Source organism: Plectropomus leopardus, chromosome 20 (genome assembly GCF_026936395.1).
Source record: "Plectropomus leopardus strain MGB_pleo_1.0 chromosome 20, ASM2693639v1, whole genome shotgun sequence".
Taxonomy (NCBI): Eukaryota; Metazoa; Chordata; class Actinopteri; order Perciformes; family Serranidae; genus Plectropomus; species Plectropomus leopardus.
In genome coordinates, this window is record NC_142195.1 from 29,864,726 (window position 1) to 29,936,167 (window position 71,442).

The window sequence follows — 71,442 nt, forward strand, 5'->3', positions numbered from 1 at the left end:
TATTGATCAAAAAATGGAATTGTGGTAATTTTTTAAAAGTACAAACAGTCATTCCTACAATACTGTCACATGAAAGAGGGATTTTGTTAAAAAATATTACATGTTATAATAATACTTTGGGGGCTCTGACGGGAGCATTTATTGGGATCTGAGGCCGTTAACGTTTTCCCCGTTAGGACGGTTTATCTGACATTACGTAAAGCCGTGAAATGTTTGGACATATTTTTCGGTAGGACTATGTTTGGTGGCTAAAATCTGACTTGTTGCCGCCCTCGTCCTCAGCAGAACATCGCTCAGCTTCATTTCCCGCCTCTGCAAACGGCTGCCGGATGTTGTCAACGTCACACGACGCATTTTGACATTTTGGCGTCACTGAAAAACACTCTGTTAGTGAGCAGAGCTGCAGATCTGCTGTCATGTTACCATGACGATGCTGTAAACCGAAAACATTACAGATCCGAAACCTCACCTGACGGCTCAGGTGGAATTTAACCAAATACATTTACTCAAGTATTTTAGTTAAGTTTACTTTGAGGTACCTGTACTTTACTTTAGTCTGCACTTTTCGTCACACTATACACTTAAACTCCACCTCACTTTTTAAGGTATTATTATAGTTTTTACTTTACTTCATTATCTAAAGTAGGGATGATAATTAATCAACGATCGATTACTCAGTTGTCAAGAATTTAACTGCAGACAGTTCGCTTACTCTTACTTTAGTCGGATATTAAATGCAGGGCTTTTACTCGTAACAGTATTTTTACAGTGTGGTAGCAGTACTTTTACTTGTGTAAAGGATCTGAATACTTCGTCCAGCATTATCTAAATGTGTGATCGTATTTAAATAAAAACTGTAGTATCTGATGAAGTTACACCGAAACATCTTCAGTGGATGTAAAGCTGAAAATTTGTGATGAAGTCACAGAATTTGTGCAGCATCAGTGTTTTGTGTCATTTTGATCCGTCTTTGAAAAACGACTCTTTTCTTTAGTTGGGATGAAAATCGGAGCAGAAACAGACTTCAGCTGTTATAATTTCCTCGTGGTGACGGTGAAGACAAAGTAGTCCTTGATTTGGGGCGATGTGGGGCCGAGTGTTTCTGTCGAGTGTGACCGCCGGCGGCTTCGGGCCGAGTCTCATGACCTCGCTCTCTGCTCGCAGATTAAAACTCTGCAGCTCGGAGTTCGGCCCAAACCCTGTGATGATTCAAACGTCATGTCCCTCTGTCTCTGCAGGGCTCGGGCGTGATCAAGGCTGGCTTTGCAGGAGACCAGATCCCCAAATACTGCTTCCCCAACTAGTAAGTGTCCTCTGACCACGTAGGTCAGGGTTACTTTCAGGTACTTTTAAAATGTGTTTTATGTTGATGTTTATGTTACGTTTAGAGCTTCAGTGCAAATTGTGACCTTTTATTGCACATTTCTTCAAAATCAAAATTTCCATCAAATCATGTAGAAATTTTCTTCCTTTTCATTATTTTTTTCTTTTTCTTCTTTAATGTGGTTATTTTGTCTCTTGTATGTGAATATTTAATAATAAATATTATTATTATTTTATAATATTTATTTCTAACGTGTGTGTGTGTGTGTGTGTGTGTGTGTGTGTTACAGTGTGGGGCGTCCTAAGCATGTGCGCGTGATGGCGGGCGCCCTGGAGGGAGACCTCTTCATCGGACCGAAGGCGGAGGTAACACGCGCATCAGTTTCTAAATTTATCCAGAAAACACAGTAAAGATTCTTCCAGTTAACGTCCCGAGGACATGAAGTACAATGTGTACTTTTACTCAGAAATCTGACTTCAGATGCGGCTCAGATTTAAAGGGGAAGTTTGGAGTTTAATCCGGCTGCAGTGAAACCTTCAGACTCCGGAGGTGGAGTGTAACTAAGTACATTTACTCAAGTACTGTACATAGGTACAGATTTCAGGTACTTGTACTTCACTTGAGCCTTTTCATCTCACTTTATACTTTCACCCCACTACATTTCAGAGGGAAATATTGTAGTTTTGACTCTGCTACATTGATCTGAAAGCTTTAGTTACAGGTTATTTATTTTAAAAGATTATTTATTACACATTATTTTGTGAGTTTTTCTCAATATTGGACTGATTTTAAAGTTCCTCACTAAGACATAAAACATGAGACAGATCCGGGTTACTACTCAATACTCTTTAACGTTGGGTTTTTAGGTTTATCGTGCAGGAAGTCACACAGTAACTCTGCTTAAAGGTGGCGTCCTTTGTTTCCGCCTTTATTGTGAAAGGATGTGACGTTTTGTGGGCGTTCATAAACGCAGACCGAATTAAAGGCGTACAAAGTGTCACATTAACAGCTGTGATGTGTGAGCCTGTCTACGTGACGTTAACGTTAAATCACGTTACCTCCTTGATCAGGAACTGTCGTTGTTTTCGTGTTGTTGATGATCACCTGACTGACGTCTCTCCGACCATCAGGAGCACAGGGGCTTGCTGTCGGTCCGGTATCCGATGGAGCACGGGATCGTGAAGGACTGGAACGACATGGAGAGGATCTGGCAGTACGTTTACTCCAAGGAGCAGCTGCAGACCTTCTCCGAGGAGGTGAGCTCCTCCTCCTGCTCCTCCTCCTGCTCCTCCTCCTGCTGCTCCTCCTGCTGCTCCTGCACGATAATAACGAGGTCGCGCGTCAGTCCGATGTGGTTTTTAAACGTCTGTGTGTTTGCAGCATCCTGTCCTGCTGACTGAGGCTCCTCTGAACCCCAGTAAGAACCGGGAGAAGGCTGCAGAGGTTTTCTTCGAGACCTTCAACGTTCCCGCGCTCTTCATCTCCATGCAGGCCGTCCTCAGCTTGTGAGTACATCACGCACGCCGCATGCTCGTTTAAAGCTCCGCCCTGCGCTTTAGTCATGTGATGTAGAGTTGGGTCGACTTCCAGTTTCAGGAGCTTAAACCGGTTTTTGTTTATGTGAAACCGGCTGAACGGACATTTGTGTTTATGACACGTTCTGGACATTTTTTTAAAGAGTTACCTGAGGCCACGTTTTCACGGAAAAAATAAGAACGAAAAATCTTTCTTATGTGTTTTTAAAACAGTCCACGTTTATATGATAACATTGTGAGACCGATGCCCGTCTGCACGGATTACCAAAAACAACGGAAACGCTGTCGTTTGCACGTCAGGCCAGTAGTGTAACTTTGTAATGGTAAGTGCGGCCGTGGCGCCGACGTCTCACAGGATCCGTGCATCGCCATGTTTTTTGTCGGCCAGCCCGGAGATAACGTAAAAAAGCCTCTGGGATTTGTCCATTGGATTCTGGGACGTGACCGTCCTCTGTGTCGTGCAGGTACGCCACAGGTCGCACCACAGGTGTTGTGTTGGATTCGGGGGACGGCGTGACTCACGTCGTGCCGATCTACGAGGGCTTCGCCATCCCACACTCCATCATGCGCGTGGACATCGCCGGGAGAGACGTGTCGCGGTATCTCCGCCTGCTGCTGCGCAAAGAAGGCTACAACTTCAACACCTCGGCAGAGTTCGAGGTGGTCCGCACCGTCAAAGAGGTGAGGCGCTCAGCGTGAGTCCGTTTGAAATGTTTCTTTTTTAAATGATTTTGTCTACGAGGTTTGTACGGTCTAAAACTAATTAAATGTGCAAATAGCAATTTCCAGTTCACAAGATTTCGGTGAATGAGCGTCTAATAAAAAGCGTCTCCCTCTCTGCAGAGAGCCTGTTATCTCTCTCTCAACCCTCAAAAAGACGAGACTCTAGAAACAGAGAAGGCGCAGTACGTTCTGCCCGACGGAAGCACTTTAAACGTGAGTTCAATATTTCTGAGTTTTCCTCGGCGAAAACCTCCTCCGTGTCCTGACCTCACGCCCTGAACGCGACCTCCTTTTCAGATCGGCCCGGCCCGTTTCCGCGCTCCAGAGCTGCTGTTCAGACCCGACCTGATCGGAGACGAGAGCTCGGGGATCCACGAGGTCCTGGCCTACGCCATCCAGAAGTCTGACATGGACCTGCGGCGCACGCTCTTCTCCACCATCGTGCTGTGCGGCGGCTCCACTCTGATCAAAGGTCGGTGTGCGGCGGTGACGGCGGGCGGCTGAAATGACGCTTCGCTGAGCGTCCGATGGACTCGGCGCACTCGCTGAATCTGTTTTTTGTGTTTTAGGTTTTGGGGAACGACTACTAACTGAAGTGAAGAAGCTGGCGCCCAAAGACGTGAAGATCAAGGTGAGTCCAGGTCCTGGTTTTGGTGTCAGCTGGATCTCACTGCGTCTCATTCACGCCTCCTCGCCGTTTTTCGCTCTAATTTTGTCTCTGAAGCCTGAAATCGACTTCTGAACGTGTTTAATTCCTGTAGTTTCGTTTTTGGCAGTTTAATAATTCTGTTTACTGTTTAATTTGCATTATTTCGGCCCGTTTACTCATGTTTTTGTGTCTAAGTGATTAACGGGAACAATAATTTATTATAATAAATAATAATAATTGAAGCGGTCCAGTATTGAGTGAGCAGCAGTGAAACCTGCAAAGATTTGACTTTAGTTTTCTCACTCGTGCTCGATCGTTCAAATAAGTAAAGTTTAGTTTGCATTGATGTATTTTCCCAATTTTTAATGTGGATCGCATCATTAAATCACCTCGACGCTCGTCTCTGCTGAACAGCAGGATCCAGCCGGATCCAGCGGACATTAAAATCATCGTATTTTAAATTCTTTATAAAAAATGTGTTTCTGTTTCTTTGTTCTGTCCAGATTTCCGCTCCTCAGGAGAGGCTCTACTCCACATGGATCGGGTAAGAATTCAGCTTTCAGAGCGCCGACTGTCTGACACGGAGCCACTAAACATGACAAGAGGGAGGAAAAAACAGAAAAATGAGATGGTGAAAGAAAAGGATGGTTAATAAAGGTTATAGTAGAAAAAAAAAATTTAGGTGCAAAAAATATTGAGATTTTGAGAAAAAAGTAATTAGGAAGTGAAAAATAAAAAGGAAGGCAAGAAAATAGATGTTGGAAAAAAAAATAGTAAAATGTGGAAAAATAAACAGATAAAAAGAAAGCAAAAAATAACACTAAGTTGGTGAAAAAACTACATGGAAAAAATGAGACGGTGAAAAATAATATTAAAAAATAAGAAAGCAGAAAAATAATAAGATGGTGGAAAAAATAGCTGGTGAATCTAAAAAGAAAAACGTTTGCAAAGAATGCAAAAGTTTTTTTTGTTTGTTTGTTTTTTCACGCATTGATTTTTTTCCACCATCTCATTTTCCTCCCTCATGTCCCTTCAGGGGCTCTGTAGTTTCTGGATACGCTTGATTAAAGTCGTAACGTGAGCGTCTCTCGTCCCGGCAGCGGCTCCATCCTGGCGTCGTTGGACACCTTTAAGAAGATGTGGGTGTCGAAGCGGGAATATGAAGAAGACAGAGCGCGTGCCATCCACAGGAAGACCTTCTAGGCGGAGCCGGCGCTCTGCCGACGCCCCCAGAACTGCCCTCAAATCCCCCGTCATCCTGTCGGAGACCCCTGCACCTGTCATCTCCGGGTACCTCTGCATCGTCCTTTATACCCTCCCCACTCCCGCTCCTGCTTCTGTCCTGCTCCCCCTCCAGAGAAACACTCGCAGTCATGTGATGGCGTTTCCATATGTACCTCCCCCTCTTCCTCTTCCTCTTCCTCCTCCTCCTCCTCCTCCTCCTCCTCCTCCTCCATGGCGCTCCTCCTGCTGCAGGACGCCTCCTTCCAAACACTCAGAGGGCCGTCAGGGTATCAGAGAGGGTCAGCACCGAGGACTCCTCCTGCAGGCCTCGCTTTCTATCATTTAGTCCACTCGAGTATTGGTATCGCTCTCTTGCCTACGAAGCTCTGCAAGATGTAGAATATCATGAAATAATGTCAAGAATTCTCAATGTTTTTGTTTTTTTTGCTACTGTTGAAATTTCCATTCCAGACCGAAGATTTAGATTTTTCTTTCATGTCCGTTTTGTAGAGTTTTTTTCTGCCCTGGATTAGTTCGTAGGGGACGAAGGTTTGGTAGCAGTACTGTGTGTGTGTATATATATATATACATATATATATATATATATATATATATATATATATGTATATATATGTGTATATGGTGCTGGAGTCAGCGAGCAGGTGGAAAAGGTAAAGATAACCACTGTATTCTGCATCTGGCCCAAACTGCACGGTTTCCACCTGGCAGCAAAGAGTTAACACGGTTAATTTATCAAAAGATACTGATTGATCTTTTCTGTCATTATTACCAATGAAATGTTTCTACATGAACGTGACGTCACGTGTTTGTGTCGAGGAAAGTGTCGGCTTTTTGTCTCAGCTGACGGGATTAAAGCTAAGTCGAAAAATGCCTTGATTATTATTTTGATTTTCTTTTGAAATCCATCTCTGGGTTCCACGTTTACAGCAGCCAGGATGCACTGAGAGGAGAAATCAGATGATTTCAGCCCGAGTTTTATTCTTTTAATTCCTAAAACTTCACACATCAGAGGAAGCAGCACGAGCTCAAAGATTTCAAAATAAAACTTCACAGAAATCATCCATAACAGTCGTCTCAGACGGCCAAATTATTGATTCCAGGTCCGTGTGTGCGTGACGGTCTGCTTTGGTCCGTGTGACGAAATGTCGTCATCTTACCAAGTTCAAGAGATCGTGTGTAGAAGATCTGCATGCTGTTAACCCTTTCAAACCTGGATCAACACTTTATTTTTGCTGTTTTCAGATGCCTCTCACAAGCTAATTTAACCCTTTGAAACTTCAGTGAATTGGTTTGATTTCTTTAAAAAAAAAAAAAAGGTGAAGGCCAACCAGGTGAGAAATGTTCCACAAATTGAGAAATTAGCAAAAGTTGACAATAAAGTTACCTGAAAATTAGTTTTTTAATTATTAAAAATTATTACAAATAAAGAAAAAAGGAAAAAAATTGTCCAGAAAAAATAAATATTCTAATAATGTTTAAAATTATGTAAAAGAACAAATATGTATAATTTTCTTCCATCACTTTTTTGGGTCTTTTTTTGTTTTGCTTATAATTTTATTTTATTTTATTGTAAATTTTAAGAGTTTCTTACCAGTTTTTGAGCCCTGACGTGTTACTATGGAAAGGCTGGTTGCCTCACCATCATAATTTAATCACGTTTCAAAGGGTTAAGTCCTCTATGGGCGATTTTTTGTTTTCACTGTGTGCTGCCTTTTTTTGTGACCACGTGGACTTGATGCACAGCAGGCCTGCAGACGACACGCGCTCCCATATCGCTTTATTTTTCTCCACAGTCCAGACGGCAAATCTGTAATCTGTTATCTGTGGCACGATGAAATATTTGTGTCTTAAATTGATAAACATGAAAAAATTCAAACAGGATTCTCCCTCCCTGTTGACTAACGTACTTATTTTTCCTAAAATAAGGTCTGATGATGTTGGGATTGGCCTCTCTGTAACATGATTCTACTTTAACCACGTTAAAGACGTATTTTTACATCTTTCAAAGGTTTTGATTAGTTAGTCAGATTGTTATAAGTGCTGCATTTTTGTTTCGACTCAAAAAGGGAGTTTTTTTCTTAAAAAATGTACGTTTTTTTGGAAAGCTTTAGGAGACTCGTGCTGCTTGTTTGTGTGAAGACTCAAAGTCAGATTTTAAGAAAATAACTCTGGCGGAAACGCTGCATTTTGTCCTTTTTTGTGTTTCAGTGTGACACTGAGCTGCGATGAAACACACCTGTCCCTCACCTGTCTGAAGCTTCACTCAGAGGTCAGCTCGCGGTTTAACTCAAAGCCCTCCGCAGAGTCAGGAGGCCGGGCTCTGGAGTCAAACAAGGAAGCCAACGTTAGCTTTTGTATTTTCCTCCCCGTCTCTCTGTTCTGGTCAAAGTCTGGATCTTCTGATTCACCTGCACCTCGGTGACAGTGAAGGGGTCGTGTCCTCACCTGTGTCCGCCTTACTCTGCCGCGCCTGCGCCGGAGCGTCCACATCGTCTGCTTCTGGGTGTTTTTAAAAAAAAAAAAGGTGTAAAATATCATCAGCCTTGTGTACAGTGGAATGATTTCAGAAACAACCGCCACAAACAAAAACCATAAAATAACTGACTAAAAATGTACAAAACTGTTTATTCAAGTGTTTGCTTTTACTTTTCGTAAATTCAATATAATAAATAAGTTAATGGCTGCTGCTCGGGTGTCTCCTCACTGACTCTTCAGCTGTTCTCACACTTTAACGATTACATTTTAGGAGGAAACTTCCTCACTTTTTTTTACCTTTATTAAGGTAAAAAAAATGTACTTCTTGGCAAAATATTCAACAAAACACTGAGCCAGAGTGACAACGTAAAAACCTTTTTTGCTTGTTTTTTTTTTGCAGCAAATTTATTTTTAAAAAAAACAACAGAACATCACATCTGAAATCTACATGCTGCATCTATTTTAAATTATTATTACTTCTTTCAGCTATCTGGGTTTCTATTCTATTTCTTTTCATTTTTATCGTTTATGGTATTAAGATCACCAAGATATAACAGCAGGGAGCTTTTACCTTAATACAAAACATACAAACACACAAGTTATATATATATATATATATATATATATATATATATATATATATATATATATATATATATATATATATATATATATATATATATATATATATATATATATATATACTTACTCAAAATCAAGAATAGCACCATCAACACTTACAAAACAGACCTAAGAGCAAATATTTTGGCAGAGCTGACAGAGAGGCAACTACACACCTTTCACTCTTACAAATATAATATCCAAGTTTTAGGGTAATTTTTGTTTTTTCCCACCTGGACCCTATTTTCCCATGTTTTCTGATATTTGAGTTTTGACGTTGGGAGACCAAAATTTAATGCTAGGATGTCTAACGCCAACATCACTTTACATCACTGACAACAAATGACATTTATATTTTTTTGGAGGTTGGTTGTCACGTCAGTAAAATCTTTTTCTCTCTTTTTTTAAACTGGTGCGGTCCTGAGAGTCAGCAGGTATCAGTGAAAAAGGCTGCAGGGTCACCAGTGGTCACATCATCAGTGAACGTCCTCTAAAAGAGCTTATTTTGGCACAAACAGGCTCAAATTATTGAGAACATCCTTCACAGACCTTTTTTTGTTTTTAGAGTAAAATCATTTTTGTTAAACCAGAAACAGCTGAGAAACAGCGGTTATGTTGTCTGGGGTTGTGCAGGGGGACTTGGTGCCTCGTGGGGGTGGTGAGGTTACAGTCTGCACTGAATTAAACTCCAGACAACAAACACTTTACATTTGACTGAATGCACAGAGATACAGAGAGAAGATTCATCCACCGCCACGACCTCTCGTTTCAGCATGAAGACACACAGCTTCATGCTCATCTGTACACAATCACAGGAAGGAAGACTAAAACATCCCAGTTCTCCCCGTAAACTCACCACACGTCACCCACCGAGCCGTTTGAGATGCCTCAGATTTCTGTGTACGACAGCGTCTCCCACTTCCTGCTGATATTCAGCAACTTCACTCAGCCACTGAAGAGGACAATCAATAACCTGATCAGCTCTGTGTGAAGGAGACTGACTGATTCTTTAAGCTTTCTGTGATCAAAACATGCATTTCTGCAGCGCTGCCAAATAAAACTGCTCATAAATGTCTTTTCTTTAGAGATCAAACTGCACATTTTGGATTGTCCTCTGTGACCAAAACACACCTTAAATCACACACACCTGTGCAGTAACGATGCTGTTTAATCACACACACCTGTGCAGTAACGATGCTGTTTAATCACACACACCTGTGCAGTAACGATGCTGTTGAATCGGACTCACCTGTGCAGTAACGATGCTGTTGAATCGGACTCACCTGTGCAGTAACGATGCTGTTTAATCGGACTCACCTGTGCACAGTAACGATGCTGTTTAATCACACTCACCTGTCAGGTGGATGGGTTATCATGGAAATGAAGAAGTGCTCACTAACACAGATCTTAACTGTTTTGTGACTAAAACTTGAGAGAAAAACATCTGTTGAGTGAATTTTAAAAAGTCAGAGATTTCTCATTTAACGTGTGAAAAATGGGAGCAAAAACAAAAACAAAAGCGTTGCATTCAAACTTGTATTCGGTGGATGTTTCTTGTGTCTGATTTCACCTCATGAGTGCATCAGTGTTACTGAGGAAAATAAAAAGTATATTTAGTGAGATGGTACAAATAAAATAATAAAGAATTAAATCATTTGTAATTTATAATCAAGATGCCTTTTGCAAGAGAGACCTGAAAACAAATTATTTAGTAATAAACAACTGTACGTCCCTTTTTAAATGTAAAATATTGTATGAACTTGCTGTTCAGAATAAAATGAAAATGTTTCAGTGACAAAGAGAAACAGACATTTATTAAAGAAACTTCAGCAGACTCAAAAACCTGCTGATGATCCAGTGAAAACACTCTGAGCAAACTGACTTCAACAGAAACTTTATTAATGATTGTCAGGAAACAGCATCACTGACGACATTGTGATTATATGCAGAACAACAGAATATATGGGTCACCTGACAAATGTTCATTTATAATCCCCAGCATGAATACACATGAAGATACCAGGATATATAGTTTATGATACTAGAAATCATAAAGTACATTTTATATAGTACATTCCACATTCTGAGTTCAGTTACATCCTCAGTACAAAGTGATTAACATTAGAAGAAAACATCACATTTAACTGCTTTATGTATTTAATACACTGTAAATGATAAATGTCTCAGGGCTGTGTTACTGTCCCTGCACCAGATTACTGAGACTTCTGTCAGCATCACAATAAATCACAGCCTCGTATTTACTGACACACACACGACAAATCAAAAACAATGGACAGAAATTAAGACACTAAAGAAAAATAAATGTGTTTTGGTTCAACACAATCTGACTTATGTTTGATAAAGAGGGAGCTGTTGTGCTCAATAAAAACCAGCAGGGGGCGTCCTCACTTCATTAAAATCAGAGCAGTTGTTATAAACTATTCTGTGATCTGTACAGTGAAGTTACCATAACAACACAAAACAAAGTGAGGTTTCTTATGGAGTTATTACATCAACACCACAGTTAACAGATAAGGAGTGAAACGGTGAAGTTACTGCTGTTAAACTGGAAGAACAGAAACAGTCGCTGCATCACACAGAGGGCAAACTTTGGAAACTTTCAAAGGTGATTACATTTAGATTTTATCATGAAGTTATTACATCAACACCACAGCAAAGAGACCAAGAGTGAATTTCATCAACAGTGTAGATCTTGTTTTCTACACAGCTGTCTGCTCACAATCACTCTGGTCACCCAAAACTTACTTTGCTCTTTTAAATGCTCCAACAGCTGCTTTACCGACTGCTTTACCGGCTGCTTTACCGGCTGCTTTACTGGCTGCTTTACCGGCTGCTTTTATTCTACCAAAGCCATACAAGAATGCTGCTTTTGTTCCTTTATCTTCATCCATTCGACGTTTCATCTCTTCCAATATCTGGACCTTCTCTGTGTCTCCTTTGTCGTTCATCTTCTCAATCAGGAAGCCCAGGTGGACATAAGTGGACAGTGAATAAACATTCAGGGCCATCTGCTCCAGTTTGACAACATGTTGGAAGGACTCCTCCAGCCACTGATCTTTTTCTTTCTCAAGTTCTTCTTTCTTCTTCTGGAGAGTTTCCAAAAGGCTCGTTGACTGAACACAGGCGGCTTTACCCTTGTAATACTTGTCTATGATGTCTTGTTTGGTCTTCTGAACTTTCCTTGTCTTGCTCACATACCTCCACATTGTTTTAACATGATCTGATTCATTGGTCTTTCCCTCACACACAGGGCACTGTTTTCCTTTAACATGATGTGGTACACAACACTCATCTTCACATGCAGTGCACTGTTTTTCTTTCACATGAGCTGATACAGGACACTTCCCGGTACATACGGTGCAGAATAATTTTTTCTCATGACTTGATTCACGACACTCTCCCTGACACTTGGTGCATTTTCTTACCATGACCTCACAGTGTTTTGGATACCAGGCCAGTGTGCATGGATAGTGACAGTTCTCCTTGCAGACGGTGCAGCAGACAGCTCCTCCATAATTTAACCCAAAAGCCCACCACCTCCACTCACTGACAGGTTCTTTAACTTTGTAGGCCTCATCGACTTCTACAGTGAAGTTTTCATTGTTCTTCATCTCTTGCTCATATTTCTTCAGAGCTTCTTCAGTCTGTTGGATTTCTTCCTGTTTCAGGTCAATAAACTCAATTCTCTCCTGCAGTTTGTGGATGCAGGCTGTCAGTCTGATGTGACTCTTCAACACTTCAACAATTGCCGTCAGGTTCTGAGGGGAACTTTCTTTCAGGAAACCAGTGAATTCACCCATTTGTTCCTCTGTTAAGGCCCATGCATGTTTTAGAGAAAGCTTATTTTTCTTTGTTCTCCATGTGCTCTGGCAGTGATCAAACATGAAATGAATCGTCTCGTTCTCCTCATCTTTGGCACATTTAATGTTTGCAGCCTCGAGAGCTTTCAGGACATTTTCAGGAGTCACACCGTTTGAGTGTGTGAAGAGGGCCACAATGTTCTTCTCCATATCTCTTCCAAACAGAGACACCACTGAATTAAAGATGTACGTCAGTCGATCATTCAGTCGATTCTCGCTCGCTTTTATCACCAGACCGACTGCATCAACCTCATGAACTCCATCGTCTGAGCGAAACAAGTCTAATAATCTTTCACTGATGATGATATCGTGTTCGGTCCCTCTGGTGTCTCCGTATCCAGGAGTATCAATGATGGTCAGAGAGTAGGGCAGAGTTTTACCTTCAAAACCAAAGATCTCGTACGCGATCACATCTGCTGTCTGACTTTCTGTTTGACTTTTCTTCTCGCCCTCAGTCACATCTGCTGTCTGACTCTTTGATTGACTTTTCTTCTCGTCCTCTACGATCTGAAACCAGATATCGTCCTCCCACTTCACTCCCATGGCGTAGTTGACCAGAGCATTGATCAGAGTAGATTTTCCTGTTCCTGTTTCTCCCAAAAACAAGATGGTTTTATTTATCTTGTTTGGTTTTTTTCCCCAACAGTCATTCTTGTCAGAGTCCCAATATTCTCTTTCTTTGGTTTCAGCTGGTAGACATCAGGAGATCCTGATTGGATCAGATCACTTTTGGAAATGATCTCCTCATATTTCAATGAGGTGTTGGTGTTCCTGTACAAAAGTAAAGAAATTAGCTCAAAAACGAGTGAACATAAATTGAATTAAATAACATCACCATAATGCAGGTGTCTTTAAATAAAAGTCTTTTAGCTCAACTACTTTATCTACCTGGTACTAAAACATGAATCTATTAGAAACTATAAATATATCTACAAACTGAGCAGTTACACCTCATGTTATATTAGGTCAGTCAGTTCATCATCAAAACTATCAGCCTCATCCCCAAATAATAACTACTCAGCAAAATAATATCAGTGCCAAAGGACATCATTAAAACGAAAAAGTCTTCATAGAGATGATTACACTGAGACATACACGCATGTACACACACACACACTCATCTCAAATATACCACAATAAATACTGAAAAACTGAGATACTTTAGTGGCTGAGATACTTCAGTATTACTCACATTGCCATGGTAACAGTATCACAGGGGCTTGATGTTGGAGCACCGTATGAGTTCTCTGGATGAAAGAGAAATTAGATACGATATCGTTTCTAACATGAAGGTGAGTTTCCACTGCAACTCAATTCACTAATGACACAACGTGAAAGTTTAATTATTTTTTAAAAACTACTTTAACTTTCACAGATAGAGGAAACAACAAAATATTTTAAGGCCAAAATGCAGTAACAACGATAACCCCCCCCCCTCCCACCTTTACTTAAAGGTTGCCTTTCATATGTAGCCAGGCACAGATTTGTAAGGGACCAGCTATCTCATTTCGTCTTTTATTTTTATCTCCCAGTTGGTGAAAGTCACTCAAATACCAGCTCATCATAACTTTATACTGTGTAAATCGCTGTTGTTTGCTTTAGGTAACAAGTTAAGGTTTAAAGCTGTAAAAATAACTACCAAGAGTCTGAGCTTTTTTAAATTTTCTCTTTTTTAGTATCTGAAATGGGACAACACAATGGTTAAGATCTGTACTAGTATAACTGTTGGCAGAGGTAGTTGTTTATCGTTCAGCTTACAGAATTACTTCAGTATTTTTCATAAAGTTTGAAGTTGAGCAAACAGAGAAAACGTTAGCTGTTCCCAAACACAGATGCACGATCTGGCTGCACATCCGCCTCTCTGTGTCTCTGCCTCACTGACTTTGATCTCTGGGTCGTCATTTGACGCTCCTAAATTGTAAAGCGGTTGGAGGCGTCAAAGCAGCTAAAAACAAGTGCATTATAGTTAAAATTGTTCAAAAAGATCTGTCTTGTCAAGTCTGTCTAGAACGAAAAAAAAGTCAACCTAAAAACTATGAGACGATTTTTAATTTTAAAAAATCAAAAAACAAAGAATTCCTAGTCAATGTGCCAAATCACAAAACAACAACAACAACAAAAAACTTTATGAAATTGAAACTCTTTTCATTTTAATGTTGCTCTAATAGAAGATACGAATGACTCATATGAATGTCAGGAAGTACTTTCAGGTGTTAGTTGTGTCAAATTAATTTCTCCTTATGCGTATATATCTGGTATTAACTCCTGATGTTGAAATTTTTAAAGTATTTCATCATGCTGTTTCAAAGCGCTTTTACCTGTGTCGATGGTCTCTGGTCCTAAAGAGAAAGAGAAAGCAGAGAGCAGCTTTATAACCGCAGGAAAGGTGGATGCTCAGTGGTCACATGATTTCACAGAAACAGTCTCAAAGACAAACAGCAGAGTCACTCTATGGACTGCAGTGAACTCATAAGTACATGAACTGTTTCTCTTTCACTTTGTCAATGAATGTTAGTTAAGATTTGATGATATTAGAGCCTGTAAATCCACCTAAAGAGATGACTATTGAAATAAACATATTTGCACAAATAAAAATGTTCTCGTATACCGTCAAGGTTGCATTGTTGAAAGCGTTTAGATTATCACGTTAGCATGTCGTGCATACTACATTATATACTTGTGATAAAGTATTTTTAAACGAATTTTCTACTGCAATACCTCGATTTTCCTTTGGAAGTGATGAAGAGGGACTGCTGACAGAAAGAGAGACATTGCCTTTTTACTGCACTTTGAGACCCAAATAAAAGAAATCATACTGACATTTTGTAGCTTTACTGACAAATGCAGTTTAACATTTAAAATATTTTTGAAATTTAAAAAAATAGCATCTTTTAAATATGTATGTAATGTACCATTTATCAGCAGGTATCAGTGAAAAAGGCTGCAGGGTCACCAGTGTTTACATCATCAGTGAATGTCCTCTAAAAGAGCTTATTTTGGCACAAACAGGCTCAGATTATTGAGAACATCCTTCACAGACCTTTTTTTTTTAAGAGTAAAATAATTTTTGTTTAACCAGAAACAGCTGAGAAACAGCGGTTATGTTGTTTGGGGTTGTGCAGGGGGACTTGGTGCCTCGTGGGGGTGGTGAGGTTACGGTCTGCGCTGAATTAAACTCCAGACAACAAACACCTTACATTTTGCTGAATGCACAGAGACACTAATGGTCTTGGCGCCTGGCAAGGAGGCAGCCTGTAGCAGCAGCTCCCGTCGTGTTCTTTGTTTTCTCGCTCTTTGTTAGGTTTATCTTCTTGTTTTTAGTTTGTATTTTCTTTATTCACTTGCACAACCACAGTGACAATGCTCAGACTACGTTTTTCTAATTTTCTCCCGGTGCATCTGCTACTTTTATTATTCTTTGTAGCAGAGGGTGTTGCTAACAGTAGCGGTGGCATTGTTTACTCTCGTGATCAGCTGATCGCGCTGGGTAGACCTGCGCTGCTGCCTGGAGCGAGGCCTGAGATCCCGGAGGAGATACGGAGGAGATGCCGCAGATGCAGAGCCGGAGCCAGACGGAGGGAGAAGAGGAGAAGACACAGGCCGGCGGTCCCGGCGATCATTATGGGAAACGCAAGGTCTCTTGGAAATAAGACGGACGAACTTGGGGCGCTGGTCAATACACAGAGGGAATACCGTGAGTGTAGTTTTCTGTGCTTCACGGAAACTTGGCTACACTCTCACATTCCGGACAGCAGCGTTGCGATACCCTGCTTTACTGTTGTTTGAGCGGACAGAGATGTGATTGGGAGCGGCAAGAAGAAAGGAGGAGGGATTGCTCTGTATGTGAGTGAGAGATGGTGTAATCCCGGGCATGTACATGTGAAGGAACGTCTCTGCAGCCCGGACATTGAACTGCTTGCTGTGGGAATGCGCCCTTATTATTTGCTGAGAGAGTTTGCGTCCACCATTGTGATCGCTGTTTACATCCCACCGTCAGCTGATGCAGCCGGGGCCTGTGACATCATCTGCTCCGCCGCTGCAAAGCTGCAAGAACAACATCCTGATGCATTTATGATCATTACAGGAGATTTTAACCATGCATCACTTGACAAAACTCTACCTAACTTCCACCAGTATGTTGACTGCCCCACCAGAGGCGACAAAATACTGGATCTCCTGTATGCTAATGCCAGAGAAGCATACAGTGTCACAGCCTTTTCCCCTCTTGGCAGATCAGATCACAACTTGGTTCTGTTATCTCCAAAGTACATCCCTGTGGTGAGAAGGCAGCCTGTTCACACTAGAACGGTGAGGAGGTGGACACCGGAGGCTGCTGAAGCACTTCAGGTTTGCTTTGAGACGACAGACTTGGAAGTGCTCTGTGAGCCACATGGGGAGGACATTGTTAACATGGCTGTCTGCATCACAGACTACATCAGATTCTGTGAAGACACCACCATGCCAGCCTGGACAGTACACTGCTTTCTGAACGACAAGCCATGGATCACCAGTGACCTGAAAGAACTTCTTAACAAAAAGAAGAGGGCTTTTAGGTCTGGAGACAGAGAGGAGCTGAGGAGAGTCCAGCATGACCTCAAGAAGATGCTGAGGACTTGTAAAGACAATTATAGGAGAAAGCTGGAGGCCAAGGTCCAGCAGAACAGTGTGAGGGATGTGTGGACTGGGATGAAGCACATCACTGGGCTTAAGGTGACGAACAGACAGCCATCAGGGAGCCTGGAGAGAGCAAACCAGTTGAACCAGTTTTTTAACCGGTTCAGCTTACCGTCTGTCGCCCCCTCCACACTTTCAGCCCCCCACATACCTACACTGTCCCAATTGCCCCAGCCCCTCCCCCCTCACTCTCCAGCTCAGCTCCTCTTCTCCCCCTCCTCCTCCTCCTCATCCAGAGGACAGCACCTGCATGACCATGACTATAGGCCAGGTTCAGAGACAGCTGGAGAGACTCCACCTGCAGAAGGCTGCAGGCCCTGATGGCATCACCCCCAGGATCCTGAGGACCTGCGCCAGCCAACTGTCACCTGTGCTGACCTACATCTACAACCTGAGCCTGAGTCAGCAGAGAGTCCCGCTGCTGTGGAAGACGTCATGCCTTGTTCCTGTCCCCAAGAAGTCGACTTCACCGGACCTGTCGGACCATCGACCAGTGGCTCTCACGTCTCACGTGATGAAGGTACTGGAGAGACTGGTCTTAGCCCAGCTGAGGCCACAGGTGAGGACTTTGTTGGACCCTGTGAAATTTGCCTATCAGCCCCATGTTGGAGTCGATGACGCCATCATCTACCTGCTGCAACGAGCTCATTTGCATCTGGACGGTGGAGGAGGCACTGTGAGGATCACTTTCTTTGATTTCTCGAGTGCTTTTAACACCATCCAGCCAGTGCTGCTGGGTGAGAAGCTGCGGGGGATGGGTGTTAGTGGCTCTGTGATCTCCTGGATTACTGACTACTTGACAGGCAGGCCACAGTTTGTCCGTCTGGGCAGCGTCGTGTCTGATGTGGTGGTCGGTGATACAGGAGCTCCGCAGGGGACCGTGCTCTCGCCTTTCCTCTTCACGTTATACACCACTGATTTCCAGTACGAATCCGAGTCATGCCACTTGCAGAAATTTTCTGATGACTCGGTGGTTGTTGGGTGTATAAGAGAGGGAGAGGAGGGGGAGTACAGGTCTCTGGTGGACAACTTTGTGGAGCGGTCTGAACATAATCACCTGAGGCTGAATGTTAACAAGACCAGAGAGATGGTGATTGACTTCAGGAAGAAGAGGACGTCGTCACAGCCTTTAAACATCCGGGGGGAGACTGTGGAGGAGGTGGAGGCCGACAAATATCTGGGTGTAGTGATAAATAACAGACTGGACTGGAAATCTAACACTGACGCTGTGTACAAGAAGGGGATGAGCAGACTCTACTTCCTGAGGAAGCTACGATCCTTCAACGTGTGCAGCAAGATGTTGGAGATCTTCTACCAGTCTGTTGTCTCCAGTACCATCTTCTTCGCTGCTGTTTGTTGGGGCAGCAGCATCAGAGCCAGTGACACCAACAGACTTAATAAAATCATTAAGAAAGCTGGCTCTGTGGTGGGTTTCAGGCTGGAGACCGTGGAGACGGTGGTGGAGAGGAGGACACTTAAAAAACTGCTCGCCATCACGAACAGTGCTGAGCACCCCCTCCACCGCACACTGGACCGACAGCGGAGCACCTTCTCCAACAGACTGATTCAGCTTCGCTGTCAAAAGGACAGATACAGGAAATCTTTCCTGCCACGAGCCATCCACCTGTACAATAACTCACCTCTGTCTGCGCTTTAAACTCCGGTCTTAGCTCCATGTCACTCTACACTGCTGACTTTATTTTTATTTATTCAGATACTGTTCCGCACTTTACACATGTATATATGTATATATGTACAGTCTCTTAGTTTAGTTTTTTTAAGCGTATTCCTTTATATTCTATTAATAATGTGTGCTCTTTATTCTCTTGTTCTTACTGCATGGTGCTGCTACACCCCAATTTCTCAGTTTTGAGATCAAAAAAGTATATCTATCTATCTATCTAAATATGGTCCATCCATACTTAAGCTCCAGATCTGTTTGGGTGGAGGCCATCTCTGATTATGAAGCAACAAGCACCAGGATGAAGGCAGCATTTGTTTCAACATTTCAAAATCACATAAGTAGAGACATGCCCTGGCTAAATTTAAAAGACCTCGTCTAAACACCCAAACAATCTCTTCTGGTTTGCTATTCTCCTACTTACTACCTATCAAACACCTAACTACCTTAATTCAACGTTACATTTACCCCAGCAAACAAAACCCGCAAAAACACTTCTAGTCAACTACTTCAGAAGTAGGGTTAGTTAACAAAACACACTATTTAATAAGATACTAAATTACCAGTCATTATCTGTTGTCTAAATATCATCCTAAATCTGACCACCTACCCTTAACTGGAAGCAGCAAGATAGTAAACCTTTTCTAAGACTATGTCTCGCTAACTACCTCAGAAGCACAATCACTGCAGTGAACTTACCTTTGAATTGTTCCTTTAGTTGTCAGACGCGCAGCATGAGGGCTTCGTCTCAAATGCAAATGAAGATTGTGTTCACGACGTTCAATGTTAAAAATGCGGCTAAAGCTTCGAGTGAAGGCAGGGTTTGTTTCAGCATTTCAAAATCACACAAGTTGAGAACTTGTTCTTACCTTCAGTGAGTCAACAAACATCGAGTAATTACTGTTACAGTGAATTGTTTTTATGAATGTCATTTGTGTTTTATGTAAAATGTTGGGTTTATGATTCTTATTGTTATAATGTTTGTTCAATGATTTGTTCTGTTTTTATGTGTCGTGATATGTTCTGTTTTATTTACTTGTTCTATGTTGTTTCTGAATACACCTTGGTTGACTTGTTTCATGAAATCAACCTAACTTTGTGTTAACAGTGAGAAACACTTTTCAGTTTGTAAATATTTTTGTTAAATTTTGTGTTTTCTGATTTTTCTTAGCTTGGCAGTGTGCTGAAACTCATGAGGTAATAAAATATTTTGTATCAGTACATAAATTAAGGTATGCTATTGGTATCAGTGCTGAAAAAAACATACTGACCCGCAAGTTGGGGGGTGTGTGTGTGTGTGTGTGTGTAAAAATACAGTCAGTCCTACCACAGTAGTTTTCATGTGGTAAAGACGCCCTCAGGTGATGAAAATGTCCTCCTGTGATGATGAACTGTTGGGAGAGAAAGACAGACTTTGCTGTTTTACTGCACTCTTAGACCAAAACTACAAATTACACCGACATCTTTTAGATGTGTTCAATTTGTGTAATGTCTGATGTGATTTGTACCATTTGTTGTATGATTCTGTTGCTTAGTTAAATGTTTTTTACATTTTTGTATTTATGAGTGTTTTTACAAAACAGCTGACATCTTGGGACGAAAAACAAATTTTCGTTTTTTTTCTGACAATAATGTTGCATTTAAATCATATCAATTTTCCTGAAAGTTTTTTTCATCGAAAAACATAGCATTTAAAAGTTAAAAAATAAAAATAAATAACAATAATAAATAATAAAACTCAATGAAAGTGGAAAATAATATTAATTTGTAACATTTAAAAATGTTTGATTTTTAAAAGCTTATTTTGTGCACAGAGTGATATTAGTGTGTGTATTATTAAAGCGAGCTCTAAGGGTTCATAGGCTTTAAAGTAGGACAAAATCACTCTGGCAGATTTGGGCAGTTTATACTGATTTCTGACTCTGATAAATACAGATGTTTTTCTGTTCACTCAGGAAACACACGGAGCCTAACCAGGAGTTTTTTGGAGACACAACGTCACCCTCTAGTGGACATCCTATTTCTCTAAAACTTGAACCTAAGAAGTTATTCCCCAAAACAGGATTAGGCCTACTCAGTCAGCAAGATTGAAAAAAAACAGGCATACCAAAAAATAACTATTAGTTGATAATAAGCAATTACAACTGTAATAGCAGTCTATATTCCTACATTACTCTGACATCTAAACTGATCAAAACCAATAAATAAATGGGTTATAAACGCTATCCCTTTATGCACACGTTTATTGACATTCTGTGGATACAGTTATTTAAAGTACTAATTTTGATTAATATGCAAAATACATTTGTAAAATAAAAAAAACCTTAACGTGATTTTCTGCTTTCATGGAGTTTATTTTAGTTTATTCCACATCATTTATATGAAATATTCATTACACTTTTTAAGTGTCAAAAGACAAAAGCCAAGTAAAAAGCCCAGAATGACACCCAGAAATAATACAAGTCCTGTTTTTCTGCTCTGATGGCTGTGGGATCAAAAATGTCAGTTTGAATGGGTTTCAATGGAGCATTTTTGGACCTGAACAGTTTAGGAAGTCACTATCTTGCAAGCTGACACTAAAGGAAAAAAAGGAAAAAACGATGATAGAACAAACTATGAGTCCTGGTTTTAGAGCTAATGGCCAAAGTACAAAATAAAACACATATAATTTCGTGTTTGTACAGGTAAGTCTACGGTTTGTTACCTGCAGCCTGAGGGGGAAGATGCAGGACGAGAAAAGCTGCAGATTTTCGGGCAGAGACAGTCAAACAGCAGCAGAGACATCGAGTCCTCACAGGGTCCAAGGACAGCTTCATGGTCCTCTCTGTCTAATGAGGACAAATGTCTCCTCAGTCATTTTAATCACACATAAGCAGTTTTAGCTTCATCAAACACAAATTCTGGACCACGAACACACTGACAGCTAACGCTACCAACATGCTAACGGGCTAATCGCGGTTAGCGCCGGAGAATGCTAACAAGCTAATCGAGGTTAGCATAAAAAAACTTTTTACAAATTACACCGAATTATTAATTACAGTATTAAAATATACACAAATGTAGTTACCTTCGGTAGGTTACAGCACGACTCCAACCAGGTGACTTTAATCCCCGTTAACCGAAGTTATGGACTTTAATTCTCCGCTAACATCAACTGTTGACACGTAGCTAAGCTAACGTTAGCCTGTGGCTCACACGATGGTATTAGCTACAATTAGGGTCAAAAACGGGTTTATTAAAAAACAGTAAAAAAGCACAATTTGTCCCAAAAATTGGTATTATTATTCCTGCGGGATTAAAGGCACAACTGACTGGGCAAATAAAACCATCTGTCTCCCAGAATAAAGCAGCTAAAACAACATGTAGAAATATAATTAGAGACTGCAGCCAGAGACCGTTAGCAAAACCAGTTTAAACCGGTTAAAACCGGTTCCGTCCGGTTCCGGGCCGTTATGAAGGTTTGATTTGTCAGTTTGTGTCCAATTAAAATGCCATTTGAGTCCATGTTAAGTCTGTAAATAACTACGCATTTTTTCAATAAATTAATAGATAAGCCTTTTTTAAAGATCTGAAATAAATAGCTTAAGTGAGTTTATTTCAACTTTACATGGCTGTATTTTGTATTTATTTTACTGCCTACAAAAGTATGTGTGTTGGGGTTTTTCTTTATTTGGGACATTTTTAATTCTTAAAAATCCTTGCTGACTCTTAAAGACATATTTTTTTTCCTTATTAGTTTTTGGTGATTTTTTCAATAGCCCTTTTGGTGAGTTTTTAAGAAAAAATTGGGTTTAAAAAAAATCCAAAGATTTTTAAATTTATAAAAGGTGATTTTTATTTCATTTATTTATTTTTAGAAAAACGTTTGTGACAAGTTGTGACATTTACCCAAACCCAAAATGTCACAACTTATTACAACAATAAACTGTAAAGAAAAAAATATATATATATAATTGAAATTGCACTTGAAAAGCACATTGTGTTATTTTACAGGTTTAGGAAACAAAATCCCATGACCTTTTCAAAACTTTGGTTTCCAAAAATTTTTCCAGGCTTAAAAATTTGTATTTGCAAATTCCATAACTTTTCCAGGTTTTTTATAACTATACAAATGCTGTATAATATATGATAAATCCTACTCATTGGACCTTTAAATAAATATCTGTGCAGCATATACCAACAAAGCATTTTTTTCAGCACTTTCTCTGCACCATCCGCCGCTGATTTCCTTTTTCTATCCACGTTAAATGAGTGTGAGATATTAACCCTTGCAGCCGGGGTGCTTTCAGTTTCTGTTCCAGGCTGCTGCTGTTATTGGGAGAATCCCAGACTTCCCAGTGGCCAAGCAGCACCTGTGAAACAGCAGACTGATAATGAAGAGACCACAGAGTCAGAAACACTATGATCATATTTATTGACACAACACTGGCAGCAGAGTAACACACACATCATGTTTTTCTCCTAATAATTCACTACAACAGAGATCAACGAGTTAAATATCGACTCTGTGCTGAGATCAATAAATACAGAGAACAAAAAACATCATCAGCAGATCAGGAAACGTACAGTGTGAGGAGGAGGAGGCTGCAGGAAACACAATAAATACAAAGTCTCACCTTCAGGGGATCAATAATCAGCCCGTATAGTACAAAAAGGTCATATCGTACATATTTACACTTACAGTCGCTGTTCTCAGGTCAGTTTCCTCCTCGTGAGCCGAACCCGCCAGCAGGATCTCTTCATCTGCACCAAAACGCTGAAACATGTAAAGGGCCACACCTGGAACCGCCTCAACACGTTTACGGTGATTCAAACGTGGCCCGTAACATTTCGAGGCCAACGTGGCTTCGGACAGAGCCAGGCTAGCCGTTCCCATCCGTTTACAGTCTTTATGCTACGCTACGCTAACCAGCTCCTGGCTGTAGCTTCATGTTTACGGTACAGACAAAGAGGATTTACCGAAATGTTGAACTGTTCCTTCAAGCTGAATTCACACTGTGGTGAACTGAATGGAAAGAAACTGTGACAAACACATTATTAAACTCTACAGCTTTAAACACACATCAGCCGAGATGCAAAGATTAACCCCTCCAAACCTGAGCAAACTGGCTTAATCTTTTAAAAAACATGGGAGGAAGGCAATCAACAACTACACAAGAAACGACCCAAAGAATTAATGCAAAAAATACAAGAAAAATTAGCCAAAAATTATAACACACAAAAAAGAAAAAGGTTAAAAAATGCTAAAATGAAAATAATTCACTTAAAATATAAATATAATAAAGAATCATTATCTAATAATTATTTTCTAACTATTTCTCTGTGTATTTCACTCTTTTTTGTCTTCATTTAATTCACAAATTTATTTCTGTTTGTTTAATTGTTCATGTGGTTTTTCATTTTATTGTTTTTTTTAAACTGATTTTCTGTTTATTTTCATATCAACTTTTCCTAATTTCTTTCTTGCAATTTGCAAAGTTGCTCATTGTTTTTTTCCCCCATGTTTTCAAAAGAAATGAAATTGCTCACATTTAAAGGTTTAAACATTTGTGAAGACTGGTGTTGATCCAGGTTTCAAAGGGTTAAATAAGTTGCAGACAACAAACACTTTACATTTGACTGAATGCACAGAGATACAGAGAGAAGATTCATCCACCGCCACGACCTCTCGTTTCAGCATGAAGACACACAGCTTCATGCTCATCTGTGCACAATCACAGGAAGGAAGACTAAAACATCCCAGTTCTCCCCGTAAACTCACCACACGTCACCCACCGAGCCGTTTGAGATGCCTCAGATTTCTGTGTACGACAGCGTCTCCCACTTCCTGCTGATATTCAGCAACTTCACTCAGCCACTGAAGAGGACAATCAATAACCTGATCAGCTCTGTGTGAAGGAGACTGACTGATTCTTTAAGCTTTCTGTGATCAAAACATGCATTTCTGCAGCGCTGCCAAATAAAACTGCTAATAAATGTCTTTTCTTTAGAGATCAAACTGCACATTTTAGATTGTCCTCTGTGACCAAAACACACCTTAAATCACACACACCTGTGCAGTAACGATGCTGTTTAATCACACACACCTGTGCAGTAACGATGCTGTTTAATCAGACTCACCTGTCAGGTGGATGGGTAATCATGGAAATGAAGAAATGCTCACTAACACAGATCTTAACTGTTTTGTGACTAAAACTTAAAGAGAAAAACATCTGGGTGTTTCACCTATTAGGTCAGTCAGTTCATCATCAAAACTATCAGCCTCATCCCCAAATAATAACTACTCAGCAAAATAATATCAGTGCCAGAGGATATCGTCCTCCCACTTTACTCCCATGGCGTAGTTGATCAGAGCATTGATCAGAGTAGATTTTCCTGTTCCTGTTTCTCCCACAAACAAGATGGTTTTATTTATCTTGTTTGGATTTTTTTCACCAACAGTCATTCTTGTCAGAGTCCCAATATTCTCTTTCTTTGGTTTCAGCTGGTAGACATCAGGAGATCCTGATTGGATCAAATCACTTTTGGAAATGATATCCTCATATTTCAATGAGGTGTTGGTATTCCTGTACAAAAGTAAAGAAATTAGCTCAAAAACGAGTGAACATAAATTGAATTAAATAACATCACCATAATGCAGGTGTCTTTAAGTAAAAGTGTTTTATCTTAACTACTTTATCTACCTGGTACTAAAACATGAATCTATTAGAAACTATAAATATATCTACAAACTGAGCAGTTACACCTCATGTTATATTAGGTCAGTCAGTTCATCATCAAAACTATCAGCCTCATCCCCAAATAATAACTACTCAGCAAAATAATATCAGTGCCAAAGGACATCATTAAAACGAAAAAGTCTTAATAGAGATGATTACACCGATTACACACACACACACACACACACACACACACACACACACACACACACACACACACACAGACTCAGTCTCATTTCAAATATAACACAATAAATACTGAAAAACTGAGATACTTTAGTGGCTGAGATACTTCAGTATTACTCACGTTGCCATGGTAACAGTATCACAGGGGCTTGATGTTGGAGCACCGTATGAGTTCTCTGGATGAAAGAGAAATTAGATACGATATCGTTTCTAACATGAAGGTGAGTTTCCACTGCAACTCAACTCACTAATGACACAACCTGAAAGTTTAATTATTTTTTAAAAACTACTTTAACAGAATGAGGAAACAACAAAATATTTTAAGACCAAAATGCAGTAACAACGATAACCACCCCTCCCACCTTTACTTAAAGGTTGCCATTCATATGTAGCCAGGCACAAATTTGTAAGGGACCAGCTATCTCATTTCATCTTTTATTTTTATCTCCCAGTTGGTGAAAGTCACTCAAATACCAGCTCATCATAACTTTATACTGTGTAAATCGCTGTTGTTTGCTTTATGTAACAAGTTAAGGTTTAAAGCTGTAAAAATAACTACCAAGAGTCTGAGCTTTTTTAAATTTTCTCTTTTTTAGTATCTGAAATGGGACAACACAATGGTTAAGATCTGTACTAGTATAACTGTTGGCAGAGGTAGTTGTTTATCGTTCAGCTTACAGAATTACTTCAGTATTTTTCATAAAGTTTGAATCAGTTGAGTGAATTTTAAAAAGTCAGAGATTTCTCATTTAAACTTGTGAAAAATGGGAGCAAAAACCAAAACAAAAGCGTTACATTCAAACTTGTATTCGGTGGATGTTTCTTGTGTCTGGTTTCACATGAGTGCATCAGGTTACTAAAGAAAATAAAAAGTATATTTAGTGAGATGGTACAAATAAAATAATAAAGAATTAAATCATATGTAATTTATAATCAAGATGCCTTTTGCAAGAGAGACCTGAAAACAAATTATTTAGTAATAAACAACTGTACGTCCCTTTTTAAATGTAAAATATTGTATGAACTTGCTGTTCAGAATAAAATGAAAATGTTTCAGTGACAAAGAGAAACAGACATTTATTAAAGAAACTTCAGCAGACTCAAAAACCTGCTGATGATCCAGTGAAAACACTCTGAGCAAACTGACTTCAACAGAAACTTTATTAATGATTGTCAGGAAACAGCATCACTGACGACATTGTGATTATATGCAGAACAACAGAATATATGGGTCACCTGACAAATGTTCATTTATAATCCCCAGCATGAATACACATGAAGATACCAGGATATATAGTTTATGATACTAGAAATCATAAAGTACATTTTATATAGTACATTCCACATTCTGAGTTCAGTTACATCCTCAGTACAAAGTGATTAACATTAGAAGAAAACATCACATTTAACTGCTTTATGTATTTAATACACTGTAAATGATAAATGTCTCAGGGCTGTGTTACTGTCCCTGCACCAGATTACTGAGACTTCTGTCAGCATCACAATAAATCACAGCCTCGTATTTACTGACACACACACGACAAATCAAAAACAATGGACAGAAATTAAGACACTAAAGAAAAATAAATGTGTTTTGGTTCAACACAATCTGACTTATGTTTGATAAAGAGGGAGCTGTTGTGCTCAATAAAAACCAGCAGGGGGCGTCCTCACTTCATTAAAATCAGAGCAGTTGTTATAAACTATTCTGTGATCTGTACAGTGAAGTTACCATAACAACACAAAACAAAGTGAGGTTTCTTATGGAGTTATTACATCAACACCACAGTTAACAGATAAGGAGTGAAACGGTGAAGTTACTGCTGTTAAACTGGAAGAACAGAAACAGTCGCTGCATCACACAGAGGGCAAACTTTGGAAACTTTCAAAGGTGATTACATTTAGATTTTATCATGAAGTTATTACATCAACACCACAGCAAATAGACGAAGAGTGAATTTCATCATCAGTGTAGATCTTGTTTTCTACACAGCTGTCTGCTCACAATCACTCTGGTCACCAAAAATGAACTTCTTTGCTGCTTTACCGACTGCTTTTATTCTACCAAAGCCGTACCAGGATGCTGCTTTTGTTCTTTTATCTTCGTCCATTCGACGTTTCATCTCTTCCAGTCTCTGGACCTTCTCTGTCTCCTCTTTGTCCTTCATCTTCTCAATCAGGACGTCCAGGTGGACATAAGTGGACACTGAATTAACATTCAGGGCCATCTGCTCCAGTTTGACAACTTGTTGGAAGGACTCCTCCAACAACTGATCTTTTTCTTTCTCAAGTTCTTCTTTCTTCTTCTGGAGAGTTTCTAAAAGGCTCGTTGACTGGTCACAGCCTGCTTTACCCTCTTCATACTTGTCTTTCATGTCTTGTTTGGTCTTCTGAACTTTCCTTGTCTTCATCGCATACCTCCACATTGTTTTAACATGATCTGATTCATTGGTCTTTCCCTCACACACAGGGCACTGTTTTCCTTTAACATGATTTGGTACACAACACTCATCTTCACATGCAGTGCACTGTTTTTCTTTCACATGAGCTGATACAGGACACTTCCCAGTACATACGGTGCAGAATAATTTTTTCTCATGACCTGATTTTCGGCACTCTCCCTGACACTTGGTGCATTTTTCTTCCATGATCTTACAGTGTTCTGGATACCAGGCCAGTGTGCATGGATAGTGACAGTTCTCCTTGCAGACGGTGCAGCAGACAGCTCCTCCATAATTTAACCCAAAAGCCCACCACCTCCGCTCACTGACAGGTTCTTTAACTTTGAAGACCTCATTGACTTCTACAGTGAAGTTTTCATTGTTCTTCATCTCTGCTTCATATTTCTTCAGAGCTTCTTCAGTCTGTTGGATTTCTTCCTGTTTCAGGTCAATAAACTCAATTCTCTCCTGCAGGTTGTGGATGCAGGCTGTCAGTCTGATGCGACTGTTCAACACTTCAACAGTTGCCGTCAGGTTCTGAGGGGAACTTTCTTTCAGGAAACCAGTGAATTTACCCATTTGGTCCTCTGTTAAGGCCCATGCATTTTTTAGAGAAAGCGTATTTTCCTCTGTTCTCTGTGTGCTCTGGCAGTTATCAAACATGAAATGAATCATCTTGTTCTCATCTTTGGCACATTTAATATTTGCAGCCTCGAGAGCTTTCAGGACATTTTCAGGAGTCACACCGTTTGAGTGTGTGAAGAGGGCCACAATGTTCTTCTCCATATCTTTTCCAAACAGAGACACCACTGAATTAAAGATGTACATCAGTCGATCACTCAGTCGATTCTCGCTCGCTTTTATCACCAGACCGACTGCATCAACCTCATGAACTCCATCTTCTGAGTGGAACAAGTCTAATAATCTTTCACTGACGATGGCATCGTGTTCGATCCCTCTGGTGTCTCCATATCCAGGAGTATCAATGATGGTCAGAGAGTAGGGCAGAGTTTCACCTTCAAAACCAAAGATCTCGTACACGATCACATCTGGTGTCTGACTTTCTGTTTGACTTTTCTTCTCGTCCTCTACGATCTGAAACCAGATATCGTCCTCCCACTTTACTCCCATGGCGTAGTTGATCAGAGCATTGATCAGAGTAGATTTTCCTGTTCCTGTTTCTCCCACAAACAAGATGGTTTTATTTATCTTGTTTGGATTTTTTTCCCCAACAGTCATTCTTGTCAGAGTCCCAATATTCTCTTTCTTTGGTTTCAGCTGGTAGACATCAGGAGATCCTGATTGGATCAAATCACTTTTGGAAATGATCTCCTCATATTTCAATGAGGTGTTGGTATTCCTGTACAAAAGTAAAGAAATTAGCTCAAAAACGAGTGAACATAAATTGAATTAAATAACATCACCATAATGCAGGTGTCTTTAAATAAAAGTCTTTTATCTTAACTACTTTATCTACCTGGTACTAAAACATGAATCTATTAGAAACTATAAATATATCTACAAACTGAGCAGTTACACCTCATGTTATATTAGGTCAGTCAGTTCATCATCAAAACTATCAGCCTCATCCCCAAATAATAACTACTCAGCAAAATAATATCAGTGCCAAAGGACATCATTAAAACGAAAAAGTCTTAATAGAGATGATTACACCGATTACACACACACACACACACACACACACACACACACACACACACACACACACACACAGACTCAGTCTCATTTCAAATATAACACAATAAATACTGAAAAACTGAGATACTTTAGTGGCTGAGATACTTCAGTATTACTCACGTTGCCATGGTAACAGTATCACAGGGGCTTGATGTTGGAGCACCGTATGAGTTCTCTGGATGAAAGAGAAATTAGATACGATATCGTTTCTAACATGAAGGTGAGTTTCCACTGCAACTCAACTCACTAATGACACAACCTGAAAGTTTAATTATTTTTTAAAAACTACTTTAACTTTCACAGATAGAGGAAACAAAATATTTTAAGGCCAAAATGCAGTAACAACGATAACCCCCCCTCCCACCTTTACTTAAAGGTTGCCATTCATATGTAGCCAGGCACAGATTTGTAAGGGACCAGCTATCTCATTTCAGCTTTTATTTTTATCTCCCAGTTGGTGAAAGTCACTCAAATACCAGCTCATCATACCTTTATACTGTGTACATCGCTGTTGTTTGCTTTATGTAACAAGTTAAGGTTTAAAGCTGTAAAAATAACTACCAAGAGTCTGAGCTTTTTTAAATTTTCTCTTTTTTAGTATCTGAAATGGGACAACACAATGGTTAAGATCTGTACTAGTATAACTGTTGGCAGAGGTAGTTGTTTATCGTTCAGCTTACAGAATTACTTCAGTATTTTTCATAAAGTTTGAAGTTGAGCAAACAGAGAAAACGTCAGCTGTTCCCAAACACAGATGCACGATCTGGCTGCACATCCGCCTCTCTGTGTCTCTGCCTCACTGACTTTGGTCTCTGGGTCGTCATTTGACGCTCCTAAATTGTAAAGCGGTTGGAGGCGTCAAAGCAGCTAAAAACAAGTGCATTATAGTTAAAATTGTTCAAAAAAATCTGTCTTGTCAAGTCTGTCTTGGACGAAAAAAAAATCAACCTAAAAACTATAAGATGATTTTTAATTTAAAAAAAATTTTTAAAAAACAAAGAATTTCTAGTCAATGTGCCAAATCACAAAAAAACAACAAAAAACTTTATTAAATTGAAGCTCTTTTCATTTTAATGTTGCTCTAATAGAAGATACGAATGACTCATATGAATGTCAGGAAGTACTTTCAGGTGTTAGTTGTGTCAAATTAATTTCTCCTTATGCGTATATATCTGGTATTAACTCCTGATGTTGAAACTTTTAAAGTATTTCATCATGCTGTTTCAAAGCGCTCTTACCTGTGTCGATGGTCTCTGGTCCTGAGGAGAAAGAGAAAGCAGAGAGCAGCTTTATAACCGCAGAGAGGGTGGATGCTCGGTGGTCACATGATTTCACAGAAACGGTCTCAAAGACAAACAGCAGAGTCCCTCTATGGACTGCAGTGGACTGATAAGTACATGAACTGTTTCTCTTTCACTTTGTCAATGAATGTTAGTTAAGATTTGATGATATTAGAGCCTGTAAATCCACCTAAAGAGATGACTATTGAAATAAACATATTTGCACAAGTAAAAATGTTCTCGTATATCGAAGGTTGCATTGTTGAAAGCGTTTAGATTATCACGTTAGCATGCCGCGCATACTACATTATATACCTGTAATAAAGTATTTTTTAAACTAATTTTCTACTGCAATACCTTTGGAGGTGATGAAGAGGGACTGCTGAAAGAGAGACATTGCCGTTTTACTGCACTTTGAGACCCAAATAAAAGAAATCATACTGACCTCTTGTAGATTTACTGACAAATGCAGTTTAACGTTTAAAATATCTTTGAAATTTAAAAAATAGCATCTTTTAAATATGTATGTAACGTATCATTATTTATCAGCAGGTATCAGTGAAAAAGGCTGCAGGGTCACCAGTGTTCACATCATCAGTGAACGTCCTCTAAAAGAGCTTATTTTGGCACAAACAGGCTCAGATTATTGAGAACATCCTTCACAGACCTTTTTTTTTTTTTAGAGTAAAATCATTTTTGTTAAACCAGAAACAGCTGAGAAACAGCTGAGAAACAGCTGAGAAACAGCGGTTATGTTGTTTGGGGTTGTGCAGGGGGACTTGGTGCCTCGTGGGGGTGGTGAGGTTACGGTCTGCTCTGAATTAAACTCCAGACAACAAACACTTTACATTTGACTGAATGCACAGAGATACAGAGAGAAGATTCATCCACCGCCACGACCTCTCATTTCAGCATGAAGACACACAGCTTCATGCTCATCTGTGCACAATCACAGGAAGGAAGACTAAAACATCCCAGTTCTCCCCGTAAACTCACCACACGTCACCCACCGAGCCGTTTGAGATGCCTCAGATTTCTGTGTACGACAGCGTCTCCCACTTCCTGCTGATATTCAGCAACTTCACTCAGCCACTGAAGAGGACAATCAATAACCTGATCAGCTCTGTGTGAAGGAGACTGACTGATTCTTTAAGCTTTCTGTGATCAAAACATGCATTTCTGCAGCGCTGCCAAATAAAACTGCTCATAAATGTCTTTTCTTTAGAGATCAAACTGCACATTTTGGATTGTCCTCTGTGACCAAAACACACCTTAAATCACACTCACCTGTGCAGTAACGATGCTGTTCAATCACACTCACCTGTGCAGTAACGATGCTGTTTAATCACACACACCTGTGCAGTAACGATGCTGTTTAATCACACACACCTGTGCAGTAACGATGCTGTTTAATCGGACTCACCTGTGCAGTAACGATGCTGTTGAATCGGACTCACCTGTGCAGTAACGATGCTGTTTAATCAGACTCACCTGTGCAGTAACGATGCTGTTTAATCAGACTCACCTGTCAGGTGGATGGGTTATCATGGAAATGAAGAAGTGCTCACTAACACAGATCTTAACTGTTTTGTGACTAAAACTTGAGAGAAAAACATCTGTTGAGTGAATTTTAAAAAGTCAGAGATTTCTCATTTAAACTTGTGAAAAATGGGAGCAAAAACAAAAACAAAAGCGTCGCATTCAAACTTGTATTCAGTGGATGTTTCTTGTGTCTGGTTTCACCTCATGAGTGCATCAGTGTTACTGAGGAAAATAAAAAGTATATTTAGTGAGATGGTACAAATAAAATAATAAAGAGTTAAATCATTTGTAATTTATAATCAAGATGCCTTTTGCAAGAGAGACCTGAAAACAAATTATTTAGTAATAAACAACTGTACGTCCCTTTTTAAATGTAAAATATTGTATGAACTTGCTGTTCAGAATAAAATGAAAATGTTTCAGTGACAAAGAGAAACAGACGTTTATTAAAGAAACTTCAACAGACTCAAAAACCTGCTGATGATCCAGTGAAAACACTCTGAGCAAACTGACTTCAACAGAAACTTTATTAATGATTGTCAGGAAACAGCATCACTGACGGCATTGTGATTATATGCAGAACAACAGAATATATGGGTCACCTGACAAATGTTCATTTATAATCCCCAGCATGAATACACATGAAGATACCAGGATATATAGTTTATGATACTAGAAATCATAAAGTACATTTTATAAAGTACATTCCACATTCTGAGTTCAGTTACATCCTCAGTACAAAGTGATTAACATTAGAAGAAAACATCACATTTAACTGCTTTATGTATTTAATACACTGTAAATGATAAATGTCTCAGGGCTGTGTTACTGTCCCTGCACCAGATTACTGAGACTTCTGTCAGCATCACAATAAATCACAGCCTCGTATTTACTGACACACACACGACAAATCAAAAACAATGGACAGAAATTAAGACACTAAAGAAAAATAAATGTGTTTTGGTTCAACACAATCTGACTTATGTTTGATAAAGAGGGAGCTGTTGTGCTCAATAAAAACCAGCAGGGGGCGTCCTCACTTCATTAAAATCAGAGCAGTTGTTATAAACTATTCTGTGATCTGTACAGTGAAGTTACCATAACAACACAAAACAAAGTGAGGTTTCTTATGGAGTTATTACATCAACACCACAGTTAACAGATAAGGAGTGAAACGGTGAAGTTACTGCTGTTAAACTGGAAGAACAGAAACAGTCGCTGCATCACACAGAGGGCAAACTTTGGAAACTTTCAAAGGTGATTACATTTAGATTTTATCATGAAGTTATTACATCAACACCACAGCAAAGAGACGAAGAGTGAATTTCACCAACAGTGTAGATCTTGTTTTCTACACAGCTGTCTGCTCACAATCACTCTGGTCACCCAAAACTTACTTTGCTCTTTTAAATGCTCCAACAGCTGCTTTACCGACTGCTTTACCGACTGCTTTTATTCTACCAAAGCTGTACCAGGATGCTGCTTTTGTTCTTTTATCTTCATCCATTCGACGTTTCATCTCTTTCAGTCTCTTGACCTTCTCTGTCTTCTCTTTGTCCTTCATCTTCTCAATCAGGACGTCCAGGTGGACATAAGTGGACACTGAATTAACATTCAGGGCCATCTGCTCCAGTTTGACAACTTGTTGGAAGGACTCCTCCAGCCACTGATCTTTTTCTTTCTCAAGTTCTTCTTTCTTCTTCTGGAGAGTTTCCAAAAGGCTCGTTGACTGGTCACAGCCTGCTTTACCCTTGTAATACTTGTCTATGATGTCTTGTTTGGTCTTCTGAACTTTCCTTGTCTTCATCGCATACCTCCACATTGTTTTAACATGATCTGATTCATTGGTCTTTCCCTCACACACAGGGCACTGTTTTCCTTTAACATGATTTGGTACACAACACTCATCTTCACATGCAGTGCACTGTTTTTCTTTCACATGAGCTGATACAGGACACTTCCCGATACATACGGTGCAGAATAATTTTTTCTCATGACTTGATTCACGACACTCTCCCTGACACTTGGTGCATTTTCTTACCATGACCTCACAGTGTTCTGGATACCAGGCCAGTGTGCATGGAAAGTGACAGTTCTCCTTGCAGACGGTGCAGCAGATAGCTCCTCCATAATTTAACCCAAAAGCCCACCACCTCCACTCACTGACAGGTTCTTTAAGTTTGTAGACCTCATTGACTTCTACAGTGAAGTTTTCATTGTTCTTCATCTCTGCTTCATATTTCTTCAGAGCTTCTTCAGTCTGTTGGATTTCTTCCTGTTTCAGGTCAATAAACTCAATTCTCTCCTGCAGGTTGTGGATGCAGGCTGTCAGTCTGATGCGACTGTTCAACACTTCAACAGTTGCCGTCAGGTTCTGAGGGGAACTTTCTTTCAGGAAATCAGTGAATTTACCCATTTGGTCCTCTGTTAAGGCCCATGCATTTTTTAGAGAAAGCGTATTTTCCTCTGTTCTCTGTGTGCTCTGGCAGTTATCAAACATGAAATGAATCGTCTTGTTCTCATCTTTGGCACATTTAATATTTGCAGCCTCGAGAGCTTTCAGGACATTTTCAGGAGTCACACCGTTTGAGTGTGTGAAGAGGGCCACAATGTTCTTCTCCATATCTTTTCCAAACAGAGACACCACTGAATTAAAGATGTACATCAGTCGATCACTCAGTCGATTCTCGCTCGCTTTTATCACCAGACCGACTGCATCAACCTCATGAACTCCATCGTCTGAGCGAAACAAGTCTAATAATCTTTCACTGATGATGGCATCGTGTTCGGTCCCTCTGGTGTCTCCGTATCCAGGAGTATCAATGATGGTCAGAGAGTAGGGCAGAGTTTTACCTTCAAAACCAAAGATCTCGTACACGATCACATCTGGTGTCTGACTTTCTGTTTGACTTTTCTTCTCGTCCTCTCCGATCTGAAACCAGATATCGTCCTCCCACTTCACTCCCATGGCGTAGTTGATCAGAGCATTGATCAGAGTAGATTTTCCTGCTCCTGTTTCTCCCACAAACAAGATGGTTTTATTTATCTTGTTTGGTTTTTGTTCACCAACAGTCATTCTTGTCAGAGTCCCAATATTCTCTTTCTTTGGTTTCAGCTGGTAGACATCAGGAGATCCTGATTGGATCAGATCACTTTTGGAAATGATATCCTCATATTTCAATGAGGTGTTGGTATTCCTGTACAAAAGTAAAGAAATTAGCTCAAAAACGAGTGAACATACATTGAATTAAATAACATCACCATAATGCAGGTGTCTTTAAGTAAAAGTCTTTTATCTTAACTACTTTATCTACCTGGTACTAAAACATGAATCTATTAGAAACTATAAATATATCTACAAACTGAGCAGTTACACCTCATGTTATATTAGGTCAGTCAGTTCATCATCAAAACTATCAGCCTCATCCCCAAATAATAACTACTCAGCAAAATAATATCAGTGCCAAAGGACATCATTAAAACGAAAAAGTCTTAATAGAGATGATTACACCGATTACACACACACACACACACACACACACACACACAGACTCAGTCTCATTTCAAATATAACACAATAAATACTGAAAAACTGAGATACTTTAGTGGCTGAGATACTTCAGTATTACTCACGTTGCCATGGTAACAGTATCACAGGGGCTTGATGTTGGAGCACCGTATGAGTTCTCTGGATGAAAGAGAAATTAGATACGATATCGTTTCTAACATGAAGGTGAGTTTCCACTGCAACTCAACTCACTAATGACACAACCTGAAAGTTTAATTATTTTTTAAAAACTACTTTAACTTTCACAGATAGAGGAAACAAAATATTTTAAGGCCAAAATGCAGTAACAACGATAACCCCCCCCCCTCCCACCTTTACTTAAAGGTTGCCATTCATATGTAGCCAGGCACAGATTTGTAAGGGACCAGCTATCTCATTTCAGCTTTTATTTTTATCTCCCAGTTGGTGAAAGTCACTCAAATACCAGCTCATCATACCTTTATACTGTGTACATCGCTGTTGTTTGCTTTATGTAACAAGTTAAGGTTTAAAGCTGTAAAAATAACTACCAAGAGTCTGAGCTTTTTTAAATTTTCTCTTTTTTAGTATCTGAAATGGGACAACACAATGGTTAAGATTTGTACTAGTATAACTGTTGGCAGAGGTAGTTGTTTATCGTTCAGCTTACAGAATTACTTCAGTATTTTTCATAAAGTTTGAAGTTGAGCAAACAGAGAAAACGTCAGCTGTTCCCAAACACAGATGCACGATCTGGCTGCACATCCGCCTCTCTGTGTCTCTGCCTCACTGACTTTGGTCTCGACGCTCCTAAATTGTAAAGCGGTTGGAGGCGTCAAAGCAGTTAAAAACAAGTGCATTATAGTTAAATTTGTTCAAAAAAATCTGTCTTGTCAAGTCTGTCTTGAATGAAAAAAAAATCAACCTAAAAACTATGAGACGATTTTTAATTTCAGTCAATGTGCCAAATCACAAAAAACAACAAAAAACTTTATGAAATTGAAGCTCTTTTCATTTTAATGTTGCTCTAATAGAAGATACGAATGACTCATATGAATGTCAGGAAGTACTTTCAGGTGTTAGTTGTGTCAAATTAATTTCTCCTTATGCGTATATATCTGGTATTAACTCCTGATGTTGACATTTTTAAAGTATTTCATCATGCTGTTTCAAAGCGCTCTTACCTGTGTCGATGGTCTCTGGTCCTGAGGAGAAAGAGAAAGCAGAGAGCAGCTTTATAACAGCAGAGAGGGTGGATGCTCGGTGGTCACATGATTTCACAGAAACGGTCTCAAAGACAAACAGCAGAGTCACTCTATGGACTGCAGTGGACTGATAAGTACATGAACTGTTTCTCTTTCACTTTGTCAATGAATGTTAGTTAAGATTTGATGATATTAGAGCCTGTAAATCCACCTAAAGAGATGACTACTGAAATAAACATATTTGCACAAGTAAAAATGTTCTCGTATATCGAAGGTTGCATTGTTGACAGTGTTTAGATTATCACGTTAGCATGCCGCGCATACTACATTATATACCTGTGATAAAGTATTTTTAAACTAATTTTCTACTGCAATACCTTTGGAGGTGATGAAGAGGGACTGCTGAACGAAAGAGAGACATTGCCATTTTACTGCACTTTGAGACCCAAATAAAAGAAATCATACTGACCTCTTGTAGATTTACTGACAAATGCAGTTTAACGTTTAAAATATTTTTGAAATTTAAAAAATAGCATATGTTAAAGATGTATGTAACGTATCATTATTTATCAGCAGGTATCAGTGAAAAAGGCTGCAGGGTCACCAGTGTTTACATCATCAGTGAACGTCCTCTAAAAGAGCTTATTTTGGCACAAACAGGCTCAGATTATTGAGAACATCCTTCACAGGCCTTTTTTTTTTTTTAGAGTAAAATCATTTTTGTTAAACCAGAAACAGCTGAGAAACAGCTGAGAAACAGCGGTTATGTTGTCTGGGGTTGTGCAGGGGGACTTGGTGCCTCGTGGGGGTGGTGAGGTTACGGTCTGCACTGAATTAAACTCCAGACAACAAACACTTTACATTTGACTGAATGCACAGAGATACAGAGAGAAGATTCATCCACCGCCACGACCTCTCATTTCAGCATGAAGACACACAGCTTCATGTTCATCTGTACACAATCACAGGAAGGAAGACTAAAACATCCCAGTTCTCCCCGTAAACTCACCACACGTCACCCACCGAGCCGTTTGAGATGCCTCAGATTTCTGTGTACGACAGCGTCTCCCACTTCCTGCTGATATTCAGCAACTTCACTCAGCCACTGAAGAGGACAATCAATAACCTGATCAGCTCTGTGTGAAGGAGACTGACTGATTCTTTAAGCTTTCTGTGATCAAAACATGCATTTCTGCAGCGCTGCCAAATAAAACTGCTAATAAATGTCTTTTCTTTAGAGATCAAACTGCACATTTTAGATTGTCCTCTGTGACCAAAACACACCTTAAATCACACACACCTGTGCAGTAACGATGCTGTTTAATCACACACACCTGTGCAGTAACGATGCTGTTTAATCAGACTCACCTGTGCAGTAACGATGCTGTTTAATCACACACACCTGTGCAGTAACGATGCTGTTTAATCACACACACCTGTGCAGTAACGATGCTGTTTAATCACACACACCTGCGCAGTAACGATGCTGTTTAATCACACACACCTGTGCACAGTAACGATGCTGTTTAATCAGACTCACCTGTGCAGTAACGATGCTGTTTAATCAGACTCACCTGTGCAGTAACGATGCTGTTTAATCAGACTCACCTGTCAGGTGGATGGGTAATCATGGAAATGAAGAAATGCTCACTAACACAGTTTTAGTCACTTTTTTGTGACTAAAACTTGAGAGAAAATTTTAAAAAGTCAGAGATTTCTCATTTAAACTTGTGAAAAATGGGAGCAAAAACAAAAACAAAAGCGTTACATTCAAACTTTTATTCGGTGGATGTTTCTTGTGTCTGGTTTCACCTCATGAGTGCATCAGTGTTACTGAGGAAAATAAAAAGTATATTTAGTGAGATGGTACAAATAAAATAATAAAGAGTTAAATCATTTGTAATTTATAATCAAGATGCCTTTTGCAAGAGAGACCTGAAAACAAATTATTTAGTAATAAACAACTGTACGTCCCTTTTTAAATGTAAAATATTGTATGAACTTGCTGTTCAGAATAAAATGAAAATGTTTCAGTGACAAAGAGAAACAGACATTTATTAAAGAAACTTCAGCAGACTCAAAAACCTGCTGATGATCCAGTGAAAACACTCTGAGCAAACTGACTTCAACAGAAACTTTATTAATGATTGTCAGGAAACAGCATCACTGACGGCATTGTGATTATATGCAGAACAACAGAATATATGGGTCACCTGACAAATGTTCATTTATAATCCCCAGCATGAATACACATGAAGATACCAGGATATATAGTTTATGATACTAGAAATCATAAAGTACGTTTTATAAAGTACATTCCACATTCTGAGTTCAGTTACATCCTCAGTACAAAGTGATTAACATTAGAAGAAAACATCACATTTAACTGCTTTATGTATTTAATACACTGTAAATGATAAATGTCTCAGGGCTGTGTTACTGTCCCTGCACCAGATTACTGAGACTTCTGTCAGCATCACAATAAATCACAGCCTCGTATTTACTGACACACACACGACAAATCAAAAACAATGGACAGAAATTAAGACACTAAAGAAAAATAAATGTGTTTTGGTTCAACACAATCTGACTTATGTTTGATAAAGAGGGAGCTGTTGTGCTCAATAAAAACCAGCAGGGGGCGTCCTCACTTCATTAAAATCAGAGCAGTTGTTATAAACTATTCTGTGATCTGTACAGTGAAGTTACCATAACAACACAAAACAAAGTGAGGTTTCTTATGGAGTTATTACATCAACACCACAGTTAACAGATAAGGAGTGAAACGGTGAAGTTACTGCTGTTAAACTGGAAGAACAGAAACAGTCGCTGCATCACACAGAGGGCAAACTTTGGAAACTTTCAAAGGTGATTACATTTAGATTTTATCATGAAGTTATTACATCAACACCACAGCAAATAGACGAAGTATAGTGACTTGTTCTTAACAAAAACAACAAAACGAACCTAAGCCACTGAGGGGCTGCTGCTACCTGCTGAGACTGATAATTGACGCGTCCGTCGTCTTCCGGGTCCAATGAATCCAACACTTCTTGTAATCATCCACATTTATTTATAAACGCTCTTGACACAATGCGCCGATAATTGAACTGCACATACAAACAAAAAGGCTCACATATTTGCCACAACGCATAAATAAAGTCGACGACCACGACCCGACGTGACGTGACGTGACGGTCAAAAAAAACTGTTTGCTCTCTCATTCAGCAGCACACCTGCTGAGTAATTACGTCTTGCTCTATTTAATCATTCCTGCCCACACAGTGCAGAGCGCCACCTACTGTGGCTTCCAGACAAACAAAAAAAATAAACACAAATACACATAACCCAAAAAATGGCTCTAACACGCCGGCCCCTAATTGTAAATGACAGCTGACATTACAATTACCTTCAAAATTTAATTACAGAGCCACTATCCCAATAACACACAAAAAAATGTACCAAATAATACCCAATATTGTGCACCAACAACCTGGTTTGACTCAGAGGTCACCATAAAGTCAACACTAACAACTTGCAGCTTCCTGTAATAGGCACAGCTTTGTGACAGGTCTTTCCAAGATATTTGTCTTCGTCTGGAGACGCACAGAGCGTACTAGACCTTTCTTGTCGGGGAAAGTTTCCAAAACTCTGCCAAGAGGCCAGGATCCACGAGGAGCAGCAGAATCCATAACAACAACAATGTCTCCAGGAACAAAATTTCTAATTTTTTGATTCCATTTTTGCCGTTCTTGGAGCAAAGGGAGGTACTCCTGTACCCATCTTTTCCAAAACAAATCCGCAATATATTGGACTTGTCGCCATCTCCTCTTCACGTACATATCATCTTTGTTAAACAGTCCAGGTGATAAGACTGGTTTCCCTTTCATCAGGAGAATGTGATTTGGAGTGAGTGGTTCAAGATCAGTGGGATCATCTGAAAGCTTAGTGAGGGGGCGTCCATTCAAAATAGCCTCAACCTCGCACAAAACGGTGTGGAGTCCATCATCATCCAGTGTTTGAAGATGTAACACAGAGGTGAGAACTTTTCTTACCATACGAATGACACGCTCCCAAACACCACCATGATGTGATGCTGCAGGTGGATTAAAGTTCCACTGGATCCCATCTTGCAATAAGTCTCTCTGTATCTGGCCGTGATTTAAAGATGCAAGTGCTTCTCTCAGCTCTTTCTTGGCTCCAACAAAGTTCGTACCATTATCTGAGCGCATAGATGACACTTGTCCTCTTCGGCTGATGAACCTTCGTAAGGCATTAATACATGCGTCAGTATCCAAGGATGGAGCTACTTCCAAATGAACAGCTCTGCTGGCCAAACAGGTAAAGATGACACCATAACGCTTACACAAACCTCGACCTCTCTTCACCTCCAAAGGCCCAAAGTAATCTACTCCCACATTCGTGAAGGGAGGGAGATCAGGAAGGAGCCTTTCCTTCGGTAAGTCCGCCATCTTTTGCTCACCCAACTTCCCTTTGTATCGTCTGCAGAAGCTGCACTGTGATATGATTTTTCTCACAGCTGAAGTGGCACTTGTTATCCAGAACTTCTTTCGTAATCTTGACAAGGTGTGATTTCTTCCACCATGGCCAACTTGTTGGTGTATGTGTCTTAATATGAGTGTGGAGATGTGTTGATCTTTTGACAAGATGAGTGGATGCTTTGTCTCTTCTGGTAGAGCTGCCTTACTCAAACGGCCTCCAACTCTCACAAGTCCATCCTCGAGACATGGGTCCAGTTTGTAAATAGAACTGTCTCTTGGCACAGATTTTCCAGCTGATAGGGCAGCAATCTCCACCTTGAACCTTTTCTGCTGACAATAGCGAATGATGGAAACTTCAGCATCCAAAAGATTCTCAGCTGACAAGATTTGACACATTGCTTTTTAGCCCTCTCCATCTCCAGTGACACATGTGACCCATCTGCATCCTTTCTGTTGAACTCAAGAGCATGCAATTCCTTTCTTTTTGACTCAATTGCAGAAGGATCCTCTTCCATTTGAGAAACCATGCAACTGCCACCTTAAGTTTCCTCCAATCTGAAAAGTATGATAGAAGCTGGTCTGTAGCATTAGAAGAGTTCTGAGTGATGACTGTGTTTACCGTGGCATCCCTTTGACCTCTACATCATCAACTGAAAGTGTGGCCTCTGTGATGTCTGCAGGCCAATCCTTTTCTGGGTCGAAGAGAAACCTTGGGCCTTCGATCCAGCTCCCACCATTCAGCAGATCTCCAACCTTCATACCTCTAGAGGCATAATCAGCAGGGTTGTCTTTGGTATTGATGTACCTCCACTGAGAGACATGAGTTGAATCTCTGATGGTTGACACCCGATTCGCCACAAATGTGTGGAAACGTCTGTCCTCATTTTTTATGTACTTAAGCACTGAAGTACTGTCCGTCCAGAAAGTTGACTGATCCAATGGCAGCTCCAATTCTGCTCTCAACATCTGATCAACTCGAACAGCTAGGACAGCAGCTGTAAGCTCCAGACGAGGAATAGTTATCTGTTTCAGGGGGGTAACTCTCGCTTTTCCCAACAAGAAGGAGACATGGACCTCGCTCTTGCTGTTTTTGATTCTGAGGTAGGTGACAGTGCCAAAACCATCTTCACTGGCGTCTGAAAAGTTATGCAGCTGCGCTTTTAATGGCCTGTCCAAAGTGCTTGGGCTTGATACATCTCTCAACTTTGAATGAAGACAACCCTTTCAGATCCTCCAACCATCCTGTCCACTGATGGCTAATGTCTGCAGGTATGTTGTCGCCCCATCCACAACGTCTCCGACAGAGCTCTTGCAGCATAACCTTTGCTGACAGTGTCACTGGTGCAAGAAACCCCAAGGGATCATAAACGGAACAGATTATCGACAACAATCCTCTTCTGCTCTGCGGTTGCTCTTTCACCATCATTTTGAACTTGAACGTATCCGACTCCACGCACCACTGTAGTCCAAGGGCTCTCTCCACTGGAAGCTCATCTCTTTCCAGATCCAGCTCTTTCCAGTCTTTAGCTCTGTGTTCCTCTTCAATGTTTTGCAGCACTGTCCGGCTGTTACTGATCCACTTTGTCAAAGTGAAACCTCCCTTTAGGCAGAGGTCACTGAGAGCTTTAACCATCACAACCGCTTCCTCTTCTGAGGGCAGGCTCTTCAAACAGTCATCAACATAAAAATTTCGCTTGACTGTTTTCACCACTTCTGATGAAAAGTGAGCTTGATTGTCTTCTGCTGTCTTCCTAAGTGCGTAACTGGCACAACTTGGAGATGAGACGGCACCAAACAAATGGACTGACATTCGATACTCCACAATCTCCTTGCTCACGTTACCATCAGACCACCACAAGAAGCGAAGGAAGTCTTTGTCCTCTTCGGCCACTTTAACCTGGTAGAACATAGACTGAATGTCTCCCATGAACGCTACTGGCTCCTGCCTGAATCTGACGAGGACTCCTAGCAGCGAACTGGTCAGGTTCGGGCCTTGAAGAAGCTGGCTGTTGAGTGAGGCTCCTTTAAACTCAGCTGAACAATCAAAGACAACACGCAAAGTACCCTTTCTGGGATGACGCACACCATGATGGGGAATATACCAAACCTTTCCAATTTCTCCATCCAATTGATGTTGAGGCACTTTCTCTGCATAGCCTTTCCGTATAACATCAGTGAAGAAGTTGGTGTATTCCTGGTGAAACAGTTCATCCTTTCTGAACTTCCCCTTTAATCCAAACAACCTTTGCTTGACCATTGAAAGATTATTAGGAAGAGTAAGCTGTTCTTTTCTGAAGGGCATTTTTAAGCTGTAATGGCCATCCTGAAACTGTGCTGACTCATCCATAATCTTTAAGAATCTGATGTCTTCTCTCGACATCCCCTTTTCCTCTGTACTTCTTTCATTGAAGTCATGATTGTACTGGTTGTTCAACAACTCCTCCAGCTTACACACAGAAATCCTATTGACGGCAGCCACTGAGAACCTTGCTTTAGGGTTACTGTGCTCTCCATCACGAAGGGGACCATTAACAACCCAACCAAGTACGGTTCTTACTGCATACGGGCCATTCCCTTGGCTGTTGACAACTTCCCAGGGTTCCAATACCTTAGGGACGTTGGTACCAATCAACATGTCAACATTGGCGTCTATGCAGGGGATGCGGACGTTAGAGAGGTACGGCCACTTTGCCAATTCTTCCTGTGTGACAATGTTGTTAGGGGTCACAGGCATTTTTCTTTGTGTGAGAACTTCTGGAAGACTGTAAAAGTGGTTACTGTCAAGGCCAGCCACCTCCAAACCATTCAAAGCGTGAGTGACAACAACTTTTTCATGCCCCATGGTGCGCAAAAGGAAATTGGTTCTTCTACCATCAATGTTCAACCTTTGCATCAGGTGCTCTGAACAAAACGTAGCTGTACTGCCGGGATCCAGAAATGCATAGGTTTGTATTATTTTGTCTCCCTTGATGGATTTAACCTGGATTGGCAGAATGGACAAAATGCTATCCTCCTTTCCGGCCCCTGTGTGACCACAAGTTTCTGAAAAGGGTGGTTTAACATTAACTGTTTCTTTAGAGTGTTCACCTTCTGTGCTGGTTCTTGGCCTTTCAGAAATATGAAGCACAGTAGGATGATTGCGGCCACACTCTTTGCAAGTCAGACGCCTGTCGCAATCCTTACTCATGTGTCCACTACACAAGCAGCCAAAACACATCCTCTTTTCCTTTAGAAAAGTAATTTTGTCCCGATGTTTCTTTCTTTTCAGCTTTGGACATTCCTCCAATGTGTGCGACTGGGAACAACAGACGCATGCTTTCTCAGACCTTTCCATTGAGTCTTGCCTCTGTGGGTCTGAGTGTGAACCTTCTGCTGTATCCACAACAGTAACGGTAGTGGCAAAGCTGTTACCTCTGACTCTGCTAAATTTGGGCTGAGACTTGAACTTGCTTACACTCCTTGATGTAGGTGAAACACTTGTGTCCTGGATGTCCCCAAAGAGTGGATCAGAAATGATCTTAACTTGACGTTCAAGGAAAGAAACAAGGTCTTTAAAGCGAGCTCTTCGATTGCACCTCTCCAAGATTTCATGTGCATTTGTCCTCCATTTCTCCCTATATTTAAATGGCAACTTTGTCATAATTGCTCTCATGTTAGTTGGCATGTCTAGTTCTTGCACGTAGTGAAGCTCCTCCATCACGTTGCAACAACCACGCAAAAACAGAGAAAAAGCCTGAAGTGATTTCACATCTTCTGATTTCACTGTAGGCCAAGCCAGAGCCTTCTCTATGTAAGCTGCAGCAATCCTGTATTCATTTCCAAAATGTTCACGCAGAAGTTCTTTAGCCAGTTGATAGCCTCTATCCGGAATCATATGCTGACAGCTCCTCACCAATTCTCTAGGCTGACCCTTTGTAAACTGTTCCAAAAATAAAGACAGTCAGCTTTGTTAGCTTTTGCTTCCACTCCATGCTCAAAAGCTCTGATGAAGTTTCTGTACTGGAGAGGATCACCGTCGAATACAGGAATGTCTCGAGATGGTAAGGACAGTAGGCGTTGTTGTTGAACAAGAGCTGCTGTTATTTCATTCTGTTTATGCATTATGGTGCATAGATCTCCATGCATTTGTGCAGAAAGCAACTGCGTCTGCTCAACTGATGCAGTCTGCTCATTATTTACTGGCAAATGAAGAATCTGATGTTGTGCATCTCCACATTGTGTTGTTCCATTCGTTTCTGTTGTTTTCCTGTGTGCCTCCTGCCCTGATCCAGGAATGCACTCCTGCCCTTTTTCCACAGTGTGTGTGTTCTGTGCACTTGAGTCCTTATGAAGTGCTGGGAAATCGGTTTGCAACATTGCAGTCCCTGTCCAAGGTTCATATGACTTTGCTGCAGGATTGAGTTCTTTGAAAGTTGTGTTTTGTTCCTTTTTCCTTTGTAGATATGAATTCATTCCATTGGATGCTTGAGATTTGCATGAACATTCTGAAACAGTTTCCAAAACTGCTAGCTTTGCTGTGGATGCAGCAATTTCAGCATCAAGCTCAAGCTGCTCTCTTTGTCTCCTTAGTTCTGCTTCTTGCTTCTCCAAAGCATGTTTTTTCTTTAACGCTGCAGATCGAGCAAGAAGGGTAGCCTTTTCTGCCTCGATTTTAATGCGAGCAGAAGCTGTTGTGTGACCACTTTTGTTGCTGCTTTTACCACTGCATATGCTTTTTTGGTGAGAACGTTTACTGGCAACATTTGATATACTATCATCAGGATGAACATCATCAACCACATCACCACCATTTTCATTATTTCTCAACTACTGTTTAACATCGTCAATGAAACCATTTTCAACCAACATTTTTGCAGCAAACCACACATTCTGTTTCTCACTTTCTTCAGTGGACATTAAAGGCACCAGAGAATCATGAGCAATTTTGCTTCTTCACACAAACAAATAATTTTTTCCAGTGCACCTTTAACCTCTGCAACATTAATTTCAAGCATATGATCTTCAGTTACCTTTCTTAAATTTTTTACCTTGTGTAGTTTATCTTTTCTTACATTTTGCAACCTTTCACATTTTTCAACATAAGCCTTGTGGGTCAATTTAACAGTTCTTTTACCTTTACCCAACAGTGCTTCATTTGAATTTCCCACTTCACTAGAAGCAGTGACAGTCATTTGAGCAACCGGATCATCAGATTTACCGTCCATCATGTCTTTTTTTTTTTTTTTTAATGTTCCATAATAAAATCCAATATGCACTCGATGAGAAAGATTCGTTTTTATGACGCGATCGTCATTGTTATTTTTAGCGACCAATGCATTGGGATTACGCTCGCAAAGTCGTGTGCACACTTAATTTATTTTTTATTATGGCCATAAGCTGGTAGCGCTACTGCTCATACCTTAATGCAAGCGGTGGGCGCCGTAAGATGGACCGGTGGTAGCGGATGAATCAGCTGATGATGATCGGTGTCACTCCGGGAAACACAGCTGTTGTTGGCGTCTTCCATGCGGCTCGACCGGCATTAGCTCCGGCGTTAGCTCCGGCGTTGGCTCTGCCTCCGTGCGGTGGCCTTTCCGCGACTAACTAGACTAACTGAAGCGAAGTTTTTTGACTTAATTATAGTGACTTGTTCTTAACAAAAACAACAAAACGAACCTAAGCCACTGAGGGGCTGCTGCTACCTGCTGAGACTGATAATTGACGCGTCCGTCGTCTTCCGGGTCCAATGAATCCAACACTTCTTGTAATCATCCACATTTATTTATAAACGCTCTTGACACAATGCGCCGATAATTGAACTGCACATACAAACAAAAAGGCTCACATATTTGCCACAACACATAAATAAAGTCGACGACCACGACCTGACGTGACGTGACGTGACGGTCAAAAAAAACTGTTTGCTCTCTCATTCAGCAGCACACCTGCTGAGTAATTACGTCTTGCTCTATTTAATCATTCCTGCCCACACAGTGCAGAGCGCCACCTACTGTGGCTTCCAGACAAACAAAAAAAATAAACACAAATACACATAACCCAAAAAATGGCTCTAACACGAAGACTGAATTTCATCAACAGTGTAGATCTTGTTTTCTACACAGCTGTCTGCTCACAATCACTCTGTTCACCAAAAATGAACTTCTTTGCTGCTTTACCGACTGCTTTTATTCTACCAAAGCTGTACCAGGATGCTGCTTTTGTTCCTTTAACTTCATCCATTCGACGTTTCATTTCTTCCAATCTCTGGACCTTCTCTGTCTCATTTTTGCCCTTCATCTTCTCAATCAGGACGTCCAGGTGGACATAAGTGGACACTGAATTAACATTCAGGGCCATCTGCTCCAGTTTGACAACATGTTGGAAGGACTCCTCCAACAACTGATCTTTTTCTTTCTCAAGTTCTTCTTTCTTCTTCTGGAGAGTTTCTAAAAGGCTCATTGACTGGTCACAGCCTGCTTTACCCTCTTCATACTTGTCTTTCATGTCTTGTTTGGTCATCTGAACTATCCTTGTCTTGCTCACATACCTCCACATTGTTTTAACATGATCTGATTCATTGGTCTTTCCCTCACACACAGGGCACTGTTTTCCTTTAACATGATTTGGTACACAACACTCATCTTCACATACAGTGCACTGTGCTTCTTTCACATGAGCTGATACAGGACACTTCCCGGTACATACGGTGCAGAATAATTTTTTCTCATGACTTGATTCACGACACTCTCCCTGACACTTGGTGCATTTTCTTATCATGACCTCACAGTGTTCTGGATACCAGGCCAGTGTGCATGGATAGTGACAGGTCTCCTTGCAGACGGTGCAGCAGATAGCTCCTCCATAATTTAACCCAAAAGCCCACCACCTCCACTCACTGACAGGTTCTTTAACTTTGAAGACCTCATTGACTTCGACAGTGAAGTTTTCATTGTTCTTCATCTCTGCTTCATATTTCTTCAGAGCTTCCTCAGTCTGTTGGATTTCTTCCTGTTTCAGGTCAATAAACTTAATTCTCTCCTGCAGGTTGTGGATGCAGGCTGTCAGTCTGATGCGACTGTTCAACACTTCAACAGTTGCCGTCAGGTTCTGAGGGGAACTTTCTTTCAGGAAACCAGTGAATTCACCCATTTGGTCCTCTGTTAAGGCCCATGCATGTTTTAGAGAAAGCTTATTTTCCTCTGTTCTCTGTGTGCTCTGGCAGCTATCAAACATGAAATGAATCATCTTGTTCTCATCTTTGGCACATTTTATGTTTGCAGCCTCGAGAGCTGTCAGGACATTTTCAGGAGTCACACCGTTTGAGTGTGTGAAGAGGGCCACAATGTTCTTCTCCATATCTCTTCCAAACAGAGACACCACTGAATTAAAGATGTACGTCAGTCGATCATTCAGTCGATTCTCGCTCGCTTTTATCACCAGACCGACTGCATCAACCTCATGAACTCCATCGTCTGAGCGAAACAAGTCTAATAATCTTTCACTGATGATGGCATCGTGTTCGGTCCCTCTGGTGTCTCCGTATCCAGGAGTATCGATGATGGTCAGAGAGTAGGGCAGAGTTTTACCTTCAAAACCAAAGATCTCGTACACGATCACATCTGGTGTCTGACTTTCTGTTTGACTTTTCTCCTCGTCCTCAGTCACATCTGCTGTCTGACTCTTTGATTGACTTTTCTTCTTGTCCTCTACGATCTGAAACCAGATATCGTCCTCCCACTTTACTCCCATGGCGTAGTTGATCAGAGCATTGATCAGAGTAGATTTTCCTGCTCCTGTTTCTCCCACAAACAAGATGGTTTTATTTATCTTGTTTGGATTTTTTTCACCAACAGTCATTCTTGTCAGAGTCCCAATATTCTCTTTCTTTGGTTTCAGCTGGTAGACTGCAGGAGATCCTGACTGGATCAAATCACTTTTGGAAATGATATCCTCATATTTCAATGAGGTGTTGGTGTTCCTGTACAAAAGTAAAGAAATTAGCTCAAAAACGAGTGAACATACATTGAATTAAATAACATCACCATAATGCAGGTGTCTTTAAGTAAAAGTCTTTTATCTTAACTACTTTATCTACCTGGTACTAAAACATGAATCTATTAGAAACTATAAATATATCTACAAACTGAGCAGTTACACCTCATGTTATATTAGGTCAGTCAGTTCATCATCAAAACTATCAGCCTCATCCCCAAATAATAACTACTCAGCAAAATAATATCAGTGCCAAAGGACATCATTAAAACGAAAAAGTCTTAATAGAGATGATTACACCGATTACACACACACACACACACACACACACACACACACACACACACAGACTCACTCTCATATAAATAAATATAACAAATATAACACAATAAATACTGAAAAACTGAGATACTTTAGTGGCTGAGATACTTCAGTATTACTCACGTTGCCATGGTAACAGTATCACAGGGGCTTGATGTTGGAGCACCGTATGAGTTCTCTGGATGAAAGAGAAATTAGATACGATATCGTTTCTAACATGAAGGTGAGTTTCCACTGCAACTCAACTCACTAATGACACAACCTGAAAGTTTAATTATTTTTTAAAAACTACTTTCACAGATAGAGGAAACAACAAAATATTTTAAGACCAAAATGCAGTAACAACAATAACCCCCCCTCCCACCTTTACTTAAAGGTTGCCTTTCATATGTAGCCAGGCACAGATTTGTAAGGGACCAGCTATCTCATTTCAGCTTTTATTTTTATCTCCCAGTTGGTGAAAGTCACTCAAATACCAGCTCATCATACCTTTATACTGTGTACATCGCTGTTGTTTGCTTTATGTAACAAGTTAAGGTTTAAAGCTGTAAAAATAACTACCAAGACTCTAAGCTTTTTTAAATTTTCTCTTTTTTAGTATCTGAAATGGGACAACACAATGGTTAAGATTTGTACTAGTATAACTGTTGGCAGAGGTAGTTGTTTATCGTTCAGCTTACAGAATTACTTCAGTATTTTTCATAAAGTTTGAAGTTGAGCAAACAGAGAAAACGTCAGCTGTTCCCAAACACAGATGCACGATCTGGCTGCACATCCGCCTCTCTGTGTCTCTGCCTCACTGACTTTGATCTCTGGGTCGTCATTTGACGCTCCTAAATTGTAAAGCGGTTGGAGGCGTCAAAGCAGCTAAAAACAAGTGCATTATAGTTAAAATTGTTCAAAAAAATCTGTCTTGTCAAGTCTGTCTTGGACGGGAAAAAAAATCAACCTAAAAACTATAAGATGATTTTTAATTTAAAAAAATAAAAAAACAAAGAATTCCTCGTCAATGTGCCAAATCACAAGAAAAACAACAACAACAACAAAAACTTTATTAAATTGAAGCTCTTTTCATTTTAATGTTGCGCTAATAGAAGATACGAATGACTCATATGAATGTCAGGAAGTACTTTCAGGTGTTAGTTGTGTCAAATTAATTTCTCCTTATGCGTATATATCTGGTATTAACTCCTGATGTTGAAACTTTTAAAGTATTTCATCATGCTGTTTCAAAGCGCTCTTACCTGTGTCGATGGTCTCTGGTCCTAAAGAGAAAGAGAAAGCAGAGAGCAGCTTTATAACCGCAGAGAGGGTGGATGCTCGGTGGTCACATGATTTCACAGAAATCCCTCTATGGACTGCAGTGAACTCATAAGTACATGAACTGTTTCTCTTTCACTTTGTCAATGAATGTTAGTTAAGATTTGATGATATTAGAGCCTGTAAATCCACCTAAAGAGATGACTGTTGAAATAAACATATTTGCACAAGTAAAAATGTTCTCGTATATCGAAGGTTGCATTGTTGACAGTGTTTAGATTATCACGTTAGCATGTCGTGCATACTACATTATATACCTGTGATAAAGTATTTTTAAACTAATTTCCTACTGCAATACCTCGATTTTCCTTTGGAGGTGATGAAGAGGGACTGCTGAAAGAAAGAGAGACATTGCCGTTTTACTGCACTTTGAGACCCAAATAAATCATACTGACCTCTTGTAGATTTACTGACAAATGCAGTTTAATGTTTAAAATATTTTTGAAATTTAAAAAAATAGCATCTTTTCAATATGTATGTAATGTATCATTATTTATAATCTAAAATAAATATTCATTGCAACTGTTCACCTCAAAGAAATCATTTTCATAAATGCTGGTTATTCTGAAGAAGCAAATTTGCAGCAGAGACTTTGAGAGACACCGTGAGAGACACGGTTTGCTCTGATTAACGTATGACAGCCACTGACCTCTCTAACAGAGAAATGTCTCTAAAGTGGTTCAGCCATTCTTTTGTCGATGGAGGGTCTGGGGAAAAACATTAATGTATTATAGTCTTCTTAGCAGCCGTCAGTCCTGCAAACATAATTTTCCTATGTGCCAATCTGGTATTGCCACTAAGAATAGAGTCCTCATTGAACAGAAGTGGGGGTGGGGTGCATAGGAACAGGAAATCCCAGAATATATGGAGCCAGCTCACCACCAGGTGGTGATCGGTTCACAGCTCCTCCCCTCTCTTTACCCGAGTGTCCAAGACATGCAGCTGCAAGTCCGACAATACGACTACAAAGTCGATCATTGAACTGCGGCCTAGGGTGTCCTGATGCCAAGTGCGCATACGGACACCCTTATGCTTGAAAATGGTGTTTGTTGTGGACAATCTGTGGCGAGCACAGAAGTCCGATAACAAAACACCACTCGGGTTCAGATCAGGTGGGCATTCCTCCCGATCACGGCCCTCCAGGTCTCACTGTTGCTGCCAACTTGAGCATTAAAGGATCCGTCCCCCAACCCGAAGGCGGAGGGAGGCTACCCTCTCATTCACCGGGTTAAACTCCAATGTACAGGCAACGAGCCGGGGGGCAATAGGTATTGCCACTCGGGTTTATACTGATTTCCGACTCTGATAAATACCGATGTTTTTCTGTTCACTCAGGAAACACACGGAGTCTAACCAGGAGTTTTTTGGAGATACAACGTCACCCTCTAAAATAACTATTAGTTGATAATAAGCAATTACAACTGTAATTAGTTACATACATCAAACAGAGTCCAGACGATAAACACTGACATCAAATACTTTTCCCAGCAGTCTATATTCCTACATTACTCTGACATCTAAACTGACCAAAACCAATAAATAAATGGGTTATAAACGCTATCCCTTTATGCACAGGTTTATTTACATTCTGTGGATACAGTTATTTAAAGTACTAATTTTGATTAATATGCAAAATACATTTGTAAAATAAAAAAAAAAACTTAACGTGATTTTCTGCTTTCATGGAGTTTATTTTAGTTTATTCCACATCATTTATATGAAATATTCATTACACTTTTTAAGTGTCAAAAGACAAAAGCCAAGTAAAAAGCCCAGAATGACACCCAGAAATAATACAAGTCCTGTTTTTCTGCTCTGATGGCTGTGGGATCAAAAATGTCAGTTTGAATGGGTTTCAATGGAGCATTTTTGGACCTGAACAGTTTAGAAAGTCACTATCTTGCAAGCTGACACTAAAGGAAAAAAGGAAAAAAGGGTGATAGAACAAACTATGAGTCCTGGTTTTAGAGCTAATGGCCAAAGTACAAAATAAAACACATATAATTTCGTGTTTGTACAGGTAAGTCTATGGTTTGTTACCTGCAGCCTGAGGGGGAAGATGCAGGACGAGAAAAGCTGCAGATTTTCGGGCAGAGACAGTCAAACAGCAGCAGAGACATCGAGTCCTCACAGGGTCCAAGGACAGCTTCATGGTCCTCTCTGTCTAATGAGGACAAATGTCTCCTCAGTCATTTTAATCACACATAAGCAGTTTTAGCTTCATCAAACACAAATTCTGGACCACGAACACACTGACAGCTAACGCTACCAACATGCTAACGGGCTAATCGCGGTTAGCGCCGGAGAATGCTAACAAGCTAATCATGGTTAGCATAAAAAAACTTTTTACAAATTACACCGAATTATTAATTACAATATTAAAATATACACAAACGTAGTTACCTTCGGTAGTTTACAGCACGACTCCAACCAGGTGACTTTAATCCCGGTTAACCGAAGTTATGGACTTTAATTCTCCGCTAACATCAACTGTTGACATGTAGCTAAGCTAACGTTAGCCTGTGGCTCACACGATGGTATTAGCTACAATTAGGGTCAAAAACGGGTTTATTAAAAAACAGTAAAAAAGCACAATTTGTCCCAAAAATTGGTATTATTCCTGCGGGATTAAAGGCACAACTGACTGGGCAAATAAAACCATCTGTCTCCCAGAATAAAGCAGCTAAAACAACATGTAGAAATATAATTAGAGACTGCAGCCAGAGACCGTTAGCAAAACCAGTTTAAACCGGTTAAAACCGGTTCCGTCCGGTTCCGGGCCGTTATGAAGGTTTGATTTGTCAGTTTGTGTCCAATTAAAATGCCATTTGAGTCCATGTTAAGTCTGTAAATAACTACGCATTTTTTTAAAATTAATTAATAGATAAGCCTTTTTTAAAGATCTGAAATAAACAGCTTAAGTGAGTTTATTTTAACTTTACATGGCTGTATTTTGTATTTATTTTACTGCCTACAAAAGTATGTGTGTTGGAGTTTTTCTTTATTTGGGACATTTTTAATTCTTAAAAATCCTTGCTGACTTTTAAAGACGTATTTTTTTCCTTTTTAGTTTTTGGTGATTTTTTCAATAGCCCTTTTGGTGAGTTTTTAAGAAAAATTTGGGTTTAAAAAAAATCCAAAGATTTTTAAATTTATAAATGGTGATTTTTATTTCATTTATTTATTTTTAGAAAAACGTTTGTGACAAGTTGTGACATTTACCCAAACCCAAAATGTCACCACTTATTACAGCAATAAACTGTAAAAAAAAAAAATTATATATATATATATATATATATATATATATATATATATATATATATATATATATATATATATATATATATAAATTGAAATTGCACTTGAAAAGCACATCGTGTTATTTTACAGGTTTAGGAAACAAAATCCCATGACTTTTTCAAAACTTTAGTTTCCCAAAATTTTTCCAGGCTTAAAAATTTGTATTTGCAAATTCCATAACTTTTCCAGGTTTTTTATAACTATACAAATGCTGTATAATATATGATAAATCCTACTCATTGGACCTTTAAATAAATATCTGTGCAGCATATACCAACAAAGCATTTTTTTCAGCACTTTCTCTGCACCATCCGCCGCTGATTTCCTTTTTCTATCCACGTTAAATGAGTGTGAGATTTTAACCCTTGCAGCCGGGGTGCTTTCAGTTTCTGTTCCAGGCTGCTGCTGTTATTGGGAGAATCCCAGACTTCCCAGTGGCCAAGCAGCACCTGTGAAACAGCAGACTGATAATGAAGAGACCACAGAGTCAGAAACACTATGATCATATTTATTGACACAACACTGGCAGCAGAGTAACACACACATCATGTTTTTCTCCTAATAATTCACTACAACAGAGATCAACGAGTTAAATATCGACTCTGTGCTGAGATCAATAAATACAGAGAACAAAAAACATCATCAGCAGATCAGGAAACGTACAGTGTGAGGAGGAGGAGGCTGCAGGAAACACAATAAATACAAAGTCTCACCTTCAGGGGATCAATAATCAGCCCGTATAGTACAAAAAGGTCATATCGTACATATTTACACTTACAGTCGCTGTTCTCAGGTCAGTTTCCTCCTCGTGAGCCGAACCCGCCAGCAGGATCTCTTCATCTGCACCAAAACGCTGAAACATGTAAAGGGCCACACCTGGAACCGCCTCAACACGTTTACGGTGATTCAAACGTGGCCCGTAACATTTCCCGAGGCCAACGTGGCTTCGGACAGAGCCAGGCTAGCCGTTCCCATCCGTTTACAGTCTTTATGCTACGCTACGCTAACCAGCTCCTGGCTGTAGCTTCATGTTTACGGTACAGACAAAGAGGATTTACCGAAATGTTGAACTGTTCCTTCAAGCTGAATTCACACTGCGGTGAACTGAATGGAAAGAAACTGTGACAAACACATTATTAAACTCTACAGCTTTAAACACACATCAGCCGAGATGCAAAGATTAACCCCTCCAAACCTGAGCAAACTGGCTTAATCTTTTAAAAAACATGGGAGGAAGGCAATCAACAACTACACAAGAAACGACCCAAAGAATTAATGCAAAAAAATACAAGAAAAATTAGCCAAAAATTCTAACACACAAAAAAGAAAAAGGTTAAAAAATGCTAAAATGAAAATAATTCACTTAAAATATAAATATAATAAAGAATCATTATCTAATAATTATTTTCTAACTATTTCTCTGTGTATTTCGCTCTTTTTGTCTTCATTTAATTCACAAATTTATTTCTGTTTGTTTAATTGTTCATGTGGTTTTTCATTTTATTGTTTTTTTTAAACTGATTTTCTGTTTATTTTCATATCAACTTTTCCTAATTTCTTTCTTGCAATTTGCAAAGTTGCTCATTGTTTTTTTCCCCCATGTTTTCAAAAGAAATGAAATTGCTCACATTTAAAGGTTTAAACATTTGTGAAGACTGGTGTTGATCCAGGTTTCAAAGGGTTAAATAAGTTGTGCAAACAAACACACTGGTATGGTCCTTTAAAGGTCACTTCTGTCCGTCTTAGTTTGTATTTACAGATCACGGAGGGCTGAGAAAAACATTTTCAGTGTGAGGTTATTTTAAATTATTTTAAAAAATGGCACATCTGGAACCATTCGAGCAGAAAATAAAAAACAGCTTCAGATGAGATCACAATAATCGTTTCCAAACTCAAAACTTGCGCTCTTTAACTGACACTAAGGAGTGTGGAGGCAAATAATAACTAAACTATTAATAATCTAATAAGCAGCTGATTGTTACTGACATTTAATCACTTCTAAATATAAACACCACTGAAGTTATCTTATTTTGAAAGCCACCTGTCTGAGTTTACAATATGTGGTTGATATCTATAGAAGTTCACAATTAAGAAAATTAAATTTTGGTTTTCTGGCTTTCGTCTATGAATTTATGCTGTTTGACTTTCCGGTTTGCGGCGGCGACTGGGAGCGCTCACAACGCCTCGGACGGTTAAAAGTCAGACTGCGGCGCAAACATGATCGGATAAATCGACATCCAACGGCATTATCTGGGTGTATTTGTGCGATTCTGAGAAATTAAAATGTAGTCTGATTTCAGTCAGACGAACATGTTTACATGGATTTAATTTTTGCCATTTTTAACAGTGATTTTTTTAATTTTTATTTTTTTAAATATTTGGTAATTATTGTTACCTTTTATATATTCTGTCTTTACATTTATTGTAATTCTGTATCCTTTATTATGATTTCTATTTTATTGCTCCGTAAAGCACTTTGAAATGTCCGCTGTATGAAGTGTTATCTACAAATAAAGCTGCTTTACCTTTTCAGTCCAGTTTTAGTCAAACTAACACAATAATTTGACTTTTTCTAAAATCCCGTCAGGAACGTGCTCAGTGACGTTCAGTCTAAATGGATGTTTGTGCCAAATTTGAAGAAATTGCCTCAAGTCGTCCTTCAGATGTCGCCTCTACAAGACTGAGACGGAAAACCGGAAAACAAAACACCTTCGGCCACGACTACCACTGATGTGGATATTTTTTTTCAAAGTTGATTTTAAAATGACTGAATTTAAGCAAAAAAATGCTAAAAATTCCGTCTGATTTTTTTTTCTAAGAGGGAAATTCAAACTACTTAGATGCTTTCAGTATAATGCATTATCTAATTATTTTTATAAAATTAAATATTCCTTGGTGATAAATTTAGTTGATTGTTACAGAATTTAGTTGATTGTTACAGATGAGTTGATTTGATGAGTTGAGACACTGATTTTTTTTTTTTTTTTTAGACGATCTGAAAATGACTGAATTTGGGCAAAAAACACATTTTACATCTGAATATTTTTCTCAGAGGAAAATTCAAACCACATAAATTCAGATGGATGGTTTTCAAAGTAAAATACTCCCAATGCTTTAAATATGATAATTCTTTAAATTATTTTTTGCAACATTAAATATTCAGTAGAGATTAAACTAGATTCTAATTATATAATTTATTTCATTATTATATTTTATTAGCTTCGGTGTGGGAGCTGCTTCTTCCATGATTGGATTTGATCAGATGTGATCAATATCTATGAGAATGAAATCAGATGCAGCCGATGATCAGCTATAAATCAGGTTAATCAATGACGTCTCTATCCTGACACATCAATAAATAAATCTACAACACTTAGAGAATAAAAATATAAATAAAGTGGAGTCGGTGGACCTTCATTGAACCTTTCGTTAAAGTGACGAATCGACATGCAGCTCAAACAGGAAGTTCGGGAGGGTTTGTGTAACCGTAATATTCCTTCATGGCGCCTCCGTTGGCCCGCAGCCGAGCCGTGACGTGAAGAGCCGTGACGCAAAGACATTTCCAGAAGACGTCACTGTTTTTAGTTACCATGCATCCCGGGAGAGGAGACAGCCAGTGAGCTGGGAGGGTGAGGTCATGTGATACATTCACTTCCTGTTGACGGCGGCGTGCGGTTATCGGCTCCCCTTCAGACGTCGTCGAATATTCGGCTCCGAGACGACGACATGGACAGATATCGTCCTCCTGCGTGTCTGAGAAATACAAAACACACAACTGAAAACACACACGTGTCACACAGAGCGCAAAATCAGATTTTATTTTATTTCCATTAATTTCGTCAGATTCTATTTACATTTAATTTTGTTTAATTTAATTATATTTGTATTTATTCATTTATTTATGCACTGATTCTTTCTAATTACTTTTGATGTTTATAAATATATTTCTATACTGTTTTCACATGTAAAGCTATTTGTTAACTTACTGACAGTATTTATGTGTTTTATAATGATTTTATTTATTTGATTTTGTATCATTTTTATTTACTTATTTAGTTAGGTTTTTATTCATTCACTCATCCTTTTTTAAACTTTTTTATATATTTTAATGTTTATAAATGTATTTCGATATATTGTTAGGTTTTAATGTCTCTCATGTAAAGAGCTTTGAACTGCATTTTATGAATGAACGCTGCAAGATTATTATTATCATCATTATTATTATTATTATTATTATTATTATTATCATCATCATTATTTCTATTACATTTTTTTTCTTAAAACACCATCTGTACAGAGGTGAAGCCCTGACTGTCGGCTTTATCAGTTTAATGAATTCATTTGATTTATTTCTGTGGTTTGAGGGTAACAGGTGCAGTTACTGTGTCACAGTAACTGAAGACTGAACAAACTGATCTGATGAGATTTTAATAAATCTGAATAAAATCTAACAGGATTTGTGTTTCTGTGACTTCCTGTAAAGACTGAAGGCTGCTGGAAAAGTCTGAAAACTTGATTGCAATGAAAGGACGCTCTAAAATGTGATGCTTGCTTTAAAGGTGGATTTTTGTAGGTATGGAGGGAAGAAGTCGTGTTTACCTGCCCGAGTCCGCGTCCAGCGGGTCGTCCGTCAGAGAGTCGGCGTTGAAGTCTAACGGTTCGGCGTCCTGCAGCAGCTCGATGCAGTCCCTCTCTGAGCGAGTCCCCGAGCGGGAATATTTCGCCTCTGTTCAACACACACAGCGTCATTTCTCTACGCGACACAAAGGTCAGATTCACCTTTTGTTTGGCGACGTGCTGAAGTGACGACTCACGTCTGCTGTTGGCGGGTGCCACCGAGTCGGAGTAACTGGTCTCCTTCATCTCATGGCTGCTCCTGTTCCTCGCCGTGTAGTCCTCCCTCTGGTTCCCATAACGCTCCTTCCACTCCTGCACGCGCACGCACGCACGCACATGCACATGCACACGCACACACACGCACGCACGCACACACGCACACACACTGACAGTGAAACAGCAGCAGGTCGACTGCACACAGGCGATCTCCGTGAAACTCATCATGTGACCTCTAAAAGCTTTCGTCAGGTGTCTGATTAAAGAGATTATTCCTCAAAGCACAAACAAGTATGTTTGAATTTCAGAGCAGATTTTAAGGTTCTTTTACTCGTTTTTAAAGCTCTTTGAGACGTGAGAAAACTGGCTTGATTTCTTCAGGAAATATGGGAAAAAGGCAAATGAAGAAATGACCCTAAAAGTCGCTAAAAAAAATTGTAGAAAGTACCAAAAAAATACTTTAAAAATGCATAACTAACTAAATAAATAAATAAATAACAAAACAAAACTCAAACAATTAGCTAAAATGTTTGTAGAAACTACCAATTTGTTTTCTTTAAAAATGCATAACTAACTAAATACAGAACAAACAAACAAAAAACTGTGTAAAATAATTTACAATAACAAGCCGATTAATTAAATCTAGTTTACTTTAAGAGATTTTTCACTAGCTTTTAAATTTATTTTTCAATTTTTTTTTTAATTTACGAAACATTTCTTGCCAAGTTGTTCATTGTCTTTTTCAGAACAAAAAATCAGCAGCTTGCAGAGGTTTCAAAGATTCAAATATTTGTGAAAGGTGTCTGAAAGCAGCACAGAAAAGTGATGTCGTTCTGGGTTTTTGAGGGTTAAATAAAAGTGTGCGTGGTTATTCGGAGCCTGACGGTTACTCACTCTGCGTCGGTTCTCTCCGTCTTCAATCCTCTGCCGCTTCCTTTTCTCTGTAAAAAACAAACATGTTTAGAGGTTATCCTCAGCGCTGAACACGCCGCCGCGCTGCGTTACTGAGAGCGTCATTACCGCGGCGGATCAGCTCCTTGCCCTCGTCGATCAGGTCCGACGTCATCTCGCTGTCACCCACAAACTGCTGGAAGCCCAGAAGGTTCAGGCAGCGAGTCCCCAAACTGGAGAGAAATAAACAGGAAAGCTCAGCGACTGACGGTGAGCAGCAGCACACAGCGGCAGAGCTGAAACCGCCACTTCACCCCGAACACAAAAACACTCACATCTGTTGTTGTGAAGTCTGTTGATCTAAATACATCAATTATCTTCATATATATTTCCACATTTATTTTTCCTTTTATATATTTTATTTTTGCATTATTTACTTTTTTATTTATTACTTTGTGTCTTTAACATGTGGATGTACATATGCACATACATATAAACACACATATACCTACACACACACACACACACATATACCTACACACACACACACACACACACACACACACACACACACATATACCTACACACACACACACACACACATACCTACACACACACACACACACACACACATATACCTACACACACACACACACACACGCACTTTAGATTATTTCATTTTTCATTTTTCTGTTCTCGTGAGGGAAAAACATCACTGAGTGCTGAAACTGACCTGAAGTAGGTGGCGATGCAGAGGATCACGATCAGCATGGGGTAATAGATGTAGAAGCCGTTAGCGATGAAAGAGAGGACACGCATCGATCCCATGATCTGAAACACACGCAGTCAGACCGCTCAACACCGTGTGTCACCACCTCAGCGTGTTCCAGCGTTTCAGTGTGTTTCAGAGTGTCTCAGTATGTCTCAGTGTCTCAGTGTGTCTCAGCATGTCTCAGAGTGTCTCAGTGTCTCAGTGTGTCTCAGTGTGTCTCAGCGTGTTTCAGCGTGTCTCAGCATGTCTCAGTGTGTCTCAGCGTGTCTCTGTGTCTCAGCGTGTTTCAGTGTGTCTCAGCGTGTCTCAGCGTGTTTCAGTGTGTCTCAGCGTGTTTCAGTGTGTCTCAGCGTGTCTCAGCGTGTCTCAGAGTGTTTCAGAGTGTCTCAGTGTGTCTCAGCGTGTCTCAGTGTGTCTCAGTGTGTCTCAGCGTGTCTCAGCGTGTCTCAGAGTGTTTCAGTGTGTCTCAGCATGTCTCAGTGTGTCTCTGTGTCTCAGCGTGTTTCAGTGTGTCTCAGCGTGTCTCAGCGTGTTTCAGTGTGTCTCAGCGTGTTTCAGTGTGTCTCAGCGTGTCTCAGAGTGTTTCAGAGTGTTTCAGTGTGTCTCAGCGTGTCTCAGAGTGTTTCAGAGTGTTTCAGTGTGTCTCAGCGTGTCTCAGAGTGTTTCAGAGTGTTTCAGTGTGTCTCAGTGTGTCTCAGCGTGTCTCAGCGTGTCTCAGCGTGTCTCAGCGTGTCTCAGCGTGTCTCAGTGTGTCTCAGAGTGTTTCAGAGTGTCTCAGCATGTCTCAGCGTGTTTCAGTGTGTCTCAGAGTGTCTCAGCGTGTCTCTGTGTGTCTCAGCGTTTCTCAGTGTGTCTCAGCGTGTCTCAGCGTGTCTCAGTGTGTCTCAGCGTGTCTCAGCGTGTCTCAGCGTGTCTCAGTGTGACGGTGACTCACGGACGTGTACGCAGTCGGCTCCTTGTCCTGGTGGGAGATGGCCGTGTCCATGTGGATCAAACCCAGGAAGTTGAGACAGAGAGGAGGCGTCAGACGACAGAACAACCTGCAGGTTCAACAGTCTGCATCAAACACCATTTATTATCTGACTTCCTGTCACACAGACGGGCGTCAGCTCTCAGCTGAAGCCGCCAAAGTGACCTCCGTCTGTGCAGCTCAGCGTTACGTATGTGATTTAGGCAGATTCATTTTCTGTTCCTCTTCCTCATTTTTTCTTCCTCTTCTTTCATCTATTTTTTTTTAAATAATTGAGTTGTTTTAAAAGCAGCTCACCTGTTCAGTCCCACCTTTGTGTCATTTATCATCCACTTTTATTTTTATTTAACTCTATTTTACAGCGTTAAATTCTTCCCCCGTCTGTATTTATGTCGGCTGCTCTTTTTCTTTCGTGAAGCTCTGAAGTTACTTTTTTTGGAGATGTCTCTGTACATGTATGTATATATGTATTTGTTTTAACTCAACTGTGCGTTTTCTTTTACTCACTTATTGGTTTATCTATTGTTTTATCTTATTTTGTTGGTTTGACTTGTGTGTTATTATCTTTGTATTGGTGCCTTTATCTTATTTTATTCTGTTTTCACTTATTTTTTAAAATTCATTTAATTTATTATTTTAATGTATTAATTTGATCGAATTCATTTTTTAAATTTCATTGTAATTTACATGTATTATCTTTCATGTATAATTCTACTTCTAATTTTTAATGAGTTCTGACACATGTTTTTCTGTCTTTTACTGTTTTGTAAACTGACTTCATAAACAGTTCAGTCAGAAACTGGAAACTAAAATTTAAAGTTACTTGTCGTTGTGTAACTTGCTGTGACTCACATGCCGCTGAACTGCAGGCTGTAGGCGTCGGTCTGGTGGTGGGAGGCCAGGTAGTAGTAGTTAAAAACCCGGATACGAAACACGGTGGAGTAAACGCAGGTACACAGGAAGAAGATGGTGACGAAGCACGCCATCTGGTGGAGACAAGAGGAGTCAGCAAAAACCCGTGAGAGACACACGGGAATACTGAACTGTGTGTGTCTGTGTGTGTGTGTGTGTGTGTGTGTGTGTGTGTGTGTGTGTGTGTGTGTGTGTGTTACCTCGATGTACAGGTAGTTGTAGTCCCTCTCAGCGAGCTGGATGAAGACGGCGAACAGGGAGAGGACGGGCTGGGTGCTGAAGAAGGTGCACTCGGACCAGACCACGGCCACGCTGAACAGGGTCAGGACCACCGACAGCAGCCGATAAAACCAGCGTTTCAGGAGACACTCCCAGTACCACTCTGTGCACGTGCGCGCACACACGCACGCACACGCACACGCACACACACACACACACACACACACACACACACACACACCGAGGACAAAGACAAATTAACGCGATGTCTGACGCACAAGAGGATGGCTTCTGTGAACTTCTGGTTCATAGTTTTACACTTTTTCTTATTAACTGAACTGTGTTCATGTTAAAAACTGAAATGACAGCGACAGGAAGTCCAACCCACCTACAGTCGGTGTGTACACGTATCTGCTGAACCACCCGGCTGGCTCGGAGGACGGGAAGCTGTGGACAAACTGGTGGGTTGAACTGGTCTCGTTCTTGGCGACATCCTCCAGGTGGATGGCCTGCTGCAGGAGGATCTGCCACTGGACACGAGTCCTGTTGTGTCTCTGGACCGCGTAGATCACCTGGACACAAAAACACACACACGGTACCTGGAAAACTCACCTGGGGTAAATTTATACAGCATTCATAAAAATGTAATCTGGATTTAGATCTCATTGTGGTAAATAAAACAGTAAAGCTGGTGGCCATACTGGTTTAGCTGAAACCTCATTGCTGCCTTTGATATGGCAGACCACTGCATTTTGTTAAATTTCAAGATGTCAGTCGGCATCTCTAATACTGCCGATAAAGTCCGTCCTCAGCCACAGATCAGTCTTGATCCTCCTGCTGTTCATCTCACCTGTGGTGTGCCACAAGGCTCCGCTTTAGGTCCTCTACTGTTTTCTGTCAGGGTTCATGCACTTTTTTATATTTCTTTGGGGCGTTTTTGCCTTTAATCGATAGGACAGCACAAGCGTGAAAGGGGGTGACATGCAGCAAAGGGCTGAGGCCGGAATCGAACCCACGGCGGTTGCAGCGAGGACACAGCCTCTATTTATAGGGCACCTGCTCTATCCACTAAGCCACCAGGCACCCGGGGGTTCATACACTTTTACCAATACATTTCCAGGGCTTTTCCATGAATTTGAGGCAAATAAGAATCCTAGAAATGTCCTAAAATCTGAGAAACATCTTAAAATCCTGGAAACATCCTAAAATACTATAACCTTCTAAAATCAGAGAAATGTGCTCAAATCTGAGAAATGTCCTTTTAAGCCGAGAAACATCCTAAAATACAGGAAACATCCTAAAATCCAAGAAATGTCCTAAAATCAAAGAAATGGCCTAAAATATGAGAAACGTACTAAAATCCTGGAAATGTCCTCAAATCTGAGAAAGACCCTAAAATCCTTGAAATGTGTAAGGGGCCCCTAGCCAGGAAATTTGATATTTACGGTCTCCAGCTGCTTCGAGCCTCTGTCCCTCTGCACCGGTCTCACCTGTTTGTGAAGCTTCACCAGGCTCTTCTCACTGGGGTAAGTGTTTTGTTTGTCGTCAAAGTCCTCGTAGTCGTCCATGTTCCTGCCCATCTTCTCCTGGTAATCCACGGGACACTGAGGGGACACGTCTCATCAATAAATCCGATCAGTGAGTCACAACACTGAGCGCTGCTGGTGTTAAAACGTTGCTCTTACTTTTCGGAGGATGGTGTCGATGTACTTCCTCAGAGGATGGTTGTATTTGATGGACTCGTTGACTTTTCTCACCTCCTGCAGAAAAACAGACGTCACAGTAAAAACACCGAAAAGACATAAACATCGTGACAGTTACCGTCTGCCGCCCACCTCCATGACGTCCTCCAGGTTCTCCTCTGCGTCCGCCTTCTCCGTCATCAGCTTGGCGGCCTTGAAGTAGGTCTTGATGAGGAGGTGTCCGTGTCGGGAGGCGTTCCAATAAGAGCGCGGGATCTCCACCAAACCGTAACCGAGCAACAGCACCAGCAGGAACAGGCCCCAGGTGTTCGCCGCCGTGATCCCGATGGTCTGCAGCTCGTACCTGAGACGCAGCAGGAGGACAGGAGCACATAAGAACAGGAACACAGGAGGACAGGAACACAGGAGGACAGGAACACAGGAGGACAGAACCACAGGAGGACAGGAACACAGGAGGACAGGAACACAGGAGGACAGGAACACAGGAGGACAGGAGCACATCAGGACAGGAGCACATCAGGACAGGACCACAGGAGGACAGGACCACAGGAGGACAGGAACACAGGAGGACAGGAACACAGGAGGACAGTTTAGTTTCTCCTGTAGCAGGGATAACCGACTGGCTTTAGTGGGGGGCCACTCTCCCAAAATGAGGCCAGGGGCCAGCTGCAGGAGCCCCATACATGTTCCCAGAATCTTAGGACATTTAAGGGATTTTAGGAGGTTTCTTAAATTTTAAGACGTTTCTGGAATTTGAGGACATTTCTAAAATTTTAGAAAGTTTTGAGGATTTTATGGCGTTTCTAAGATTTTAGCACATTTCTCTGATTTTAGGAGACTTGTAGTGTCTTTAATTTTAAGACCTTTTTTGAATATTTGTAGGATTTTAGAAAATTTTAGGGAAATTTTAGGGGAATTCTTTTTATTTTCTTTGTATTTTAGGAGCTGTGTCCTCTGTCGGGGGTGTGGGGGATCGTCCACTGGCTCTTTTTTTGATCAACAAGCTCTATTTTGATGCTGTTTTATGCTCTCTGACACCTCATGGAGACTAAAAGCACGAAAACAATCCCCAGTCAATCACTTCATTTTTATTGTGAAATAAAAAATGGTTGGGGGGCCACCAGGGACCCTACCGGGGGCCAGATTTGGCACACAGTAAACTGAGTGTCACTCTCCTCCACCCTCAGTAGCAGGTCTCAACTTCCATCTTTTTTTGTAATTAATTTCGGACTAAAGGCCTTTCTCTGCGAGAACTAAACAAAAAAACAAACAAAAAAACAATGGGGACGATCTCCGTCCTCTCCGTCCACTCACCAGGACAGGTGCAACTCGGGATGAACGGCCACGTATATGAGCAGAGAGCCGAAGATGAGCAGGTAGGTGCCGTAGTAAATGGCGTTCTCTATGAGAGCGGTTTTTATTTTCCCGGTGATGGAGAAGCCTCCAGAGCGGGCGTAGGACTGCATGAAGGGCAGCAGCAACCTGAAAACAGAGACACATCAGTACGGTAACGGCTTTAACACCACAAACCTCATCATGTGGTCATCATACGGACCATGTGAGACACTGGGACGTCCAGTACACCACTCGCCAGAACACGGGCATGATGCCATCAGGGATGTAGCTCCACGGCTTGTAGCACGGCTGCGGGACGCTGTCGCAGAGAAGAGGAAAATTAGGTCTGAGCTGTAGGTTTCCCACTCATTCTGTTATTTCCATCTGCAGAAAGATGCAGCTAGTTTTTGGAGCTGCATCCCTCTCGCAGCAGAGCGTACTCTGGGCACAGACGGAGCAGCAGAGCACCAAGCGTGGTAAAAGTGAAACTATACTTATTCATAAAGTTTTAGTATTATGTATTGTTTTTACCTGCTTTACATGAAGCAGGCTGCATTCACATGGAAAACGTGAACACCTCAAGCAGCAGAAAGTTTGCTTTTACTTATCTCTGCAGCAGCTAAATCTATCGATCTACTGTGATCGGCTCTGATCAATCTGACCACGACCTGCCGCTGCAGCGGTATACCAGTTTAAAGGTACACCGTGGTATAAAAATTACAGTTATTATACCGCATACATTCGGGATCATTTCATGCTAAAACAAAACAATGACTCTGTGCATTGAGTCTGCCGGAAGAGGAAAACGCAGTACTAATTTAATAACTTTTAAAACTCACCTCTTGGTGGGCGTGACAGAGGTGTTAGCTGCGCTGTGATTGGATGGTAGGAGGCTGACGGTGGGTGCGGCGGCGTGCTTCTCGTGGTCTATCTTACACTGCTTGTAGATGGTCTGTAAGGACACAATAAAGGTTTCTACAGAGTCCCATGACGCTGAGGGACAGACACGCGGCGTCTGCGTTTGTACTGACCGTGCTGACGTCCAGGGGTAAAATAAAGACGATGAGGAAGCACAGGTACCAGGCCAGCAGCGTGCCGAACAGCACCATGCGCTGCTGCTTCTTGAAGTCTCCATAGCGGTGCAGCAGGAACAGCGCCAGGAAAAACACCACCACGATCTCGATGCCCAGAGCCGCTCCGCTCATCCCGCCGCGCTCCGCTCAGCAGCCCACAGGAAACCTGAAAGACACCCGGAGTCCAGTTCAACACGCTTACTGAACCACGAAAACACCCAGACGGACAGGGGAGGCACCGACTGGACAGTTTTGGTGATGTCATCCTGCATCATCAGGACCCATAAAAAAATCTAACTCATATTGTTTGCTTGTTGTTGTCGTAATGTTTTGTTTGGGTTTTTTGGTTTCCTGTGCTGTACCTTTTACCTGATGTTTTGTAAATGTTCAGATTGTCAGTTTAGAAAAAGGAAAAAAAACAGTAAAAAAAAAAAATTAGTCTCAACTCATGCATCAGACTGGAGAAAGTATCTGTTAATTGGTGATTTAAATTTCTTGAATAAAATTGTCTTAATAAACAATATGAAATCCTAATTATTATAAATCATAATTATTGCAATTGTATATTTATGTACAGAATTCTTCTTCTTTTTTTTTTTGGCTTATTTACAGGTCATTTTCTTGAAACTTTTGGGTAACTTCTCAGGGGTCTAATGCCTTTGAATGTCAGATCAACACAGAACAAGACAACTGATGTCGATTCAGGTTTCAAAGGGTTAATGGCAAAATCCCATCAAAATAATACAACAATACAATACAACATGATTGCTTGTGAAACCCTGGCTGACTGCACTGACGACGATGATGATGATGATGAGACAAACACAGCTCCTATTGGTCCAATTACTGCGGCTCTGCCTGCGCGATGATAATTAGTGCTTTTATTAAAGACACGGGACTCTGCCCGCTGACTGAACCGTGAAAAGGCTCTTTGTGTCGTCCAGCGGGGAAAACAAATGTCTTTAAATATTTGCTATTGAGACGCACAATGCCTGTGATCAGTGACCTGGAGAAGCTGCACAGAGATTTCACTGAGGAATGAAGGCCGGCTGCACATTTAAAACCGCAACGGTGACACCAGCAGCCTGAGTTTCGACTAAATTTATGAGTTTTTTTCTCGTACAGTTACAGAATATTTTATTCTCAAACTATAAATTTATAACTTTAATCTTGGAGACTTTCAGTTCTTTTTCTCGCACATGTATAACTCATTAATCTCATTCTCTTTTTGCTTGCCATTTTTACTAAAACAGTTTATTCTTGTAAATTTGTGAGTTTTTTCTCCTACATTTACATGTTTAATCTTTTGAGGTTTTGAAATATTGATTTTTTTTTCTTGCAAATGCATGACTCTAATCTCGTGAAAAAAAATCTCATAAATCTCATAAATTTCTCATAAAAGTGTATAAAAAAGTTAAAATGTGCAAAACCTGAAACATCTATAGCTGAAAAATTACAAAAAACATCAGAAAGAAGAAGGAAGGAAAACATTTTTTTACTGCATCATGCTGACTTTTACTTTATCCCTTTCACGTGATCTCTTTCACACACAAAAAAAAGTGTGAAGAAGGCAACGAGCAGCTTAACAAGAAATTGTCAATAAGCAAGAAATTAGTAATAAAGTTACAAGACAATTACCTGAAAAAAATCCCGAAACCAAAATGTCTGTCCAAAAGACTTCAGAAAGAACACATTTATATATTTTCTATGTTATAATTTAATTAGAAGAATTGTTACTGTGGGCATTTTTCCTTTTTTATTTGATAATTTCAGTTTATTGTCACTCTTTAGTCATCTTTTGCATTGAGCCCTGCATTTCTGTTAAGGGTCTTAATGCCTGTTTCTGCTGTGTTTTCCATGAGAGAAATCAAATCATTTTTCTCAGGTTTCGAAGCTTTTAACGTGTGTTAAAGGTGTCTGACAACAGCACAAAAACAACTGATGGTGTCACAGAGGTAAGTCCATTTTGATGATACACATTTGTATTTAATCAAGGCTTTAAATGCAGGATTTTTACACGTAGTGAAGTATTTTCACACAGTGGTATTATTAGCATTTTTTCTGCAGTAAAGGTGAATATTACTGCCCCCACAGCCTGTGATAATGTAATAATTTAACGATAATAACGTGATTATTGCTGACAGCTGGTTTCTGATGTGAGATTTGCGCATTAAAATGAGCCGGACTCACGCAGCAGCCTCTCAGAGTCAAACACCAGGACGTTAACGCTTTCATTACAGGTGATTCATCATATTAACCCCTTCAGATCCGCCTGTATTTCAGGGTAAACACCGCTCAGACAGGTAACAGTCATCACTGCTCTCCGCCCAGACCAGCACGGCTAACGTCAGACAGCTAATCATGACAGCTAGCTGCCGTTAGCCGCCTAAAAAAAGCCGCGCGGCGTCTTACCGTGATTAAACTCTGTGTTTTCAGCCGCTCCGAGGTGAAGCTAAGACGGTCGGTAAACTCTCCGGGTCGCTGTTCGGTTATATTAAGCCCCGTTTCGCCATAAAAATCCTCTGTTTCCTGCTGCCGGAGAGCTAGCTGCCAACACCAGCCACATCCGGGTCCTCTGCACCAGGAGGAGCTCGAAGGACAGGACGGTGACGTCATAGCCCGGCGAGCAGGACCAGGCGCATGCGCGGTGGTTTAGATGGTCTCAGCCTGTTTTTATGGCCGTTTAGAGTCTGCAGCGTGTATTACTGCTCCCCGCAGGAGTACAAAATAACTACTACAATAACTACTACAAACACACACGCCTGATATATAGTGAATATATAAATATATATATATGGTTACGGTGTGTTTTGCATTGTTTTTTTTCTCCTGACGTGTGTGTATGTGTGCCACTCTTTGTTTTAGGTGCAGCTCAGTATTGATCAGTGACTAATTAGTGATTGAGAGCAGCTGATGGCAGAGCCTAAATCAGTGACTGCTCATTCTCTCTGACTCCCTGACACCATTTCTGTGTTTGGTGTCATTTTCTTTGATTTTCTTTTGTAGATAAATGTTTTTTTTTGCATCCATCCTGGTGTGTGTCTTCTCTTATGGTGTGAAATTTGAGCCAGTCGTAACAAAAACACACACCCTGTACACTATGTACCTACTATAATGCTCCTTCTGTTTCTCTCTCTATATATACATATAGGCAACATGCAATTGGCATTTTAACACTTGATGTTTTTTGTTTTGTGTTTTTGTTTGCTTTGGGGTTGTTGTATTTTACTTTTCTTTACTGTGCAGGTTAAAGGTCATTTTCTGGTTGTTATTTTAATACAATTTTGTTCATTTTTTGAGGCATTTCTTAAGTTGCTTTGCCCTCTTTTGGGGGTGGGCAGCTGTCAAACTGACCTGCTCTGGTTTCAAAGGGTTAAGCACCTCCAAGTGTCCCAATGATCCTTTTTACAGGTCTTCACAGGTGCATGTAGTAATGGTCATACACTGACTGTGTGTCTGTGTTCGGTCTCATCAGGTCGGAGATAATCACTCGCTTCAGGTCACCAGCTGTTTCAGGACGTTCGGACGCAGCTGAAACACAGTGTGCAGCTGTGACTGACCTGCCTTCATTCATTCATTTATCACATTTATCTCGCCGCTGCAGCTTTCTGTCCCGCTGATTAGGAAACAGTTTTTAGGTCACATATACGGCGGTGCAGTCCAGGACAGAGTCCCTATCAGAGACTGCATGTATAACTTCACATAAACCCTCTGTGTCTCTCCTGTTGGACTTCATCGCTCAGTTATTTCGTCACTGAACAAATATTTACATGATCAGACGCAAAAACTCAGCAGGCTGTTACTTTGGTCCACAGAGGCCAAAATAAGACTTTTTTTGACCGATGCAATTACATAACCTGATGTCACGCTGCAAATGTGACTTTCTTTGTTTGTCTCATTTTAGTCTCTTTTCTT

At 40.3% G+C, this 71,442-nt stretch overlaps 5 protein-coding genes and 1 pseudogene across 7 annotated transcripts in view; 1 reads left to right on the plus strand and 5 right to left on the minus strand.

Annotated features, from left to right (window-relative positions):
- Nucleotides 1-6,346, plus strand: part of actr1b (actin related protein 1B) — a 7,743-nt gene extending 1,397 nt beyond the window's left edge. Inside the window, exons 2-11 of the mRNA XM_088071425.1 lie at nt 1,239-1,303; nt 1,614-1,689; nt 2,455-2,580; nt 2,705-2,829; nt 3,324-3,540; nt 3,703-3,795; nt 3,880-4,054; nt 4,152-4,213; nt 4,735-4,775; nt 5,332-6,346. Coding sequence (XP_087927551.1) covers nt 1,239-1,303; nt 1,614-1,689; nt 2,455-2,580; nt 2,705-2,829; nt 3,324-3,540; nt 3,703-3,795; nt 3,880-4,054; nt 4,152-4,213; nt 4,735-4,775; nt 5,332-5,434 — 1,083 coding nt within the window. The 3' untranslated portion in view covers nt 5,435-6,346. The remainder of the gene's footprint in view (nt 1-1,238; nt 1,304-1,613; nt 1,690-2,454; nt 2,581-2,704; nt 2,830-3,323; nt 3,541-3,702; nt 3,796-3,879; nt 4,055-4,151; nt 4,214-4,734; nt 4,776-5,331) is intronic.
- A 4,104-nt stretch (nt 6,347-10,450) lies between these two features.
- Nucleotides 10,451-25,101, minus strand: LOC121940106 (uncharacterized; annotated as a pseudogene). Its single transcript, XR_015775083.1, has 4 exons — nt 24,584-25,101; nt 14,772-14,792; nt 13,646-13,700; nt 10,451-13,224 (listed from the first exon to the last, which is right to left on the minus strand). The product of XR_015775083.1 is annotated as an uncharacterized LOC121940106 (transcript).
- Nucleotides 25,102-26,856: 1,755 nt separating this feature from the next.
- LOC148186249 (uncharacterized) lies at nt 26,857-32,482 on the minus strand. Of its 2 annotated transcripts, none has more exons than XM_088070581.1 (4): nt 32,143-32,482; nt 31,091-31,111; nt 29,973-30,027; nt 26,857-29,514 (listed from the first exon to the last, which is right to left on the minus strand). In XM_088070581.1, the coding sequence occupies exons 3-4, from the start codon at nt 29,978-29,980 to the stop codon at nt 27,699-27,701; spliced, it is 1,824 nt and encodes a 607-aa protein (XP_087926707.1). In that variant the 5' UTR covers nt 29,981-30,027; nt 31,091-31,111; nt 32,143-32,482; the 3' UTR covers nt 26,857-27,698. The 2 variants fall into 2 exon arrangements, with proteins under 2 accessions (XP_087926707.1, XP_087926706.1); XM_088070580.1 differs by having other exon boundaries at nt 32,129-32,482.
- A 701-nt stretch (nt 32,483-33,183) lies between these two features.
- On the minus strand, nt 33,184-38,541 carry LOC148186250 (uncharacterized). Its single transcript, XM_088070582.1, has 4 exons — nt 38,429-38,541; nt 37,385-37,405; nt 36,308-36,362; nt 33,184-35,871 (listed from the first exon to the last, which is right to left on the minus strand). The coding sequence occupies exons 3-4, from the start codon at nt 36,313-36,315 to the stop codon at nt 34,068-34,070; spliced, it is 1,812 nt and encodes a 603-aa protein (XP_087926708.1). The 5' UTR covers nt 36,316-36,362; nt 37,385-37,405; nt 38,429-38,541; the 3' UTR covers nt 33,184-34,067.
- Nucleotides 38,542-46,836: 8,295 nt separating this feature from the next.
- Nucleotides 46,837-51,724, minus strand: LOC121940039 (uncharacterized). Its single transcript, XM_088070579.1, has 3 exons — nt 51,444-51,724; nt 50,323-50,377; nt 46,837-49,864 (listed from the first exon to the last, which is right to left on the minus strand). Exons 2-3 carry the CDS (start codon nt 50,328-50,330, stop codon nt 48,001-48,003), a joined length of 1,872 nt encoding a protein of 623 aa, XP_087926705.1. The 5' UTR covers nt 50,331-50,377; nt 51,444-51,724; the 3' UTR covers nt 46,837-48,000.
- Nucleotides 51,725-55,313: 3,589 nt separating this feature from the next.
- Nucleotides 55,314-70,332, minus strand: lmbrd2b (LMBR1 domain containing 2b). The gene is made up of 18 exons (XM_042509399.2): nt 69,940-70,332; nt 67,486-67,693; nt 67,294-67,406; nt 66,675-66,773; nt 66,434-66,601; nt 65,252-65,462; nt 65,102-65,176; nt 64,907-65,020; nt 63,805-63,988; nt 63,398-63,579; nt 63,138-63,271; nt 62,250-62,355; nt 61,277-61,374; nt 60,673-60,776; nt 60,547-60,593; nt 59,634-59,748; nt 59,419-59,545; nt 55,314-58,572 (listed from the first exon to the last, which is right to left on the minus strand). Exons 2-18 carry the CDS (start codon nt 67,657-67,659, stop codon nt 58,509-58,511), a joined length of 2,115 nt encoding a protein of 704 aa, XP_042365333.2. The 5' UTR covers nt 67,660-67,693; nt 69,940-70,332; the 3' UTR covers nt 55,314-58,508.
- Nucleotides 70,333-71,442: the final 1,110 nt, after the last annotated feature.

Excerpts from the sequence above, each read along its gene's own strand:
- lmbrd2b (XM_042509399.2), bottom strand. The coding sequence starts at position 67,659 with ATGAGCGGAGCGGCTCTGGGCATCGAGATCGTGGTGGTGTTTTTCCTG. Across the intron at positions 66,602-66,674 it reads ACGTCCCAGTGTCTCACATG|GTTGCTGCTGCCCTTCATGC; the intron begins GTCCGTATGATG and ends CTCTGTTTTCAG. Across the intron at positions 63,989-64,906 it reads TGGTGAAGCTTCACAAACAG|GTGATCTACGCGGTCCAGAG; the intron begins GTGAGACCGGTG and ends TTTTGTGTCCAG.